The following is a 58709-nucleotide window of genomic DNA, read 5'->3' as shown; positions in this document are numbered from 1 at the left end:
ATGCCATTGGCCTCCACAATCAAATGAAGCAAATGGGCATCCAACCCGATAACTACATATTTCTGTTTGCCCTTAAGGCTTGTGCCATATTGGCAGGAAGGGCGTAAAATGCATGGACATGCCGTGACAGTTGGGCTTTCCTTGGATGTCTTCATGCAGAACGCTTTGATCCATATGCATGCTGCTCGTAAGAACATGGGCGATTCCCGCGAGTTTGATAAGATGCCTAAGAGGGATCTTGTATCTTGAAACTCTTTGATTGTTGGATACATGTCACAATAACCGAACAAAAGAAAAATGAATGTCATTTGTACGAGATTCTTTTCCTCAAGCCAACCGAACATGAGAATCACCTTCTCAAAATGATTTAGAATCTCATGAAAATCACTTTCTCTTGAGATTCTAAATCACATGCAAAAGGAGCAGCTGAACATGCCCTTAGTTTGGATTTGGTTGGGTCCGGATCTGAAGTTGCAATAAGGTACCCTTGGATATGGATCTAACTAGAAGCATTGTCCAATCTTTTTTTTTTCCACAAATAAAAATATTGCGCAATCAAAGTGTGCAATCCTTGCCCTTTTTCTTTTTACTAGACAAAACAATATATAGTTACCAAGAAAAGAAATGGATACAAGAAGCGTGAGTGCTAAAAAGTAGTATGAATGAAATGATTATGCAAGTGTATGAAAAATAAAAAGAAAACACAGAAAGCAATACGAAGCATGGGTGGAGCAAATAAGCAATGAGATGGATCTAACTAGAAGCATTGTAACATTGTGCAACCACAGCCTATAACCCTTGCCCTTTTTCTTTTTACTAGACAAAACCATAGTTACCAATGGATACGAGAAGCAGTGCGTGAAGCCGATTCGGGGGAATGCTAAAAAGTAGTACGAAGCATGAACCGGGATATGGTTATGAAGCTATCATGCAATTGTATGAAAAATAAAAAGGAAACCCATAAAAAATAATTTGAAACTCGGGTGAAAGCAAATAAGAAATGATATGAGCATAAATATAATATGATATAAAACCAACACACAAGATTGTTATAAAAAAACATATTTTTTATATAAAAATATTAAAAAGTGAGATTAAAGAAAGAAAGAAAATATCTCTCACACATCTGAAAGGGTTGACTTGTGAATATCACCAAGTTGAACATCACAAGTTCCAAACCCATGGGTGGGTCCCTTGCCTCAACGTCAAAGCTGGGTGTACTCTCGGCTGAGCAGGGGGGCTCAAGGGTTTTACCAACCAGTGGCTAGTTAATGTGCATTCGGTGATGGGGAGGGTTTTTCTTATATTATTTATAAAAAAAGAAAAAGAAAATATCAAAATTTTATGCTAAAGCTTAAAACTCATGGCTAACCTTAGACGTCAGTGATAGGTCTTCAAAGAGTTTTATTTGAAATTATGGGTCAGTTATAAACACAGGGAAAAGATGGATCCCTGTTTCACAATTTCCTCATATAATATGACAAAAGAAAGCAGCTTGATTTTTAAAATTGAACGGTGTATGTCGCAAGTTCTTTTTGGACAAACAAAAGCACCGACTTTCTGCGTTACAGGGACACGCGATCTGGTGAGCAGATAGGATAAACGGATACAACATGTGACACGATGACATACATAAACAATATTTTTAGTAAATTTTAATAATATGTGCAAACATAAAAAGTATTTTTAATCAATTAAATAATAAAAATCCGTGTCCCCATGTCTTATTTTCAAAAAAAGCTACAAACTTACACGTGAAATACCTTTGACGGTAATTTGTTAGAGATGTCTTAGATGCCGTTCATCAATGCCACGAATGGCAACTCAAACACCATTTTTGGACAGTTTACTTTGCAGATGGCCTACAAAAATTTTCAAAGCCCATCATGGTTTAGATGAACGGCATCTAGAGCACAAAAAATGAACCGCTGATAGGGATGGCAGCGGACCGGGGGACAACTGGGCTCCGCCCTGCCTCACACCGTTTGGACCGGGGATGAAGGGCATGAAACGGGGATGGAGGTGGGGATGAAGGTTAAAATCTATCCCCATGCCGGGATGAAGGCAGGGATGGACTTAAGCTTTTCCCCGCTCCGCCCCATCCCTGTCCCAATCCCCGCCTAGCCCCCTCCCCGCCCCGTCACCAATCCTTTAAGGGATGACTATAGACTAAGGGGAAACGGGGCCCCACCTCGCCTCACTCCTGTTTGGACCGGGGATGGATGACATGAAACGGGGATGGAGGCGGGGGTGGAGGTTGAAATCCATCCACGTGCGGGGAGGGAGGCAGGGGTGAAGGTTCGGATTTTGAAACGGGGTGGAGACCTTGTCCCCCACCCCGTTCCACTGCCATCCCTACCGCTGAAAAACAAACAAAAATGGAGTTAGGAAATTTAGGAAATTGTGGACTTCTGGAATTCAAACATGACACTTCAAGAATACAACTCAATTCTTTTTAGGCCAAAGATACTCCATAAACTGCTTAAGCGACAACCGGTGAGCGAAATTGCATTTTACTACTAGATGCAGTAAGCAGAAAATTTGAAAGTCTAGGAATTTGTGGACTTTTAGCAACCAAACATGCCTTTTAAGATATAACCACTGTTTCTAGACCAAAGATGTCACACACCACTGCTTAAAGAGGCATAAAAATGAGTTCAATATTGAAAAATTTATGAGTTCATTTTTCATAAGAAAGCATACCTGCAGCTAGGGGTGGCAAAACCTGACACGATCTGCCAACCCGACTCTTAGGCGGGTTCGGGTTGGGCTTAAGCCAACCCGTTTAATAAACGGGTTGACCCGCGTAACCCATTTATTAAACAGGTCAGGTTCGGGTTGGGGGTATGCCAACCCGCCAACCCGGCCGACCCGTTTAATAAACGGGTTAGGCGGGTGGGTCAACCCACCAACCCGACCCGTCAACCTGAGAACCCGTTTACCCGACCCAACCCATTTATTAAATGGGTTGGCGGGTCGTGTCGGGTTACCCGTTTATTAAATGGGTCGGGTTCGTGTTTGCCACAGCCGACCCGTTTAATAAACGGGTCGGGTTCGGGTTGAGGTATGCTGACTCGCCAACCCGTCGGGTCGACCCGCCAACCCGACACGATTGCCACCCCTACCTGCAGCCTGTCATTCCTGGTGAAATTTCCCACAACGGGTGGCAGTTGAAGTGCATCTGCACTACAAGAAAAATGTTAATTAGCGACGGAAATTTGCGATGGATTTTTTCCGTCGCAAATTAGCGACAGATTAGCTAGAGAAAACTTTCTTAATGAATCCATCGCTAAGTAGCGACGGATTAGCGATGAAAGTTGTTTCATCGCTAATTAGTGACGAATTAACGACAACAATTATTTCGTCGCTAATTCTCAATACAAGAAAAACATTTTAGCGAGGGATTTAGCGAGGGAATTTTTCCGTCGCTAATCCGTAGGTAATTAGCGACGGATTAGCGACAGAATTTTTCCGTCGCTAATTTTTGATTTAAACCGAGCGCAAAATTTTCCCTCTCTCCCCGTTCGAAATTTAAACCGACCGCGCTCGATTTAAACCGAGCGACGTCGGAGAGTGTGTTGGAGAGCATGTACATGAGAGTGGAGGACGGCAACGCCGGAGGACAGTCGGCGATCGCTGGAGGACGTCGGCGCCGGTTCACGGAGGACGACAACGCCGATTCACGGAGGACAGCGCGTCGAAGGACGGTCGGCAATCGCTGGATGATGTCGGTGCCGGTTCACGGAGGACGGTGATGGCGGAGGACGGTCGGCGATCGCTGGAGGACGTCGGCGCCGGTTCACGGAGGACGATTACGCCGGTCCATGGAGGATGACGGCGACGCCGGTGGCCGGAAGATGATGGTGCCAGTTCATGGAGGACGGCGACGCCGGTTCGCGATGAGGCAGAGCGATCGTTCTGTGCATGCAATGCCTGTCGGGTGCGGTATAAGTCCGGCTTAGTGCTGCCGGAATACCGCCCGACAAGGATCAATTTTTTTTTATTTTTTATTTTTTAAAATTTAGCGACAGATTAGCGACGGATAATGTTCGTCGCTAATCTGTCGCAAATTAGCGACGGAATTAACGACAAATAATTTTTTCCGCTAATTAGCGAGCAAAAATTCGCGATGGCCTCTATCCATCGCTAATCCGTCGATAAGCCGTCGCTAAACAGTTTAGCGACTGCTTAGCGATGGATAAAGGCCGTCGCTAATCCACGGTTTTCTTGTAGTGCTGGTGAGATTGGTGAGGAGAGAAGAACCTGAAGTAGAACGGCTAGAAGAGAAATGGAAACAAAGCTGGCAATTGCAGTGATAGCCATGAGGCTGGAGCTGGAGCTATTCTTCACAAATTAACAGGTTGCAAAACTTTCATATAGGATTTTTCTAACATGGAAGGGTAACCATCTAAGACTGGTAGATAGAGTTCCTCCCTGCGAGTCCCTTTCATCATATCTGTATATGATGGGGGTGCATTTATATATAGGTAATAAATTACAAAATAATTTACATATAGGCACTTAACATATGATGAATTTATGATTAGCCACCATGAGTTTCAAATATTTTTAAAAGTCTCACTTTTCCGAAAATTACTCAGTTGGGCATCTATGTTACTTTCACTTTCCTAAATTGCTTGGCACAAAAATGACATTCAATACTTGTTTAATAAAAAAGTCTAAAACTGTTATATTTATGAGTTAACCCTGGTGTGCATAAAAAGTAACTCAAGTGATCGTTTGAAAATTTAATATAAGTTAAGTGCTTATCTTGAATATTTGGAGCCTGAGGTTGCTAAACATAAATTTACCATACATTAGGTGCCTATATGTGAATCCTAAATTATTTAATTGCCATATGATGGATATTCCAATATATATATATATATATAACACCACATTTGTTGTCTATATTGCTTGGTTTGGCCAAGCATCTAGATCCAATTAGTTTTTTTTTATAAAGGCAAGGTGGGGTTAGGCAGACCCCTACCAGTTATACAACTATACCATTGGGTTTTGAACTTGCAACGTCCCAATACAAGGTTACGTGAACTTGCTGCTCCTACCAGACAAGCGGAACCCGGTTGGTGACCCAATTAGGGTTTTGAACAATAGCAGAAACCTATATTCTTCCTCCGAAATTTGTTGTGAATGACGATGGAGGTGGAGTCTCACGAAGAAACTGGAGTTTTGTGTAAGGGAGACAATGGTTGGCCTCTGCCTGCACATGGGTGCCTGCATCTCAACCAGGATTCCTTTCCCTCTACAAGGAACAATGGCATTCCCTTTAAAAACTCACCGTCCTCATCTCCACCTACCTTCTTCATCTCATGGGCGCAAGTAGTAGGCGAGGAGAGGAAAGAGTCTTTATACCATGTGAAATCGTTCAAAGTGAGCCATGACAATCGGAAGCCAAAGATTCAAATCTGGGAGAGGAGATATGAACAACTCCTAGAACCTCTGAGATGGACGGTCAAAGCAGGTTTTCCTGATGGTTTATAAGCTAGATGTTTGCAATACCAATTCATGTTCGACTCTCAGCTTGCACTATGGCCTCCAATGCCAGGTGTATCCTTTTCAACCTTATGTCAACAAAAGAAATAAGACTTACCGGGATTTCGCAAACCCTTTTATAAATCAGTTCAAAAAGATGTGAGGCGTTCATTTCAAGCCTCAACAATCTTCTTTCATGAAAAGGTAAAGCATGAACAGGTTTTTCAATCTCTACAACTCAAAATACACCATCACAGATTCAGATATGTGAATAAGATAAAGTGTGTACAAGTATTTGATAAACATATTATATAAAATAAAAAAACAAGCAAATTCATCTGTAAAATATCTTTTTTGGATTTCCTGGTCAGTTTAGTTCTTTTTGAGCTTCTTTTCTGTTGAACAACACTTCCACACAGGTACAATAATTATTACAATGACTTCACATAATAATTATTACAATGACTTCAACAACACCTCCACGTAGGTATGATAGTTTATGACTTAGGCCGAGAAAAGATTAGAGTGAGGAAAAAGTTATGATAGGCATTCTATCTATGGTCAACACTCAAACAGGTAAGTTTGAGATCCACCTCACTCTAGGGGTCAGTTCTTATTTATAAGAATCCTCAATGAGATATAAATTAAGGGTTTTTTGGATTTAAATCTAACCCAAATGGATCCCTGCCTATCCCAATGGGAGATAAGGCTCATCCATAAAGAGTCCCGCACAAAATGCACAAGTAGTCTAGCTTGAACTGAGACTTGCCTCTTCTTCAAACTTATCTATTTGGCTTACAGATCGGACGACAAAGCAAGTTGGCCGTCTAAAAGTGAGACGACAATGATGAGTGTCGTCCCAGGTGGGATGACAAACTCGATTGCCATCCTGTTGTGGGATGGCACTCTAAGATTGTCGTCCTGCACCAATGTAAGCCTCTTTAAGTTTCTTTTGGAGAGGTTTTTTCTCCAATTTCAAGGGCTTGTTGTCTTTAGAGCTTTGTGAAAATTTTGGGTGTCTACAACAGGTTATGTGTTCACATTCAGTGGTGGACTTATCAATCAAAGATGCATTTTGCAAGATACCATTGCTTTGTCAGAGTATATGATAATATATAGTTGAAGCAATAACGAAGGCTATATGGTTGAACGGTTTGGTTAGCAAACTTAACATCTCATAAGCAAAGGTATCTCTGCATTGTAATAACATGAGTACAATCCACTTGGCTCATAATCTGGTGTATCATCCAAAGTCGAGGCATATAGAGATCAATTACCATAAAATTCTTGAATTCATTGAAGATGAGAAGATTTTGTTAAAAAAGATTCTTACTAAAGAGAATCCTAGAGATACGATGACAAAGCCATTGCTTGTTGAGAAATTCAAGCATTACTTGGACTTTTTAAATGTCTCAAGTTAGCCCTAGGGAGATGGGGGCATAGATACCAAAGAAATGATTGAAGAGTTTGTAAGACTATAATATTGTAGCTTGAATAGGTCCACCTTAGATCCACATGCCACATCTTATGTGGATTCCATTGTTTTGGAGACTTTCCTATTGTATTAAGGAAAGTGGGTGAGATGAGTTGTGTTGAACTCTTCCTATTATGGGAGGTCCATAAGTATTTATGGTGGGGTGTAGGTTTTGGAGATTGTGAGAAAAACAAGAGAAGAGATAGGCAACCGTGGGTTTTGGTGAGGGTTGTCCTCCATTGAAGTTTTAAATTTTTTGTGTTGTTCATCACACACACACACACACACACAGAGAGAGAGAGAGAGAGAGAGAGAGAGAGCCAAAAGAAGATCAACATTACCACTCATGAAGATCAACAAAATGTTGAACCCATGAACCGAACAATATAGAAAACAAAACAAAAAATAGCTAAAGAAAAAGAAACTACAGACATATAACAACCGACAACAAAGTCAAGCTCAACCAGGATCCGTTGGATTAGAAGAAACCAACGATGAGTGAACGTTTTTAAGAGGGAATGAGCGGTCTCTAAGATGTATACGTAGAATCGCATATACATCAACCAAGATTTTATGGACAAGATTATTAAGGACGACCGAAATTTGACAGAAAGTAGCATCATTGCGTGCCATCCAAACAAACAACCAAGTAGTAAGCAACCACGTCTTCGAGATTAATCTCCATCGCTTGCAACGTCTAATTCCAATAGGGTCCAGGAGCAGATTGAGCGCAAAAGACTCCTCTTTGACAATTACGTCCAGAGATCTCCATGTCTTATTAAATAGGGCCACAAAGATTGGGCAGGACCAGAGTAAATGAGAAATAGTTTCTTCAGCAGCTTGACAAAGCACACACCAGCTAGGAAACTGAAAGCCCAACTTCTTTAAATAATTGTGAGTCTGAATCCTATAATGCAAAATTAACTAATCCAAGACCCGAGATCTTGGGGAGGGGCCCTTAGCCCATAACACACACTCAGGGAACCAATCTGCCCTTGGGGGGAGCAACGATCTATACACTTTGTGAGTGAGGAACACACTATTTGGCGCAATCACCCATTGCAACCACTGATCATAATATCCCGCATCTCCAATTTGATCTCTGAAGAACGATAAGGCTCTCAGCCACATGTTTTGCAAGTGCGAGATCGCCAACCCCCGGGTTCCATGACGAAAAAGAGATAAATCAGGAGCACTATATTTAGCATGAAGCAAACTAGCGCATGGAGAATCTGGATGATGGGCCATCCAACATTGCTTGGCCACAAGAGCAATACTCCTTTGTCTTGGAGCAAAAACACCTAAGCCAACCATACACCTAGGTAACACCACCGTTCGCCAACCAACCAAATGACACTTAATCTGAAGTTGACACCCAGACCAAAGAATTAAAATCTGTCATTAAATGACAAATTTGTTTCTCCACACCCACAAGCATCATGAACATTGACATGAAGAATTCAAAAATAGAAGAAAAAACATGTCTGATTAAAGTTAGATGACCAACGATGGAGAGATAAGACGTCTGCCACGCAAAAAGCTTATTTTTTACTTTTTGAATAGTTGGAGCCCAAGCAGCGGAAGAGAGGCGCTTCACTTGTAACGGCATACCCAAATACGTCATCGACAACTCAGAGATAGCGTAATTAAAAATCCGTTGACCTGCTGCAAGCATAGAAGACTCAACATTGAACATAGTAAGAGAGCATTTGCTATCATTTAGGGAAAACCCAAAAAGGGACAGAAAAAACTAGAGAATAAGTTTGAATCTAAGCATTTGTTGCACGTTTGCTCACCCAAAAATAATCATATCATCAACATAAATAGGGATATGGTCCGAGAAACCCAGAACATCTAAAGGATCTATCAGGCGCTTCTCCGCAACATGCTTGAGCAACACTGCGAAACCCTCAGCAATGACATTAAACAACAAAGGCGAGAGAGGGCAACCTTGACATAATCCATGCCCCAACTTGATCTGGCCACCTCTAATGTCGTTAATCTTAATCATGGCCTAAGCATTAAAGATCAATTCCCTCACACAACCAGAAAAACGATGACCAATGCCAACATTGGATAACATTTGAAATAAGAAGGGCCAATGCACAAAATCAAAGGCTTTATGAAAATCTAATTTAAGAGAAAAGTAGGGCTGACCACTAAGATGTAAGGAGTGAATTACTTCAGCGGCCAAGATGAATGAATGGTGAATCCTCTTATTGTGGATAAAAGTGAACTGAGAGTTCAAAAATATTTGGTTAGCCACGACCTTCAACCTATTAGCCAACACCTTGGCAATCATCCGATAAAGGGCACTCATAACAGAAATCAGGCGAAACCTAGAGATATCAGTGGCAACATCATCTTTCAGAATTAAAGAAAGAATTGTCAAGTGGGTTTGAATAGGCAATCTGGAGTTGCGATAGAACTCATCAAACATGTTAATAACATCAGGCTTCACACAAGACCAAAAAATTTCAAAGAAATCCACATGAAACCCATCAGAACCTGGAGCTTTCCACCCGACAAACCTTTGATGACCCTAAAAATCTCATCTTTAGAGAACTTCATTTGCATAATTCTAGCTTGATCTTGCTGAATCGAACCAACAGAAACAAGACCAATGACACCCTCCACAGTAAGTGAACCAGAATATAAATATTTAAAATACTGAGTGACAGCTGAAATAACATGTTGATTACAGTACGAAACACATGGACACATCGATTTACTTGGCGGATTGAACGATAAGTGTTATTTGTTCCTCTTGTGTTTTTGCATTTTTTGTACGGTGATTGATTCTCATTAATAAGTTATCTCAGTCTTTCTTTGTGAACGTATGCACATCGTTGAACTACGTAAATCCTCTTGTCATGAGGTTGATTGCTTCTTTGCTTTCATTTGTATGATTTGTGCTCTCTCTTTGAAGCTTGATCAAATTTGAACCTCTTTACGAACTAGTGTTTGGGCCCTAAAACCACAACACTACAAGCAGCATAGACCATGCATTTATGTAATGCTATGATATAAATAACAAATGCCTCATAAGTGAAAACAATTGACTGCAAAGCTACATTCACGACCAACCGATATGAAACTCCGCATAATAAGTGATGAAAATGATATATGACACCTTAACTAATATATTAAATTGTTTGGGCACTTCAATTATACATAGATACAATCTAGACCAATAAGATAAAGGACCCCCCCCCCCCCCCCAAAAAAAAAAAAAAAAAACAAGAAACAATTAGTATCTACCTTTTTGTTCTCATGTCAAAACATGATCTAAATGCCAGTCTATATCAACTTAAAATATAGACCTCTAGAGAGTCAGATGCGAAAAAAACTGAAAAAAAAAATATTACATCTTTCACTCGGGGTTCCTTACCCACGAGTGTAGCAAATAACTCTCTCTCTCTCTCTCTCTCTCTCTCTCTCTCTCTCTCTCTCTCTCTCTCTATATATATATATATATATATATATATATATATATATATATATATATATATATATATATATATATATTAGTAGCTTTTGTAAAATTTTAACTCCTGAACATCCAAACACATCAGGAAAACATAATCGCAGGTGTTTTTTGCTTAGTCCAAACAAATGGATGAGTTTATTAATTTTTATTTACTAAAATCATGCTTTCATCAAAACACTTTGATCAGAATATTTTGATTTTTCTTTTTTTTTTCATCAAGCTTTAGTGAGAAATGAGATGATTTTTTATCACTTAAAAAATTCTTCTAAACGTGAAAAGCATTACATTTGGAGCATGTTTTTCACTAAGTAAATTATATAAAACACATATGTGAGTTCAAAGTAATTGAACTACCATGCTTATGCCCTTTTAAGTCGTTTAAAACAGTTTTTGATATCAGACACACACACACACACACTCTCTCTCTCTCTCACATATAGTTTCAATGTTACAAATGGTTTTACTTAATTTGAAATTGTAGATATGTTTATCATTGCTTATTTATTAAAAAACGTGTTTTGGATAGAATGACTTGAATAATAAGATATATTTATTGTAATGGTTTGTCGACAGAATCTAACCACATAGATTTTGTTCAGCATGGCTTGTTTGCTAAGGACCAACCCTTGATTATGTTAGATATAAAATACTATTTTTTGAGTTATGAAATTTTAATACCTTGTCGGCCCTTGATGTTTGAAGCCGTTAAAAAACCTGCTTACATATCACAATCACATGATTCAAAACTCATCTTCTACTAAAAAAATATTGTAAATCACATCCATAAGGTCTGATTTACAAAAAGAATCTAAAAAATATAAAATAAGGTGATTTATACATAATAGTTTCAAACCTTCAATAGCACCACACACACATATGGGAAGGGATACCGTGTAACCAAAGGTGCAATATCGATGGGGCTCCATATTTTGCATTTTTATCATTGTTTTAGTAGCATATTTTAGATTATAAAATTTCTATATTTAGATGTATTTTTTAAAGCTCTGAAAATCAATAGTTGACAATACTTTACATTGTAAAATTGTAAGCTGTTCTTTTTCATATTTGGGAAAACATGTTTAGATGTATTATCTTCATGTAAATCATATTTCTTAGTAAATACATTATAAAGAACAAAAGTATAAAGACCAAGTGATAAAATGTTCTAACATAGAATAAGGAGAGTGGCCAGATCATCATTGGCTATAGATGTTGCACCTTTCTTTGGTTGCACAATCCTCCTTCCTTATATATATAAATAGAGAGAGAGAGATGAGAACATGCTTAATGGGCACGATGCTAAATGAAACATGCTATTCGATTTTTGGTATTTTTTTTGCAATTTTGACCCCATAGATGTGTCCAGCATAATTGATTTACTGGAAATCGAGGATCATGAATTTTGGATGAAAATGTATTTACAGCCTAAAAAATTTATGAAAATTGTAGGCCGATGAAATTTAAAACCTTATAAAAACCTATCCATGCATCTACAAAACAAGATCACATCTGTACAGTCAAAATTTCAAAAAAACACCTAAAATCCAATAACATCATTTAACACCTTACCCATTTAGTAGGTTCCCATATCTATCTCTTATATATATATATATATACACACACACGAGAAGTGTTAAAATGCACAACCATTAGTCCATTGTAATATCTGCACAAAAAATTCCAAGACATACTATGCCTCTAAATGTGCCCATTTTGTAATTTTGGGATTAGGTTTTTATGTCATTTTAATAAAATTTACTATTTAATTGATGAACCCATAGAGACCATTCTGCCCCTCCTTTAAACCTCATGCACCTTTCCTAATCGATCCTCTTTCATCTACCCGGTGGTTACCCACCTCTCCTACGGTCCTACCCACAAAAAAAAAATCACCGAAACAGCCCAAACTTGCCGGAAATTATTAGCCCTTCAAGCGTGTTGAGCATGTACAATGTCCTTTGTTCTCTTCTAGAAACCTAGTAATCGTTTCCGTCCCCTTATTTTCCAAAAATCTCCAAATACATCTATGCCCTTCAACCTCATCCACCATCATCTTGAACCCTCAAAACATCTCCTTCCTTACCTCTAAACATAAGCCATGAAATGCCCTCTCTTCCCAAATCTGTAGCCAACCTGCATTACATTTTAGACATTGCCTAATTGAAAGAAAGGTTGCCATGGCTGCTTCACCCTCCCTACTTTGAAGTAAAGAAAACAAAGCAAAATTATTTTCTTTTAAAAAGAAAGAGAGCTCTCATTTGACCCAATTAACCATCATTTTTGAGAAATTACGAGTTCATTAGATCAAATGGTGTGTAATAGGCTGAGGTCTGGAGGATTTTATGACATAATAATTCATTCAAAGAAGCTCATTTTGTTTATGTGAAAGAATATTAAGGTTGTTTTACCATAGATATTAGAACATTCAAACGGGTGCCATCGATTCCATGATATGGGTAGAACAACACATAAAGGATGCAATTCTGGCAACTTCGAATATCTCCGACCATTTTTATGGTGGTAGGAAGGTGGGCAAGGGGAGGGTGGATAGAGGGATTGAATCATTTATGTTCAAAATAGAGTTAAATGGCAAAAAAACCTAATGCCAAAATTACAAAATGGTCATTTTGAGGGGGGCACATTATGTCCTAAACCTATTTGTGAATGATATTACAATGCACAAATGGTTGCATACTGTAACACTTCCCTATATATATATATATATATATATATATATATATATATATATATATATATATATATATATATGTATATATATATATATATATGAGTCACTAGGATATGAGAACTAGAAATATGAGAACTAATGGGTGAACTGCGATTTTCATGGATTTTTTGTTGTTTAGTTTTATATTCCTCCTTCTGGTGACACTCTTTGGGCGACTAGCCTGCCTGCTCTTGAATCATCCGAATTTGATGCACAAATGAGAGTATTTTAATGCTTTAAAATCAATGGCTCATAATCTTCATAAATAGTCAAGAATTAAAAAAAAAAATCATCAAAAATATACAATTCAATGGTTGATTCCTAACAAATCATGTCAAACACATCCACATGGTTGTAATTCCAAAAAAAAGTGTTGGAAATGCCCATATTTCTAGTTTTCATATTCTAGTGACTCATATATATAGTCACAAATATCAGTGATATTTTCAAAATATCGTGATATTATCATTGTATTTTCATCAAACAATATTATAGGTAAAATATCATCAATTTGATAATATCATGATATTATTAATTATTAATATTAATTTTATTTATTTTCTACATCTTAAATGTGTTTTTTTCTTTATTTTGAATTTTTTACTTATTTCTTTTGTTATATATGTATTTATTATTTAAACATCATACTTTCTAACTTACTTTTTGTTATTTTAATATATATATATATATATATATATATATATATATATATATATATATATATATATATATATATATATATATATATATATATATATATATATAAAGGGGACCATCCAGGGGTACGATAGTCCAACACACCCAAAAACATCTGATTTAATCAGATGGTTGCGGGTGCCTCTCTCCCTCTCACTCCACCCCCACCTGTGATCCACCCTCTTTGTTCCATTGCACCCCACCCTTCTTTTGTATAAAGAAGCCCAATGATCACCAAGAGAGTCATCTGATTGGGCTGGCCTGAGAACGTTTAGAGCTCGACCTGCTAGGCTTTAAGTGTGGTCCAGCTCGAAGATGGCCCAGCATGTTTACTAATGGGTCAAGTTTTCACCTGGTTCTTAATGGGCTCACGTTTGAAGAGCAGCCCATGGCACAGCCCATTAGCCCAACATGCCAATGTGAAGCGGGCTGGGTTCAGCCTAACCCGAACAAAATCCATTTGTAAACAGTAATAATTAACAAGTTACTATACAATAGTTAATTATTTATTTTTTTATTATTAAAAAGATTAATAAATAACTCAGGCCCATCAGGCCGACTCAAGCCCCACCCACATATATAACGGGTGATCGGTACCTAACGGGCCTAGGCCTAAAATTTTTGCCCAAATCTGACCCATGGCAGGCTAGGTCAGCTTGGCCCATCGGGCCACCCGGTCTGTTGCCCACCCTTAGTTGCAAGCCATCAAAACTGTTGTCCGGTCGTTGCTCATCGACCCAATAAACCAGTGACCTTTATTCTCTCTCTCTCTATGTGTGTGTGTGTATATATATATATATATATATATATATATATATATATATATATATATATATATATATATATATATATATATATATATATATATATATATATATATATAGGTAGCATTTGCTACCCTCGTGGGTAAGGAACCCCTTAGTTGGAACTCATAGGAGGAGACTCTTTTGACCAAATATGACATCATGGATGTGTTCAACATATTCAAAGTAGTAGGCATCGAGCCTTGGATCATACCTTTTTTTTATGTAAAAATATTTTTTTTTGAGGTTTAAAAAATTGTTATTTTGTAAGCCATTGATTTATAAAACAGAAAATGATTGTACTGTATGGTAAATGACACATTTTTCGAAAAAACTCATAATTTGCCAAAATCCTCATGATGACTAATTTCACAGGTTCTCTACTTTTTTAAAACCTTTTTACCCTTATCACATGCAAGTTTCTATCAATTTTTGCACTTTATGTCGCAATGCTCTCATGTCTTTTTAAATCTAACTAAAAACAAAATTCACATGATATTTTCATAGAAATCATGAATTTTGTACAATATAATGATGCCAAAATAAATACTTTCGAAAAAAACCCATAATTTTTGCATCTATATTCTAAAAAATGTGACACTTCTTGCAAAAATCCCTTGCAAATTTCATCAAGAGTTTCATGTTGGTGGTTGTGAAAGTCTGCCTTTCGATGCAAAAATCATCTTTTCTAGAATTCACAGATTTTTGCATGTGAAATTTTGTTTTAACATGTGAATTTACGTATATATATAGGCATTTAAAGTACAAATTTCATCAAGAGTTTCATGTTGGTTATTGCAAAAGTCTATATTTGATGCAGAATTCATGAAAAGTTTGCAGAATTCATGAACTTTAGCATGTTGTCAACTTTAAGCAATGCAAGATTTTGTTTTAGCATGCTAATTTATGTGTATATATATAAGCGATTAGAGTACCAATTTCATCAAGAGTTTTACATTGGTTGTTGCAAAAATACTTTCGATCCATAATTCATGAAAAGTTTGCAAAATTTATGAACATTTGCATGTTGTTCACTTTAAGCGATGTGAGATTCCATTTTAACTTGTGAATTTACACGTATATACAGGCGATTGGAGTACAAATTTCAAGAGTTTCACATTGGTGGTTGTGAAATTCTTGAAATGTTTACAAAATTATTAAAAGAGCGAGCATTTAGAAGGTAGCTAGTGGAAGGTAGGAGGAAAAGGCAGAATCTATCTGCGGCTTGACTATAGCGAAAGCATTCCTACTTTTCTTTCTTTTATAAGTATTTTTTTGGCAGTCATGATTTGTAGATAAAAAGATGATGAAACATTGGCATGAGTCAGTTATTTTGCACGTATATTATCCATTGTAATATGTTGTTTTTGTTAGTTTCTCACATTTACATATGAGTGTCCGTTTGTGACTTTGTTTTCTTAAGCATTGGTATGCCTCTATTCTCGATTTGGTTATACTTGAAAACACCATTTGTTTGTCATTGAAAAAACCATTTTCAAGTTTTTTGCTGCATTGCCAGAAATTTGAGCATTGTTTGTCATGTATTTTCAATAGACTATTCCACATTTCTATTATTGTAGGAATTTCATATTCTGAGTTTTGTAATATGACACCAAAGAAGAGGAAAGACACACAACCTCCAATAAGCTTGCCAAAGAAGAGTAAAAGTACTTCAAACACGCAACTTAAAGTACTTGATGATCCTTACACAGTGAGTCATAGTTCCTATACTGAAACATACAACAAGAAAAATTCACAAATAAGGAGAAATTTTACTTATTTTGAAGAAAACTCGCATGTATACATGAAAACTTTCTATCCTTTTGTGAAAATGAAATTATGCATCTATTATATTCGTTTTATTTTTTCACAAAATAAAGTTATTCATACATTGTATTCATACATTGTATTCATTTTATTCTTTCACAAAATGAAGTTACTCATACATTGCATTCATTTTATTCTTTTACAAAATGAAGTCGCTCATACTTTGCATTTATTACATTCTTTCACAGAATGAAGATACTCATACATTGCATTCATTTTATTCTTTTACAAAATGAAGTCGCACATGCATTGCATTCATTTCATTCTTTCACAAAATAAAGTCGCTCATACATTGCATTCATGACATTCTTTCATAAAATGAATGGATAGTAATACATTACATTCATTTTATTCTTTTTCAAAATGAAGTCACTCATACATTGCATTCATTCCATTCTTTTACAAAATGAAGTCGCTCATACTTTGCATTTATTATATTCTTTCACAGAATGAAGATACTCATACATTGCATTCATTTTATTCTTTCACAAAATGAAGTCGCATATGCATTGCATTCATTTCATTCTTTCACAAAATGAAGTCGCTCATACATTGCATTCATGACATTCTTTCATAAAATGAATGGATAGTAATACATTACATTCATTTTATTCTTTTTCAAAATGAAGTCACTCATACATTGCATTCATTCTATTCTTTTACAAGAATGCTACTTTTCACTGCATCTTTGATGGGAAGAAAACAAATTATATATAAAGGTACCTCCATCTCTTGGGCCTTAAGAATGTTGAATTTCACTGCATCTTTAATAGAGAGAAAATATAATATATCATCATTGATTCTATACTCTGTGTTGTTCTCTTATTTTTTTCTATCCCACCCATACCATATAATTGAATACAAACTGTGAGATACATCAACTCTGTGTTGATGAAAAGAAAATACAATATACCATCAATTATATATCATCATCGTTCAACACATCTATCTGGTTGTCACAATTTATTAAGGCAAAGCATTGATTCTACATCATTATTGTTCACGTTCTCTATGATGAGAACAATATTTCAGATGATCAACTGCAGTACTCATGAACTTGCGAACTTTTGATTTCTTATCCCACCCATACCATAATGAATTTTTGCCAATCTTCTCACTATTGATGCTTGGCTTTGGGAAAATGGCCATAATTTTTCATTGATTGGAGACTACAATATGAAACCTTAACTTTCCTTTTTTACCATGCTTGTACAAAAATCTTCAAATTTGTAAATTTGAAAAGGAATTTCACAAACATTTTAGGAATTTTGCAATCACCAATGCAAAAGTCTTGATGAAATTCGTACAATGCAAAAAAAAAAAATTGAGATAAAATAAAAAATGGCTACAATTATTAATAAAAATCTATTTCATATGGACAAATCAAACTATTTGTGCAGTCAGGGCTGGGCTGGGCTACAAAAATGGATAAAAATCTATTTCATATGGAATCAGGGTTGGGCTAGGACTGGACTTAAAAAAAAAAATGTTTCGGGAGGCAAGTAGCTATGCCTTTGTTTATCATTGCATATTTAGTAGAAATATAGAATTATTTGCATAATAAAATATATTTATTGTAAATTTTGGGTACCATATGAACCATTGGCTTTTAGATTACATTATAAATATGTATAAACAAAAACAATCTCTAACCTAATGCATGGTTTTAACTAAATAAAATATAGAAATCATATTTTTGCAAAACCCGTGTTAGAACATAGGAAATCGACTCAATCTGACCAATAGATGTGTTGAGCATGGCTTGTTTGATAAGGATCAAACCTTGGACCGTGTTAGTTAGATCTAAATATATGATTGTTAGCATTGTGTGCCAAGCTCTTGAATTGCCTGCTTACATATCACAATCACATGATTCATAAACTCAACTTCTACTAAATAAACCTTGTAAATCACATCCTAAAACATGGTGATTTATACCCAATAGTTTTGTACCTTCAATAGAAACACACACACACACACACACACACACACACACACATATATATATATATATATATATATAGATATATATATATATATATATATAGAGAGAGAGAGAGAGAGAGAGAGAGAGATGAACATATTAGGCCCTGTTTCTCGTTCTGCCTCATAGGTTCTAAGTGTTTTATGATAGATCTGAATCGTTAGATGTGTTCAGCATGCTTGATTTAGTGAGAGTCGACTCTTGGATAATGATTTTTCAACCAAAAAATATATTTTTATCCGCCAAGAAAAAACTAGTACCTTCATAGCCATTGATTTTGGATCACTGGAAAAAACTATATACAGGTCAAATTCCGGCAATCCAAAAGCTGGTTCTCATTAAACAAAACCCATAGATCACATCTACGGTGTTAGACGTGAGGAAAAATACGTAAAACTATGATATCTGAATAGGACTAATGAGACCTTACGAAAATGAGCACCTATGGAACCCATTACTCATATATATATATATATATATATATATATCGGGGCATTGGATATATGTAGCGGTCTCAATGGGTCAGGTTTACCGGGACCTGATCCAACCCGAACCAAACCCTATAGGGTCTGGGTATGGTGGCAAATAAGAAGACCCAATTAAGATCAATACATGGACCCCGGTATAGTTTGTGAAATTGTATACCAGACCCGGGCCCAACCCGATTTCCGATTAAGTCCCGCAAAATTTCAATGTAAAAAAGATAAAAAATATTATTTTATCGGTATGGTCCAGGTCTGGTTCATGTAGTTCTTATCGGGTCCGGGTATGGTTTCTTTTATAGTAAATCCAATTAAACCCTGGTCTGGACCCAATACCATACCCAAAAATCTGGTCTAAGTCTGGTTCCACCTGGGTCCGAACCAAACCCGACCCCTTGACACCCCTAGATATATGTACATTGGATGAAAACTAGACAACCGTCCATATATATGTACTCCAGACCTCATCTCTCTACAAACATTAAAGATTGATAGAGTTTTTGAGCCTTGGAAGCACATATCAGGTCCATAGCTAAGCTCACTCGTCAATATTAGACAACCGTCCATATTGAATTGTCTGGTTCCATCTTCAAAGTCAAGGAAAGTCGTCTTCTCTGTTTTCTTCTCTCTGTTGAAGTGTAGGTTGGCGTAGCCTTTAGGTTGATGACATCCACAAATCGCCTCACCAGCGGACCCGCCCAAACTCAATTATTAAAGGAAAAGAAAAAAAGCAAAGAGTAAGAAACTAAATTAAAGGAAGCACATTTGTCACACTTGTGGTCAGTTACTTGTAGCTCCCTTCAATTACGCGTATTGCCTAACAAAAAAACAAAGAGAGAAAGAATCTGACCTTGTCCGGGAACGTAGGTGGGTCCAACTTGATGGATGTAGGTACTGAACCTACATGACTTTCTGGGTCCAGATTTTGGCGCAATTTGAAAACCCCATCTCAAAACGTGACCATTAATTATATTGAATCCACAAGGAGTTCTCTGAATCCAATTAAATGGTTTATGTTTCTTTGATATCTGGTCCCAATCCATATCATTGACATGACTTATAGCGAATCTTGCATTCTTCTGGTTCTAAACATGAGCAAGCAATGTGAATAAAATGATGAGTATCCTGGGTGAGATTTCACAATCCTGGCTCTCATCTGAATCCTTGAGGATGGCAAATGCCTCACCCTTTACTCTAACCTTCTTCCTTCTCTTCTTCTTCTTTCTTGTGTCCTCTCCATTCACCAGTGCAAGACACATAAACCAGCACTTTCAGACTGTTGCGGTCGACACGCTGCTACCGCCACGCGTATGTAACACAGAAAAAGGTAAATCCTTTTCCACCTTCAATGTTGTGAGTATCGGAATCGGACCTGTATCGTTTGGCCAACGATTCAGGTGAATCGGCTACCGATTCTTAAGTGATTCGTTCAGAATCGTCCAAAAAATAATTTTAAAAAATATTACGTGTCAATCAGAACGTGACACATGTTAAAATCATTAAAAAAATATTTTAAAATTTACTTTTAAGTTATTTTTTATATTTATTTAAAAATAGCCAATTTAGATCAGTATCGTATCGATTTTCTGGCGATACGTTATGTATATGTCACTGACAATATTGCTTCTGTCTGCACATGAACTCTGAGATTCGTTATACTTTATTCAATAGAAACTGTGAATTTTTAAGAACCTACTGTGGGTAATGGGAGAGATTCTGCATATCCACTCGAATTGAGTAATAATATCAGAATCCAACGAGTCGGACCAGATTGCCTTGCTAATAGGACACCTCGACACGTTCTAGAATTTCACTTTAGCCAATGATCTAATTGGCAGAAAGTTGAGATTATTGTATTAAATCTCTTAATAGCAGTATCAATTAGTTTAAAACCACGCAGTCACAAGTTTAGCTGAGCTCCCACTGTGATTGAGTCTATGTATACATTATTATTCCTGAGAGAAGAGAGATCAGCTAGTAAGCTTATCGAGTCTGCATCCAGCATCTTGATTAAATGGGTCCCTAGCTTTCGCCTCTCAGTGTCAGCAAAGTGTTTTCACTGTTGATGCTCTTTCTGATTTCTATGCATTTCACCCTTCCATTGTCAATTCCCTTTGCCCGTAGAAATCTCCAGCTAAGTATTTTGCACCTCCAATGGTGAGCCTTGAGACTAGAAATGAGACCTATAAACACTTTATATCTAAACATGAATACACTGCCTGACTCACTCTTCACATGCAGGTCTCCACAATGGTGAGCATGGAAGGCCGGTCCTCAAACTAGTGGATCGGCATGGGCCCTGCTCCCCCTTCCATGCAAAGGCCGGATCGACGACGCACGGCGTCGAGCAGGCTTTCAGGGAGATCCTCCAGCAAGACCAGTCCCGAGTTGACTGGATCAATTCCAGAACATCATCTTCATTATCATCCCTTAATAAACAACTACAGGACATCTTGGTCACTGACGCCATAACAGAGCTCCCTGCTTACCCAGGCAACTCACTAGGCAGTGCAAACTTCGTTGTGAGTGTGGGCCTAGGCACGCCCAAGAAAGACTTCAACCTAATCTTTGACACGGGAAGCGGTCTCACCTGGGTCCAGTGTGAACCCTGCGCGGTCTCATGCTACCCACAGCAAGGACCTAGGTTCGGCCCCTCTGCCTCTTCCACTTACAACAACATATCATGCTCCGCACCCGAATGTGCGGATGTCAAGGCCGAGACTGGGTTGAATGGATGCTCGACTTCCGGGTGCCTTTACGGCATGGGATATGGAGACAATTCTTTCTCTGTTGGGCTCCTCAGTAAAGACACATTGACCCTGACTGCCAACGACGTATTCTCCGGGTTCACCTTTGGGTGTGGTCACAACAACAAGGGGTTGTTCGGGATGACCGGGGGATTACTCGGACTAGGACGGAGCAAGTTTTCGGTCATATCTCAAACCGCCAACAACTATGGCGGCATATTTGCCTACTGTCTGCCGACATCAAGTGCACCCGGTTCCTTGTCCTTCGGACCAGACCCCTCTTACGCCTCCGCTCAGTTCACACCATTGCTACCCAATGCTAATCCCTACTACCATCTTTCTGTCACTGGGATGAGTGTTGGTGGGCAGCTACTGCCTGTTTCTTCTTCTGTATTTGCAAGCCCAGGGACCATCATAGACTCTGGGACTGTGATCACCCGTCTCCCATCAACTGCTTACAGTGCACTAAGTTCTGCTTTCCGTAGCAAGATGACCAAATATCCAATGTCACAGCCATTCAGTATCTTGGACACCTGCTATGACCTCTCCAATTACACAACATTTGAGTATCCTCTGGTTTCTTTCCATTTTCAGGGAGGCACAGACCTGGTCTTGGATTTTATCAGCATCTTCTTCGCTCCATCATCATCCCAGGTCTGCTTGGCCTTTGCTGTCACCAACAATGACAACAGTGTGGCCATCATAGGCAACAGGCAGCAAAGAAAGACTCTGATAGTGCATGACATACCCAATTCCAGGATTGGGTTCAAACCAGGAGTTTGCAATTGAAGAGTTGCATCTGCGGCTCATTCCTTCTTACTGTATTTTGTCAATGGATGGGATAAATTAATAATGCAATTCTGCAATAAATGGACATCAAGTGTCTATGTTTCTACTGGATAGATGTGCCCACTTGAAAATTCTTCATGTAGCAGTCACTTTATAGGTCATGAAGGGGTCCAATTGAGTCAAAATCACCGCCAAAGCTATCATCAGAATGGATCAACTGTAAATCTATCTTATAGAGACTTTTTATAGATTTCATCCTCATTGTTTTGCTAATTTGGTTTTGGTTACGTAAGGTTCGTAATTTGCACCATCTATGAACATTAGAGAGATCATCACTACACGGCAAGGCTGAATTTCGGCTAAATGATCGCGTCCTCTTTAGACCACCAATCAAAACATATCTTGTCACGAGAATAAACTGCATATGTGAGGAGATCATATTCACTAAAAGACGCAGAAGCGAACGGTACTACAAGACCAGTCATCATCCATCCAAAGATTACTAGAAATTATGCCACATTTGGTGAATAGATGAACCTGATTGCTGAATTCATCAGCCCAGTCATAGGAAGTAAAAAAATATGTGCATGCACTCCATATAATCTTAGATATAACCCGCCTCACTTTAAGCTCCCCTTCATGGTAGGTTGTGTTACACAATTTCCATACGTGCCAGCAAATAATTTGAAAGTCCATGTTCCAACACGCCCTAACCCAAGGCATATCGAAATTGATGGACATCCACCGTTTCAATTCAGCAATATAACTTGTATTTTGAATCCTACTTTTTCCAAACAACTAGCATACATATTTCTAGATATTCTAAGAAACGTTGCAAGAGAAAAAAAGGTGGTCATGAGATTCCTCATGTTTGCAACATAAAGGGCACGGATTCAATAGAGATACCGAATCCCTTCAATCTGTCTTGGGTTAAAAGTCTGTTATGATAGGCTAGGAACACTAACCAAGAGGCTCTTGGGGGGGGGGGGGCATTTTTAATCCAAACCAGGTAGGTAGGACCATTCACAACGGTTGGAACCCCTCGGAATAGCATCCCATAGACAACGTCTGGTGAGCTCTACAGCGCTTCTGGTTCCCTTCCACCATAAGACGTGATCACCCATTGACGTCTGAAAGGAAGAAAGCTGCTGCATCGCTGGGAAAGGTGCGCGAGTGTGACCACCCAGCAGCTGCAATCCCTCACTAACACACATCTTCTTCACATTTCTAAGCCGGCCCGTCTCTTCATAAATAAGAGAGACGAAAGATGGACCACACCACGGGTCCGACCAGAAACGAGTAGATAGCCCGTTCCACACTTTACATTTCGATTTGTTTTCAGCCCCATAAGATACCTTTTCAAGCCCTCAAGCCCGTTTTTGGATTAGAACCCCCAAAAACTTCTGTTTTTGAGGCATTTATCTCTCATAAAATCGGCCCAGCAAGATTCTCCAAAATAAATATCGAGTGCCAATTTTAGCCAAGCAAGCAGCGTTAACCTCTTCAACTTTTCTAAGATAAATACCTGGCTTGCATCCGGCTTAGTGAAAAAAAAAACACATCATCCGCACAGAACAAGTCAGAAACTTGTACACCGGTAAAGAGAAATCAGATAGTTTCCAGTTGATTATGCTCCATGCTCCAATTCAGCCTCTTGGAGAGCCACTCTATAACAATAAGGAAGAGGTACGAGGAGATAGGGTCTCCTTGCCCAATACCTCTTGAAATAGATGTTATTCCAACCTTGTAAGAAAAAGAATTTGAGAAAGGAGATCTCAAGCCTAGAGGCACAATCTTAAGATTGCTATCTTTAAAACTTCAATCGTTCCACTCCGAAAATTTTGAAGATGCAAAAAAGGGTTTTATTACAACTGAGTTTCCAGGATACAAGTAGGCTTGAACCTCAAGAGAGTCACTGCTTCACAAGAACAGATCACCTCTCCTACACATGAACTCTGCAAGCCAAAACTGGGAAGAAAGAATGGAGAAAACTGGAGAGTCAGAAATTTCGATGATTCAAAAGACGAAAAAGGAAGAGATTTATAGACTTGTGGGAAAGGCCAAAACGTTTTGAGATAAATGAGATTAATGGTCATAATCTAGACGGTTTTAAAATAGGATGAAAAAGTCTTTGAACGGTCACCCACTTTTGACTGTCAATCAAAGGCCTTCAAAACCGTCCAACAGTCACAAAGCGCCATAAACTCAATATAAATGCTATTAAAACCTTTCAAACGGTCAGATATCTCAAAACCGAAAATCCAAAACGAACATTTACACATCCCGCCGTTGCGAGCGTACGAAGTGCGCCATCAAAATGCCACATTGCGCGTACGCAGCAACATCCGCAATCTACTTAAAGACTCAAGGCTTACCAAAGTAGAGAATAGATAACAAACTCTCTATTTAAACCTTTTGAAAACTTTTTTTCTCTTAGATATGGGACTAAACTTTTTCAAAACACTTTTGGTAGTAAACAACATCATCAAGATTTTAATATTTTAAAACTTTCCTAACAATAAAGAATTTCTTACCGGAACTACCAGGCATAATAACAAGAAAAGAGGTTGTCTTCACGCACGACATAATTAAATTGCACCCACCAAGAATTAAAGCCAAAATGTAAGAGGAAACTCTCCAAGAATACCCAGGACACCCTATCATAGGATTTAGATAAATCCATTTTAAGACATAATGCTGGGATTTTCTTCTTGAAGATAATGTCAATGATTTCATGGGCAAGCAATAAACTCGCTCATATATTTCCCCTTAAGGAACACTCCTTGATTCCTCAAAATCACTCAAGACAAAATATCTCTCATCCCGTTAACCATCACCTTCAAAATAATTTTATAATAAAATTGCAAAGGGATATTAGTCCAAAATCCTTGAGCTGACAGAAACTTTAGAAATAAGAGAGACAAAAGTAGAATTGACATTATTAATAATTTTTCCTTTTCTGAAAAAAATTCTCATAGCCACAGTTATATCATTTCCCATGATGTGCCAACATTTTTTTTTATAAAACAGCCCCTGGAAGCCATCTTAGGAGAATTCCAACAATAGGCAATTAAATTCATAGTCCAAGAAAAGAATTTGAAAGAAGGGCACTTTTTTTTGTCTAATCACCACTTTCGAATCGAACAACTATGATCTGCAACTGATATAGGGAAACTTTTAATGTGCCACCCATGGTCACATCATCGAAGCATTAATAATTGACAAAACAACTGTCAAGCCTGCATTGAAAATCAGGCAGACCTTGTTGGTTATTAGACCACGTAAATCTGGCCTGGGGATCACCAATTTCGAAAATCCCTTCCCCTGCAATAAAGTCATTAAAATCGAACAAGCACATAATATTCTTAGGCAAACCGGATTTTTCTAATGCATCCAAATAAATCTCTTATTGCTCGACTTCTTAAACACCGAACACCAAATAAATCCGTCATTAATATAAATATCCTAACACTCTACCGGGATGGATCTCACAAACACATGATATACATTCTATCATGGATAGATAAAGCATCATGAACCGTAAAAAAAAAAAATGATACATGAACTTCAACTTCTCAAAATGATGAAAGAAAATCGTAGGTTCAATTATAAACATCATCTCAGGACGGTACGAACGAATGAAAAATTGAAGATCCCTGTAAGCGGATGGTTTTGCAAGGCCGCAAAGATTCCAAGAAAGAATCTTTATTACGACCCAGATTTTTTTGGAGCACCTCAGCCTCGAGAACTTAGGGTATTATTACTTACCCAACCAGGTTTACCAGGCTTCCTTTCAGAATCAGATTTGGAATGCCCTTCCCTACTCATTGCAGGAAGCACCTTCTCTGAGACGCAAGTTGTAAATCACCATCAGCTGACGCTGGCTGAACTGGATTGTTCATCTCCTTCGTATGCGTCACATTCACGTCAGTATATGTCCCATCCACCAATGCAGATATTCAGGTTCAAATATGAAAACTACGTTAGAAATTGGCTGAATTGGACCATCAATATGAACCTCACACACCAATTGCGGAGCCAAAGGGATATCCTTAATGATTTGTTGAATAACCAGTTTAACATCAAAATAGGAGAGGGTGTTGAGTCTTCTCCCCCGAACACGCACTGTAGCGACAGTGCTTGTTCGGGGTCCCAACTGAGCATTGCGCGGTGCTCAGTCAGGTGTACGGGACCTGCAGTATACAGCGGGTCCCGTACACCCGACGGAGCACCGTCCAACTGAGCACCACACGGTCAGTCAGGACCCCGAACATGCACTGTAGCTACAATGCGTGTTGGGGGAGGGGGGCATATAACCTGCCCCCTCAAAATATAAATTATCTACATCTCCTTCCTCCTGTTCAGCGATTTTTTAAGGGTCAAACACATTAATCCTGTCAGTATCATAAACTTCATCTACTACCCGCCATCTTGAGAGAGAATATTAAAGAGATAGCTACTTGCCTTTTGAGTAATCTTGAGAACCCAAATTTTAGTGACTTTTCTCCTTTTGAGCAGGCTGCCAACCTCCTTCTCTAACCTTAGGTTGGGGATCCTTAGATTGACATTTTGGATATCTGTCTAGTGCATGATTGGCATACCCCACACACCTTAGACGATGATTCAAATTCAAAACGCAGATCTCTAGAATATGACTCGCCCAACATAATAGATGTAAGGTTATGTGGCCATAAGGTGACTGTTGGGGGCTTTCAAACAATCACAATATTCAAATGCAAGAGTGCGTCTCTTGAAATATTAAGGGATTTTCTCTAAGGGTTATCTCCCCAAACTAAAACTCTTCACTAAGTATAAAATGCATTAAAAAGATATGATTAACAATGTATGAAAAATATGAGAAGTCATACAGGCATTCACGGTTACAGTGAAAAAACATTTTGATTTGTAAGTGAGTTGAGAGTTCGGACTCCCTAGCGATTTCGAGCATAACTACGAAGTCTTCATCCTGTTGCAAAACCGGTCATCTATAGAGTGAATCCCTACAATAGTATCAGAGTAGGTTCGATAAATATCTGATGGTATCATCGAAAGTCCCCTGTGCGTGCGGGTGCATTGACACAGAAATTAAACTCTGGTAAACGATAGTGACTCGTTGCCAATAAAAACTGCACAAATAAAAAAAAATCAAAAATAAAATGAGAGGTCAGTCTTTACTTTTCTGATTTAGATAAACCGACAAACCAAGCAAGTTCCCTATTTGCATAGAGAAAAAAAATTAGAAGAGGGTTTGGCCCTCTTTGAGTTTTTTTTTTTTTTGAAAAGAAAAAGGGAACCCACCACCGGTGGTGGCTCAAACTTTCTGAATTGCTCTCTGTGTGCCGGACCACCTAAGTTGTCGATGGTCGTAGTGTCGAAAAAAAAAAACAAGAAGAGGGTTTATCCTTCTTCGAGTTTTTGTTTTTAAAAAGAAAAAAGAGAAGAGGAAGAGGGTTTGGTTCCCTCTTTCCTCTCTCTCTATTCTGAGGGGCTCAAACCAGGTGGAAGACGTCCGAAGAGGCGTTGGCTGAATACATAAAAAAAAATTGCTCACCTTACTGTCGAAGGCCAGATTGGTCACTGCGATTTTTTAGGGTCGCTGATGACAAGAGGTGTCACAAGACAGGCTGCCTGCAATGGCAGATATCGGTTAGTTTTTCAGCCATCAAACCCTCACTGATGAAGGCCTTTAGAGGTGGTGCGATGATGGCCGGTCACTCAGTCCCGTGCATAGATCTGTCCCCAGCTGATAGTCGAGTGTCGTCGAGTGTCATGTGTAGTCATCGGACCGACGACCAACGTCACCCTTGTACTGTCTACAAAGATAAAAAAAAAACAGAAATGAAGAAAGAAGAAGGTGTGCGTGTCATCAGACAATTCGAAGGAGTTCGTCGAAAGGTCCCTTACCGGAAAAACTGGTGTTGCCCGATGCCTCTCTGGCGGCGATTATTCTTCTCCATCAGAATACGATAAAATGAAATATGAGAACCCTAAATGGGTTTTCCCCCTTTTCATTTTTATCGTATAACCCTTAAAAAAATAGTGTAGACCTGGAATTTTGTGAAATTAAAAAAAAAGGGGGTGGGGTGGGGGGAGGGGGGTTGGAAGCATACCGACTTTTTTGATATTGTAGAAAAGTGTCTTCTTTATTTTCTGTTTAACTCAAATTTTCTTTTGAAGTCTTTCTATCTTTATTTTTACTTAGAGAGGGTCTTAACTTTTTGAAAATTACAGAATTTTTTTTGTCTCTTCTGACTAACTCAAAAAATTTAAAAAGTGTTCTATTTTATTGAGTTTTGCAGAACATGGTCTCTGAACTTTTTTGATATTGCAGAAAAGTATCTGAACTTTCTGATTAACTCAGAAAGTTGCAAAAACAAGTTTCTGTGATTTTTGTTTACACAAAACCTCTCACATTACTTTCTAAAATTACAAAAAAGTGGTTCTAGTTTTTTAGAAAACCATCTGCTACTTATCTTTATCAAATACTGCATAAATTTAAGATTTTTTGTGAGTTTTTTGCATACTTAAATATCATATTGCATGCTAAACTAGTTTAAAATGATCAAAATTAGTTATATTTATGACTATTAATTGAAAAACTTTATTAATTCTAATATTTCTTTATAATTAAGAATATGGCAAATCGAATTATCATGGCCGAGTTACCCAAAATCAAAAAATTAAATGGGATGAATTTTAGAATGTGGAGAAGGAAAATGAAATATCTATTGACACATGACAAGACTCTATATGTATTAAACAATATAGAATCTTCACTAATTGATAAGTCGACTGAAGAAGAAAAGTGCCAGAAAATCCATTTTGTGCTATTTTGCATGTTTCAATTTACATGTTTAGTAGCACATAGGGATGGCAGTGGAACAGGGGGAAATGGGGCTTCGCCCTGCCTTGCCCCGTTTGGATCGGGGGTGGAGATGAAGGTTAAAATCAAAACCCATGCGAGGGATGGAGGTAGGGATGGATGTACGCTTTCCCCCACCTTGCCGTGCCCCATCCCGTTCCATCCTATCTCCAATCCTTTTAAGGGATGGCAATGGACCAAGAGGAAACAGTGCCCCATCTCCGCCTCGTCCCCCGTTTGGACCGGGGATGGAGGTTAAAAATTCAAACTTGTGCGGGGATGGAGGTCCAGATTTTGAGACGGGGCAGGGGTGGAAACCTTGTCCCCTGCCCCCACCCCGGTCCATTGCCATCCCTAGTGGCACACATGCTTTTGACAAGAAGTTTACCGAAAAAGAAGATCGTGCTGATTGCACTAAAGCCAAACGTGGAAGACTTTCTATGGCCATACCCCACCTTAAGTGACTTTGACAATCAAAGCCAATGATCGACTTGGTCAAAGGGTATACTCACTCCATCCTTGACTCCTTTAAGCCATCCTCCTTCCTTTTTTAATTGGACTTCCACTTAACAAAGCAAATAGTTTCTCCCCATCTAAGAATGGGTCATTATGGTCATAGAGTCTTGGAAACAGGCACATTAGATGCTACCAGTTTCACCTTTTCAAACAGGTTAGATGTAGGTTCACATCAGCCATTTCTCTCCAGTGGCCATCACTTCTCTCTGATTATCACTTTTCAAACAGACCCTAGATGTTGTCATGAGCCTAGGTGCACATTGGGTCACATAGCTTACCATTCACATCGAATTGTCCTGTTCCAATTCCATCTTCAAATTCTTGGAAAGTCGTCTTCTATGTTAATTTTCTTGCCTCTATTTAATGTAAATTGACTGTATAAATGGTAATACCAAAGCATGTAATTTGCGAATAATCTGGATATTTTAAAGTTAAAATGTGCACATGTTTTCACTTTATCATCAACAACTTGTGGCTCCCATCAGTTACGCGTATTGCATTAGAAATTAAACAAGAAAAAATACAAAAAAAACTGGCCATCTTTTCCCTGGCATTAGGTGCGTCCAAGACTTGGATTAATGTATATACTGTCCTTACATGACCGGAATTCTCACCATTAATTCAGAGTTGGATCTGATAGGGGCTTTACTGGATCCATTTAAATGGATTGTAGGGTCTAATATCCAATCTGAATGCAAGTCATTGACATGACTTAAGTGGATTCTAATACTCTTCTGGTCTTCAACATGAGAATCCAATATGTATAAATTGATAAGCACCTTTGATGAGATTTCACAAGCATAGATCTCATCTGAAGTGAAAATAAGGTAGGCCTAAAAAAATCCTTTAGGATGGCAAAGGCCTCATCCTTCACTATTACCTCCTTCCTCCTCTTCCTCTGCCTTGTATCCTTCCCATTCACCAGTGCAAGATACATGAACCAGCACTTTCAGACTATTGTCGTCAACACGCTCCTACCGCCACACCTATGTAACGCAGGAAAAGGTGAATCCTCTTGCTTCTGCAGATTGCTCTTGAACACCAACTTACTTTATTCGGCACAAACATTGTTTTTTTCAGACCACTGCGATAGAGAAAGATATTATTTCGGACGATATCCATATGCATCACAGAATTTCACTTTAAGCAACAATCTAGTTAGAGGAAAATTTGGGACGATTGTATCGAATCTCTTAATTGCAGCATCAATCAGTCTAAGATCATGCAGTCACAAGTTTACCTCTGCTTCCATTGTTCTTGTGTGATCGAGTCTACATGTACGAGATCAGTCATTAGAGCAAGGGTTTTATCTAGGTACCATCTACCACAAAGACAGATCAGCTAGGGCATGGTCAGTTTTGGTTTGGTAGGCACAAAGGACTCAACCAGCATGTTATTCCATGAGTTGAAACGATAAATTTTGGTTGTTAAACTAGTTAGCTTAATATGTCAATACCTAGTATATTGACTCACCAAGTCCCTTAGCTTTCATCTTTCAGTGTCACTGCCAGCCTAGCAGACTGCTTACACTATTGGTGTTCCCTTTTATCTTTATGCATTTCACCACTCCACCGATAATTCCCTCTGCCCCTATATACCACATTCGATCTTAGTATTTCTCACCTCCAAAGTCGAGCGTTTAGATTTGATGGCGGACTTGAAAAACAACCTAGTGCCTCACCCATTGTTCACATGCAGGTCTCCACAGTGATGAGCATGGAAAGTCGATCTTGAAACTAGTCGATCGGCATGGGCCTTGCTCCCCCTTCCATGCAAAGGCGGGATCGTTGCACAACAGCAAGCAGGCTTTCAAGGAGATCCTCCAGAAAGACCAGTCTCGGGTCGAATGGATCAATTCAAGGATATCTTCTTCTTCATCACATAGTAAGCAACTACAGAACCTCTTGCTCCCTGATGCCACCACAGTTCTCCCAGCTTCTCAAGGCGACAGTGGAAACTTCATTGTGAGTGTGGGCCTAGGCACACCCAAGAAAGACTTCAACCTAGTCTTTGACACGGGCAGCGACCTGACCTGGGTCCAGTGCGAGCCTTGTGCCATCTCATGTTACCAGCAGAAGGGGGCTAGGTTCGCGCCCTCTTCCTCTTCCACCTACAAAAACATATCGTGCTCTGCACCCGAGTGCGCGGTGATGAAGACTGATGGACTCACCAACTGCACAGCTTCCGGCCGGTGCATCTACAGTGTGGGTTACGGGGACGAATCATTCTCCATTGGGCTCCTGGGTCATGACACACTCACCCTGACCTCATATGATGTACTCCCTGGATTCACCTTCGGGTGTGGTCACGCCAACCATGGGTCGTTCGGGACGAGCGGGGGAATTCTAGGACTAGGACAGAGCAAGCTCTCAGTCATATCTCAAGCCGCCAACAAGTTCAGGGGCAAATTTTCCTACTGTCTGCCGACACCAGGTGCAACCGGATCCTTGTCCTTCGGACCCAAGCTGTCTTATGCCTCCGTAAAGTTCACCCCACTGCTGACCAATGCTCGGCCCTTCTACTATCTTTCTCTCACTGGGATGAGTGTAGGTGGTCAGCCACTGCCTGTTTCTTCTTCCATCTTTTCAAGCCCAGGGACCATCATAGACTCTGGGACTGTGGTCACCCATTTGCCACTAACAGCTTACAGCGCACTGAGTTTTACTTTTCGTAGCATGATGACCAGATACCCATTGGCCCAGCCAGCTGGTATCTTTGACACATGCTATGACCTCTCCAATTACACAACAATTGAGGTCCCTGTGGTTGCACTCCATTTCATGGGAGGCACAAACTTGGTGCTGGATGCTCCCCATATCCTCACTGCTGAATCAGAATCCCAGGTCTGCCTGGCCTTTGTTGCCAACAGCAATGTCAGCAATGTTGCTATCATAGGCAACTGGCAGCAGAGAAAGTTTCAGGTAGTGCATGACATCCCCAATAAAAGGATTGGGTTTAGACCAGGAGCTTGCAATTAGAGGATTGCATCTGTGGCTAATTCCTCCTCTTTATATTCTCTATATATGGTACAAAACATAATGTGGTTCAACACTTGCTTGCACATGTACCCTTGCAGTAAATGGCTTCATATACATGAAAAGGATATCGAGTATGTACGTTGTGCCCACTTGCAAACTCTTTCACAGAGTTCCTTGTTCGTCATTCATGAATTGAATTGAGTCAAAATCATCATCAAGGACTTCTTTTCCGTTTTGTTTTGGGGGCTCCATATCCGACCATACATTGGCGGGCCTCCAGTTGGTAAAACCTTTATGGTCTGCCCTGCTTATATATTGAGGAGTACACCCAGCTTTGACCTTGTGACAAGGGATGCCCTATGCGGGTTTCGAACCTATGACATCCCCACTCAGCCCCGAGTACTAGATCTGTTCTTACAAAATTCTATCTCATAAAAAAAGATGGTGGCTGGTTGAGTTGATGTTTACCACTCTGGGTGGTATTTGGGGGACCAGACACAAGAACCCACTTAGAATTTTTTTAGCTTCATTTTTTTATATAGTCCTACATTTTATCTGAAATTCTATTTCAGGTACTAATTTTTCTGAACTTCCTGACTAACCCTAGGTTTTTCTGACAATGGTCAAATAAAGACCTGTTTTAACACACCTTTACCCTCACCTAGCTAATTTGAGTTAACTAAGTACCAAAATACGCTTCTACTTTATCCTCAACTTGTTAACTTGAGCTAAATATCTTTAAATACTTTGATTAAATATATTTATTTTGGATCTGACCCCAAATGTGGTAAACACAATAGAAAATCAGAAATGCGGATAAGATTTGTTACAAACCTCTGAAGCTGGGTGGATGTAAACTCATAAGATGTAAGAAGGCCAATCATGTAATTTTAGCGAATAAGTAGTAACTTTAGAACACTTTACAATAGGAGTTCGAGGTCATTATTTAACCAAGAATTGTAACATGAATTACAGAAAAGGGTGATACTTTGACAAGGAATTTCTGGTAAAAAGTGAGCCAGTATCAAGAAACTACATTTTTTACTACAAAAACCTTTCTTTTTCGATAATCAAACTAGGACATGATCGATCCTGAACGGCTTATTGGAATTATCGGTATAAAACTGTACGTGTATATGTTGGAAAGGGAGTTAAATCTTTTCTCTTACTCGAACCACAGAGAGCTAACGCAGTGTATGGCAGATGCCAGGTATAAGAAATGACAAAAGCTCTATAAGTCTTAGTGGCAGCCTTAAACAAGCAGTTTTTTTTTTTTGTGTCTTTGCAATTTTGCCTACTGTTCCCCCTTCGGATGTTGTAAGCTACACTTTACGGAGAGAGAGAGAGAGAGAGTAATCATGTCATTGTGGAATGTAAGGCGGTCATACGCGTCGAAGACTTCTGTGACCATACCCCCACCTTAGGGGAGGGTTGTGTATGTTCGCCCCCGATGATTCACTGAATCCCACGTCTGTGTTCGGGGCTTTGAATGAGCACCACGTATACAAGCACATGGGGCTCGTATTCCCGTGTATGTTGACATAACTTTGCATCGGACTCTGGTGTTGTTGCAAAGACTTAAGTACCCTTTATTGCTATTCTTCTCATAAAGTGATGGTTTGAGAAAATGACAAAAATGCCTTTCATTCAAAAAAGAAAAAACAAATAGTTCAAAAAAAGGACAAACATGTCCTCCATCCAGAAAGTCGAGGATGATGTTGACTCTTCAAAGTCTTCTTCTTTTTCTGTTCAAAAAAAGGACAAACATGTTTTCTTCTTCTTTCTCCGTAAAACACTGTAAAACCCTTTCTCTCTCTAGAGAAGAAATCATGTTCATCTCATTCCGGTGACGGGTGTTCTACGAAATGTAAATCCCCCCTTCTGTAAGGGCAAAAGGCCATGAACACGTTGGGAGGAGCCCTCAGACCCCCCTTCTGTAAGGGTAAAAGCTCTGAATCAGACTCCATAACTCTTCAAGTTGAATGATGCTACCCACACTGGGAGGAGCTCTCAGACCCCCCTTTCTGTAAGGGTAAAAACTCTAAATCAGACTCCACAACTCTTCAACTCCAAGGAACGAGATGAACACCCATCACCGGAACGACGGCTCCGCTGAGACCTCCTCGCTAGGGAGAAGAAGACGACGTGGTGGAGCTTCTGCTGGCCATCCTCAGCGCGACTGCACCGACTGGGTTACTGTCGAGGAGGAGGGCGAGAACGGTGACTCTTAGCTTGGGCAATCTTTCTTTTGATGATTGTGGTTGTAATGTATCGTTGAAGTTAAAATGGGGAATGAAATGACAATAGAAATTGCTGAAAATTTACAGAAATAAACTAGACTCAATAACGAAGACACCACTTTTTACGGATTTGAAATATGACCTCCGGTTAGGGAGATATGACTCTGACAAGTTGGTCCTAATTTGCGGAAGACACTACAAATCGCTATAGCGATTTGCGAAAGACACTACAAATCGCGGATTTGGAATATGACCTCCGGTTAGGGAGATATGACTCTAACAAGTTGGTTCTAATTTGCGGAAGACACTACAAATCGCTATAGCGATTTGCGGAAGACACTACAAATCGCTATAGCGATTTGTGAATCGCTATAGCGATTTGCGGAAGACACTACAAATCGCTATAGCAATTTGCGGAAGACACTACAAATCTTCCTGAAGAAGGCCATGAACATCAACCCTCTCACTCTCTCTCCCTTCTCTCTCTACTTCTGTGCACATCCAACAGACGATCCTACATTGCTGCATCGGCATCTTCTTCTTCTTCCTTCTTCGTAAAACACTGTAAAACCCTCTCTCTTTGTAGAGAAGAAATCAAGAGAGGTAAAGGGTTGATTTCTTGAAGAAGGCCATGAACATCAACCCTCTCACTCTCTCTCCCTTCTCTCTCTACTTCTGTGCACATCCAACAGACGATCCTACATTGCTGCATCGTCATCTTCTTCTTCTTCCTTCTTCGTAAAACACTGTAAAACCCTCTCTCTCTGTAGAGAAGAAATCAAGAGAGGGTTGATGTTCATGGCCTTCTTCAGGAAGAACTCTTTGTTTCCCTTGATTTCTTCTCTAGAGAGAGAAAGGCTATGAACACCAACCCTCTCACTCTCTCTCCCTTCTCTCTCTACTTGTGTGCCTGATTTAGAGTTTTTGCCCTTACAGGAGGGGGGTCCGGGGGCTCCCCCCGGCTCCGGACCAAAAATTTTTTGGGCCTTCCAACAATGATTTGTAGTATTATCGAGCTTTCCTACAGCAATTTGTAACATTTGTAGTGTCTTCCGTAAATCGTGAAACGCTATAGCGATTTGTAGTGTCTTCCGCAAATCGCTATAGCGATTTGTAGTGTCTTCCGCAAATTAGGACCAACTTGTCAGAGTCATATCTTTCTAACCGGAGGTTATATTCCAAATCCGCGATTTGTAGTGTCTTCTGCAAATCGCTATAGCGATTTGTAGTGTCTTCCGCAAATTAGGACCAACTTGTCAGAGTCATATCTCCCTAACCGGAGGTCATATTTCAAATCCGTAAAAAGTGGTGTCTTCGTTATTGAGTCTAGTTTATTTCTGTAAATTTTCAGCAATTTCTATTATCATTTAATTCCCCATTTTAACTTCAATGATACATTACAACCACAATCATCAAAAGAAAGATTGCCCAAGCTAAGAGTCACCGTTCTCGCCCTCCTCCTCGACAGCAACCCAGTCGGTGCAGTCGCGCTGAGGATGGCCAGCAGAAGCTCCACTACGTCGTCTTCTTCTCCCTAGCGAGGAGGTCTCAGCGGAGCCGTCGTTCCGGTGACGGGTGTTCATCTCGTTCCTTGGAGTTGAAGAGTTGTGGAGTCTGATTTAGAGTTTTTACCCTTACAGAAAGGGGGGTCTGAGAGCTCCTCCCAGTGTGGGTAGCATCATTCAACTTGAAGAGTTATGGAGTCTGATTCAGAGCTTTTACCCTTACAGAAGGGGGGTCTGAGGGCTCCTCCCAACGTGTTCATGGCCTTTTGCCCTTACAGAAGGGGGGATTTACATTTCGTAGAACACCCGTCACCGGAACGAGATGAACATGATTTCTTCTCTAGAGAGAGAAAGGGTTTTACAGTGTTTTACGGAGAAAGAAGAAGAAAACATGTTTGTCCTTTTTTTGAACAGAAAAAGAAGAAGACTTTGAAGAGTCAACATCATCCTCGACTTTCTGGATGGAGGACATGTTTGTCCTTTTTTTGAACTATTTGTTTTTTCTTTTTTGAATGAAAGACATTTTTGTCATTTTCTCAAACCATCACTTTATGAGAAGAATAGCAATAAAGGGTACTTAAGTCTTTGCAACAACACCAGAGTCCGATGCAAAGTTATGTCAACATACACGGGAATACGAGCCCCATGTGCTTGTATACGTGGTGCTCATTCAAAGCCCCGAACACAGACGTGGGATTCAGTGAATCATCGGGGGGAACATATAACTTGCTTTGCCACCTTAGGGCTTGTTATGGAAGGGACCCTGTGCTGCCTTTTGCATAGTCCCAGCCCGTTGACAGCATTCTGTAATGCTGTCATGTGATTGGCCTGTGTCACATAAGCAATCACTTAAGTGATCTTTGTATCCTGCTCTCTCTCTCATATATGGGAAGTGTTACCCAAAAGATGGGGTCGCCAACATTTGCGCAGCCATGGTGGGCCTTGTGGAAACACATGGGAGAGTGTGCTCTTCAGTGGAAACCCAACTTTTTTCTGTGGCACGCAAAAGTGCCCTCAAGTGACTGACAATGATCAACATCATCAAGACAAATCTGCTTGAGCTTTGACAATGATCAACATCATTTGTCCACCAGCAGGCAAGAGGCGAGATCCGAGACGAGCTCGAGAACTCAACTGAGCAGTAGAGGAAGCGGAGGGAACTACCACTCTCGAACCGAAAGAATGAGTACTGGTCTACTGATGACTCGAGAAGGCAACTAGGAGATGGTGCTGGTGAAACCCATAGTTCCCTGTGGTCGATCCTCCAGCGCAAGAGATGAAGAAGTCTTCCGTAGCTACCCATCTCGACATATCTCTTGCCATGCCGAGTTCTGGGGTATTAATCCTTGGAAGTCTAGGAGCATCAATGTCGGGTACCTGAAAGACCTACAGGGGTTCCTAACCAAGCGAGGGAGAGGCTTTGTCACAGAGAGGGGAACACTTTTCTACCCTCATTTCTTTGAGGAACTTCCGGTTATGCTGAGAGATTGTTTGATGTCAGGAGGGATAAACTATTGGGATATCGAATTTTTCTTGAACTCTTAATAGAGCTTTGTTGTTGGCCCATGACGTGGTTGTCAACTACTGTCCTCCATTTTTCACTAAGTCATCAGGGGCTGGCGATAAGGAACAGGAGAAAACAGTAAAGACAACATAGGCTATAGAGGAGGATCCCTGGACAACAATCCCCAATCTCATCTTTTGTGAAGGGGAACGAAGAGTCTTGACCTCCAACCCACTGCTGCATCCATGGACCCCTCCACTCAACAAAGCCAGCACCCCATCCTCTCATCAGGATGACGCTCTGGTACGTGAGGTGATGTCTAAGCTTCACATTTCATTAAGCCCTCTTACCCATCAGGACATTTTATCAAATCCGGTGGAAAAAAGTCTGGGTGGAGCTCATATCTGTTTTTCAATGTGATTGCTAATGTGGAACATGAGAGGTACGGGGAGCCAAGAAAAGCATGATTTTTTGGCCAACCTTATCAGATTGCACAAACTGGACATCATATGCGTCTCTAAAACCAAACTCGAAGTTATTAACCGAATCTTTGTTAACAGAACTTGGAGACAGTGAACTATGATTGTCGCTATGGGTACAATGGAAGTGGAGGATACGGGAGACAGGGAACTTCTGGCGGGGGCCGCCGCCGGACAGGGGAAAGGGAGGATTAGAAGAAAAGAAATGAAGCTGCACAGGAAGGGTTGCCCAGGCCAGTGAACCAGTCATGGGCGACGGTAGTTTCGCGAGGGAATAGTTCGCAAACACAAAACCTGAAGGTGTTGCAGGCGGACAAGAGGAACAACTGCCCTCGGATTAGGATTCCGGCAAGGAAATACAGTCAGTTGCTAGAGCCCATGAATCTCACGGTGTTGGCAGGGTTTTCCGGCGGGCTCACATAAGAGTATGGAATTCCAGTTCATGATTGAAACGCTTAAGAGCCGTTGGGCGCACATGCAAGGCCTGAAGTTCTCAACCTTCTGAGATGGCCTATTTCTCATCACGGCGAGGAACGAGGACCAGTTACGACAGATCACCAAGAAAGGGATGTGGTGAGTAGCGGGACGCACCTAGGGGTGGCTCAAGAAAAGTTGAGGCCCTAGGCATATTTCATTGGAGGCCCATATAGCCGGCCCTGGATTTAGCATGGGCAGGAGAGAGAGAATGAGCACATTCGATGAAGGACACCACCGAGAGCAAAGGACGCCAGAGAAGTTGACTCAATCATATGCCATAGAGGGAGAGAGTTTCTGATGGTCGGCAGTCGGATGCAACCAAGAGAGAGAGAGAGTTTCTGATGGCCGATGTTCGGATGCAACCGAGAGAAAGTACAAACACAAAAGGGGCACATTTTGACCCTTTTGAGTTTTTACTTTCACTGGAGAATTCTTATAGTGTGCGAGAAAAAACCATAATTTTTTTTGGCGCACTTATTTGTTGCACAAAAAAAACTACTTTTACCGACGCACTTTTTGTGTGTGCCCAAAAAAGTTTATTATATTGGTGCAATAGAGTTAGAGCCAATATAACTCACTTTTTCACTGGAGAATTCTTATAGTGTGCGAGAAAAAACCATAATTTTTTTTGGTGCACTTATTTGTTGCACAAAAAAAAAAACTACTTTTACCGATCGACGCACTTTTTGTGTGTGCCCAAAAAAGTTTATTATATTGGTGCAATACAGTTAGAGCCAATATAACTCACTTTTTCACTGGTGCTAAGTAAACTGCCACAAGTGAAATGGCTCTTTTAATGATGCGCCAGTAAAAGATGTTTTTGTTGTAGTGCATTTGCGGGTTTAGGAAGGGATTTTGAACAATTGTACAAAATGCAATAAGCAACTAGTAAGAACGTGCTTGACAAGTGTTATCCTCACCGCAATGTTAAGATTGAACTCAGCCCATGCATTGATATTTGACACCACCTTATCCTCAACTTCCTTCCAATAGACGTCCTAATTAATTAGTAACCCCCAAATGAATAGGAAGGCCTAAGTATTTGATGGTAGGTCACCAACCCGACAATATAAAAGGGAGGATGCCAAGCTTGTCAACTCACCCACCACGTTAAACGGGACAAAACTAGATTTGTGGCCATTGATAGATAAACTCGATAGTTTCGAAAAAATGAGAAGTATATAACCCATAGGTTTGGGAATGTTAGACTCGGTGGCACGGCCGAAAGATAAGGATGTCATCGGCAAAGAGAACATGGGAAAAAGCCGAATACCCTAAGAGGTTCAAACCCAACAAAAGCCCACCCTCTATAATCGAATCAAGCATACATGTGAGGGCCTCCATGACAATGATAAAGAGAAAAGGGGGTAGAGGGTAGCCTTAGCGCAAACCTCTATATACGTACCTTGGCACCCGTTTAGGGTGATCACATTGAAGTGATTTGGAGAAAAACTTTGATCCAGGAGCACCATCGTTCCCCGAAGTTCAAGCTTTCATGGCAAGCTAGAAGAAAGTCTCATCAAATTGTGTCAAAAGCCTTGAAAAGGTCCAGCTTGAGAAGGAAAGCCTTGGTCCGTGAAGTGTGAATGGTATGCACAACCTTATGTGTGAGAATGAAACATTCAATTAAGTAGCTTCCTACTTTTGATAAAAGCATGCTGATTTTTGGAAACGATACTGTCAACCACAAGCTCTAAGCGCTTTGGAAATAATTTTATAAATGGTGTCACTGAGCGCAATTGATCTAAAATTATCAGTCGATGTCCTTGAACCATCTTTTGGAATGAGAACCGTTAGAGATCTCCCAATTGCACTTGGAAGAGAGGCAGTAGCATGAAACTCGTTAAGAAGGGAGCACAAATCATAGTTGCACATGTCCCAAATTTTCATAAATAGGTCAATAGAAAAGCAAATCAATAAGCGAGGCCTTGTTAAGGGGCATGGACCAAACGACTTTCTGCATCATTGGTTGATGTCATCGCATGAAGTTCGTTTTCTCAAGCGCCAAGTTCTTCAAACTTAGCTTTACCCTCATTCTGTCCAGTTGACCATAGAGGTGCTATCTCATATGGTAAGCAGGGTCCTGTGCCAAGCTGAAGGCCTAGGTTTGAATCCCTCTGCTACATGGGGCTTAAGAGATATCTGGTAGGGGTCTGCCTAACCCCAGCTTGCCTTTCAAATTTTTTTTTTTTTTATAACCAAACCCGTCTCCCATCAATCTCTGTCCAGTTGACCATAGAGGTGGTATCCCATATGGTAAGCAGGGTCATGTGCCAAGCTGAAGGCTTAGGTTTGAATCCCTCTGCCACATGGGGCTTAAGAGATATCTAGTAGGGGTCTGCCTAACCCCAGCTTGCCTTTCAAAAAAAAAAAAAATTATAACCAAACCCGCCTTCCATCAATCTCTGTCCAGTTGATCATAGAAGTGGTATCCCATATGGTAAGCGGGGTCCTGTGCCAAGCTGAAGGCCCAAGTTCGAACCCCTATGCCACATGGGGTTTAAGAGATATCTGGTAGGGGTCAGAGTAACCCCAGCTAGACTTTCAAAAAAAAAAAAAGGGTCCATGGCTGGTTAACCATTGTTAAGAATGACAAATAACTTTTTTGTCCCTGTATAAGTGATCCAAACCACCCACTAACACGCGTCCTGTACCTGTTATGTAGCGACCGTGATATACAATTATTATTGGATTTGGAACTGGTAAACGATTCGAACGAGTCATACCCATCACCTTCAAGCTCAGGTTGGGCTCGGCTCATGTTCATAACTAGATGAGCAGAGCTCGAGTAAGCTGAGCAGAGCCATATTAAATTATATGTCCTTACCAACAGTACACAACTACTTTTGTGACAAATATTGCACTAAAATTTTATATATTATATTTGTACGAGCTTACACGAGCCAGCCGAGCACCCTTTGTTTGTACTTGACACATTTTTTATTGATTAATGAGCTGCTTGTGGCTCGTCTAGCCAACTATATGAACCGCACACAAATGAGTTCAAGGCAATTGCCTAACCATGAGTGGCTCGGCAAGATTCTCAGCCCTACATGTAAGGGCATATTCAAGCAACATTCTTATTTGATATCTGACATGACACCACTCTTGTTGTAAAATCTTGTGACAAATTGGTCTGCCTTATTAAGGTGGCCTAGCCAGTGTGACAAATCTCGCCTGGTCCGCGAAAATCTCGCAAAAATATCATTTGAAATTACCTAAAAGTTAAAAAATGGCGATTTCTCATGATCTTTTCATAATAAACATAACTATCACATTTTAAACGCAATATTTGTATTTTTATAAGCTATTTATCATAAAAAACGTGTTTATATATATATATATATATATATATATATATACATACAAACTTTATTTATTTATTGCTGACATTTTGCCCAAATGCAAGATTTAAAAAAAATATTTTTCACGAGATTTTGACTGCCGATATTTTGCCCTTTTTAACTTTTGTCACTTTGGGGCTAGCAACATTTGTTTGGTGGGATTTCGCATGGAAAATTGAGAGAGATTGAGAGATTAAACCTAAACCCAAACATCTCACTAGCATTTAACAACATTTTCCAAAAATCATCAGGACCTTTTGCTAGATTCTCAAATCCATCATTACCTTGTCATTTTTTCCTTATTCATCCTTAGGGAAAATCTGTCATCTCATTATTTCTGACTGTTTCTGTCATTTGAACTCATGACAGTTAACCTTAAGGATGATTTTGGAATGATTGATGAACTCTATAAGGAAGGGATGGGTAAATTGCTCATAAATCCAGGGATTAAAACAACCCTCCTTTTTCAATTCACTTTTTAATTTCATATCACACATTTCTTCTCATCGTCGGAGAGAGAGAGAGACGAACTATAACCATCAACATTATGGAAAAAATTTAACCAACATTGAACCAGTCGAAAACACAAAAAAAGCCCCAGACATACCTAGAAGCCTAGAAAACAAAAATTAAAAACAAAAGACATAGTAAATCGACTTGATTCTGCCTGAATCAAGTAGGGGCCAGGGTGGCAGATTGCGCTCAAGATCTGGGAGGCTAATGCGAAGAATAGCGTATACGTCTGCCAAAATACAGTTCACTAATTTATTGAAAATTGTCGAAACTTGTCGAAAAATGGCATTGTTGTGTGTCATCCAAAAAGCCCACCAGGATGAGAGTAGCCACGTTCGCCAAATAATCTGTCATTTCTTGCAACTGCAAACTGGCTGAGGGCTCCACAACAGGTCGATAGCGAACGACTCCTGTCGCACGCTAACAACCGGCTTATTTCAGGTAACCTTAAAGATGTTTTGAAAAACAGGCACACCCAAAAAAGGTGAAACACAGATTCTTGGACTGCCTCGTACAACACACATTTACTCGAAAGATGGAAGTCGATGAATTTGAGAAAGTTGTTTGTCTGCACCCGTTCGTGTAAGATAAGTTATGCCAGAAAGGGTGAGCAAGGAGTCGGTCCCTTGCCCTAGATAAGGCGCACAGAGAATCAGTCTACCCCTGAAGGAAGGAGAGAGAGGTAGCAGGCTTTTGTGCGGAAAGAGCCGTTAGGCGCAAAGACGCGGCCAAAGAACTGAGACTGTGGGACATCATTGTCATCATTTGAAAGGACAACAGACCAAGCTTGGATCCACAAACGACGCAGCTGCTGCACGGTTTGTGGAATCACGTGGTGTCCACCAAACAATGATTCAATAGCCCTGTATTTAGCAAGAAGAACGCTTGCACACGGGGACCCTAGTTGGTGCACAAGCCAGCTTTGCTTCACGACGAGCATCATACTCCTCAACCTGGGATCCGGGACCCCAAAACCTGCCCTATACAGAGAAAGCCTTAGGGTTTCTCACCCCACTAGATGACGCTTGATGTTAATACCTCGCTCAGACCACAGGAAGTTCGCCAACACCCAAGAAAGCTTTTTACTGACCCCCATAGGCTTCAAGAACATAGACATAAAAAATTCTGACATAGCATTTAAAACATGCTTAATGAGAGTAAGTCTACCAGCGATGGAAAGGTAGGAAGCTTGCTAGGCTAATATTTTGTCATGAACCCTTTGAAGAGTTGTGTTCCAGGCTATCATTGGGATATGCGTGATCTAGAGCGGCAGACTCAGGTAAGAAAAAGTGTTTTTTGAGACACCGCATATGAAGATCCGTTGACCCATGGCCAGCATAAACGTAGAGGCATTGACCATGGACAGACCACACTTATAATTATTCATAGATAAACCTGACATCGATAGGAAAGAAAGAAGGATAAGCTTGAATCTTAACATTTGTTGGATGGAGGCTCTGCCAAAAATAATCATGTCATCGACGTAGGTAAGGATATGACTCGAGAACTCTTGGATACCGAGAGAATCAATTAGACCACACTTCATTGTCTTCTTAAATAAAATCACAAGGCCTTCAGAAACGACGTTAAAGAATAAAGGAGACAGGGGGCATCCTTGCCGAAAACCATGACCAAGTTTTAACTGCTGGCCACGAACCTCATTGATCAGAATTTGGGATTGGGCATTGGTAACCAGCTCATGGATCCAGCTAGAGAAGCGCCTATCAAAGCCAAAATTCGCCAGCATGTAGAAAAGGAAAGGCCAATGAACCAAGTCATAGGCTTTATGAAAGTCAAGCTTAAGAGTGAAGAATGGTTGCTCCTTGATCTTGAGAGAGTGCAACACTTCTGTAGCCAAAATGAAAGAATGTTGTAACCGTCTATGAGGAATGAAGGAGAACTGTGCATCCGAAAAAAATCGAGGAGCGACTGAATGCATCTTATTTGCCATGACCTTGACGATAATGCAGTATAAATCTCCTAACACGGATATGAGATGGAACCGCAAGATGTCTGATGCAGCTGCGTCTTTAAGAATAAGAGAAACAATAGCCAGGTGAGAGTGAATTGGCAATCGATCATTGCGATGGAACTCAGCAAAGACACTAAGAATGCCACTCTTAACACAGTGACAAAATATGCGAAAAAAATCTATAGGATACCCATCAAATCCTGGAGCTTTCCAACCAAATGACTCCCGCACGGCCAAAAAGATTTCATCTTCAGTGAAAGACACCTGCATCGACTTGGAGAGAGCCCGGTCCATGGACAAAACTAATGCAGGACCCATAGAACCACATGCCGAGTGGTTGCAAGAATACAGGTTAGTGAAATAATTGGTAACAGCTGGGAGGACTTGGTCGCTCGAGTAGGAAACACCTTCAATGGATATAGATTGAATGGTTTGTCTCCTATGCCTATGACAGGCGAAGGAATGGAAGAACCTGGTGTTCCCATCACCTGCCTTAAGTCATATCACCCGAGACCGCTGCTTCCAGCAAATCTCATCCTTCAATCGCCAAGATTGCAATAGCAGAGTCAGCTTGGCCGATCTAGCATTAAGGGTTTCAAAATCGAATACAGACAGAGAGGTCATAGCCAAGAGAGACTGATGGATAGAAGACAGTTTGTGCTCCCATTCCCCCAGATTTTAGAATTTGCTTATGTTATTGAAAATAAGTCAAGATTTGATGTCACAAAATAAGCGAAATAGTTTAACCAGTCACCGGGATGCCGCCTGGGTCGCATAGCAAGGTTTACTCCAAGACTTGAGGATAATCGACTCGAAACCCACCTCCTTAAACCACAATTGCCCAAATCTGAAGGTTTTGTAGCCAGATAAGCCATGCCCCCATTAGATAACAACCTTACTATGATCCGAGATGGTTGGGAGAAGGAGACAATACGAGATGTCATTAAGAGAGGCCAACAGATCCGAGGATACGATCACTCGGTCGAGCAGACAGTAGCACAAATGAGATAGCTGATTGGTCAAAGAGAAAGCTTCACCGATATGGGGGATGGGGTACAGTCGATGCATCTGAATAAAGTTTTGGAAGTCAATCATGGAAGCCGAGTAGGAAATCAAAATGCTTGAGTCATTTGACGACAGCAGGCAGTTGAAATCTCCCATGATAAGATGTTTCTCCCCGAAGGATTCAATGACCCTATTTAGGTCCGACCAAAACTCCTCCCAGTAGATCTGTCGGTGGGGACCATACACCATGGTGACCACGGCCGGCACAGGCTTGCCGGAAGAGGAAAGGCGTTGGAGATGGAAAATACACCTTCGTCCAGTTGGTGTAAGCCTAGAGAAGGCTTCCCGAAGATGAGAAGACCTCCCGCATAATAGAGCGCTAGCTTGAAAAAAAAAACTGCACTATGCCAGATTTCGGAAACAACTAAGCACGAGACATCTGCCATCTTTGTCTCAGATAGAGCGATAAGATCGGGTTGTTCTTGACGGATCCAGCTCGCAAGGAATAGACACTTAGAAGGGCAATTCAGGCTCTGAATATTTCAGCACATAATCTTCATAACTGGAAATCTGGAAAACCCTGAGCAGTATAGTTTCGCACCGAACGCCTAGGAGATACCCCAAACTGGCAGGAGGGAGAATGTGAGGGCCGACAGTGTCCTTGATGGAGAGACCACCCCGCCCAGGAGGTGAATAGCCCCCGACCGAAGGAGGAGGCGTGGTGACGTTTGGGATATGCGGATCAACGACCACACTGCGATAGCAGCGAAGGACTCATGCATAAGAGTATAGATATTTTGGATCTACGGGTGGGGTAGCGATAGATCAAGATGTCAAGCTGTTTCGGCCATGGACAGACCATTGAGGATGAGAGAGGACTGCGCGAAGAAGGCAGAGCAGCGATTGAAGGAGAGGGCGAGATGGGAGAGCCCCCTGGTGAATGAGGTAATGGCAGAGGAAGACGGATTCCAGCAAGCCACGATGAGGCAAAGATGGCTCAAAACTCCCACCAACCCACCCTAGAGCTGGCATGTTGCCTCATGGTGGAGAGGTACGGGGGGAGGAAGGACCGAGATACATGCTATATGAATCGCCACGCATACCAATCTCGAACTTCAAAGCGCAATGGGGCGGTCCCCCAAGATGAATGAGAACTCCAGAAAAAGAGCCAAGAGAAGAAGAGACGATATTTAAGGAGGGTTGCAAGGTCCCAAACTGAGGCGTATGATTGCCGCATGCAAACCCATAGGAAGATGAAACAATAAACATTAGCTTTTGTGAATACGCTTGAGATGAGCAACCGCCTTGGACCAAAGTGGCCCCGGACGCCAAGGCCTCGATAGGCAAGCAAAAGGCCGAATGAGAACCTTGGAAAACCTTGCGCGGGCACGAGGACCCAACGAGGTCGATCAAGGGAACCAGCCTAGCCAATGGTTGTTGTTGATCTCGAATATCAAGAAGCCAACGCGACCACTAAAGGATAGAATGTCGGAGTCTAGGCATAGCTAATGCGAAGGGACTGTCTACCTTAGCTTTTGCCTTAAAAGTACATCGGAAAGCAAAAAAAAAAAAAGTTGAGATATAGTACTTGAGTCGATTAGAAGAAATAATACTACCCGCAGCAACCACAGAGCACGCAGTCGGTATCCCAGAGCTACAATCATCACCGGAAGAGGAACCCTCTGAGACGACGGCAACACTAGACTGATGGGGAATCGGTAATGAGGTGCAGGTCCCGAGTCGGGCATTGAGGGCGAGTGGCCTACCGGGATGAACGCGACCGAGATGGTTGAGCCAGAAATGCTTCCTTGTGAATGACATAGGCGCGGACGGCGACGGGATAGTCGGCACCCAAATAGAGTCGATCTTGAAAGCCATAAACGAAGATGAAGGATCCTGTAGTTGGCTGATCTTTGCCCAAGGCGAGAACAAGGTTTTACGTCGAGGGTGTTTAACTCGCGAAGAAGCCCGTTCGTTGGAAGAAGAAGAGGTAACAGCACTAGAGTGCCTGCAGACCGAGTGTCGCCTAGATTGGAACGACGAGGCACAATGGAGGCATGCATGATGCTTTCAAAAATTGAGAGATAGACAACTGACGCACCACCAGTCCCCCGGCTTAGCCCAGGGAAGAAGAGACCAAGAAAGACTCTGAGAAAAAGACCGTTGCCAGGATGACTTAACCTCCTGTCAGCCACGAACGACGCTCGATCGGAAAAAAAGAGCATGGAGCAGGGCGCCGACAGAGCAAGCATGAAGGGATTCAACCTTGACGGGCCCGCAAGAAACACCGGATGTCACAAGGGAGCAGCAAGCCGGAGGCCAGACAGGAAGCGAACACCTTCGATAGAGAAAAGAACACACGGAAAGAGAGGCGAAAAGGGAGGGCAACAGAAGTGCCTTAGCGATGCAGGGCGAAAGCTAGCCCCCAGTCATTCAAAGCCTCTTGGATAGAGGAGAGAACCTGTTGGTTGACGAGCAGAGGGTGAGTGGGGCATAGGCCCCAAAAGTAGAGGGATGAGGTATGCATACCGAAAAATGAGCCGACAAGTACAAAAGAGGAAGGGATAGAGGAAGTTGCTCACTGGAAATAGGGTGCTAACCCCTTTGCTAGCTAGGGAAAGAGATAGATAACATCCGAAAAAAAGGGAAAGAGGAAGAGTAGTTTCATTGAACCAAGCAGGGGCACCATCGTCTTCTTGCTGGTGCTCCTGTGTTGCAACTATATTCCTGTGTCCGACATCGATCGAACAATGTCGGAGGGAGAGGGTGCAGGACACCGGATGAAGGTTAAGGCATACAGACGATGGAGGTTAGGGTTGCTAGGAAAAAGGGGAAGAGAGGCTGAGAAGCCCTCTTCTCCTTGTGTTGCTGCTTTTAGAGAAAGAGAGAGTTTCGTACGGCCAAGAAAAAGTGAGGCATGAATATGGAGTCAAGCAAGTCATCAGCAAACGTGGCTTCATTTCAACGTCCAGCCAAAAGATCTTCTTTTCATTGTAGAATTTTTGATGCAAGTGCCATGTTTTTCTCCTAATCGCTGCTCACATTCTTCTAAAAATCTACAAGGAAAATGAGATCTTTTGGTTGGACGTTGAAATGAAGCCATGTTTGCGGATGACTTGCTTGACCCATATCCATCATGCCTCACTTTTTCTTGGCCTTCAACGTGCACAGAACGCAGAACATAATTCTCTCTCTCTCTCTCTCTCTCTCTCTCTTCCTTCGATGAAATTTTTTATAGACTGAACTCGGCATTCTCTTGTGAAAGGTACTACCAAACCGCGTAATTTGCAAAATAATTTAATATTTAACGTTGAAAACATCCAACCTAGCTAGTTTGCGATCAGGCTTTGATCTTACTGTGGACCAAAGCATATTTGTTGGCTCAGTGTAGGGGACTTAATATGACACTTGATAATCTCTGACACGTACGGACAATATTGCATTATTTTTAATACTTTTTAACAATAAATATATCTTTATATATTAAGATATTAAATTAATTTTTAATAAAGGAAACAGTAACAAATCCACGTCCATAGTGTCATGGTTCACAACCGTTTCTCGAATTGTGACATAGTGCTACTTGTCATAATGAGGGTACAGCTTGTCTAGTGTTGGACGAAATCAACAAAAAGAATTGAACAGAACAAATGTCCTTTTGTTTAATGGAGAAGGAAGGAAGAAAAAGAAAAAACCTAATTAATGAAAAAAAAAACTTAATCAAGAAAAAGAAATCCTAATCAAGAAACTCTAATCAAAACAAAAACCTCCGATCTAAGAAAACCCTCACATGAAAACCTAATAATATCCTAAAAAAGAAATTTGATTCAAACCAAATAAAAAGAGGAAGAAAGAAAAGGAAAAACCTGGCCGGCAGCTTCATCCTCAACGGCATCGCTGGCCTCATTCTGGGCATCGGTGACCACCTTGGCTGCCAAGGAGAGAGAGAGAGAGAGAGAGAGTTGGGGGACCCTTACCCCCGATTTTTTTTTAAACGTGTTCCCATGTTTCCCGCGTCCTGTTCTTTTTATAACAGGGGGAGAGGTGTGGCCAACGCTGTTTCGAGTGTCCATCGCATCCAACGTTTGTTAAAATCACCATCCCCCATGTTCATTTCATCCTATTTTGGGCGGGGGACAGTGATTCAAACGTACCCTGAAACACCTTTTAGATCAATGTTGTCAGTAGCGGTATGAGCCCTGAATCGGTGGGCCACGAATTCAGCTGTTTCGGACCAACTGTATCAGTCAAAAAATAATAATAAATTATTGTATGTCAATCATAACGTGACACACGTGCTAAAATTATTAAAATAATTCTAAAATAATATTAAAAAAGTTTTTTTGGTATTTTTTTACATTTATTAAAAAATAGCCAATTCAGGCCTGGAGCGTATCAAATTTTGCGTATAAAATGCCGATACGCACCAATACTGATAACGTTGCTTTAGAGTGCATGTCAGGGATTCGAGGGTGACACAAGCCAAGCACGTTATGACATGCTGACAAGGCTCTGACGAGTATAATCAGTATGTTAGTATTTTTTTAATGATTCTTAATTAAAACTTTTTAATGATATTTCAACAAAAGTGCATTTCTGTATTCTAAAATATCTATTTTCGAAAAAAAAAATTAGAACTCAAGTTGCGGATCGAGTCGTATCCGAATCTTTGTGCCATGGTAGGGATGCCCCACCACAAGCTTGGCTGTTAAGAGGGGATACAAAAAAAATAAGCAAAGAGAAAGAGTACTTTGTGGTTAATAATTAACTTGTGACGGTCGTCAATTACGCGTATTGCACTAGCTGGAAAACAAGAAATGGGACAAGAACGTTGACTCCCTTTTCAAGCAATTCAAGTGGGTACAAAACTTAGATATATAGATGTAGATACTGACCTTACATGACTTTCCGGGTCCAGATTTAGGTCCAATTTGGAGACCCCCATCTCAAATCTGATCATTAACTCTAATTGGATCTAATAGAGGCTTTACTGAATATCATTAAATGGATTTTGGTCTTCTAATATCTGATTTGAATCCACACTATTGCATGACCAATGGTGGATATACTACTCTCCTCATCCTCAACATGATCATGAATGTATAAAACGATGAGCAGTCTTGATGAGATTTCACAAGCATGGATACCATTTGGAGAGAAAAGAAGGTAGGCCACAAAAAATCCTTAGGGATGGCAAAGGCCTCACATTTCACTCTCATCTTGCTTCTCTTCCTCTGTCTTGTGTCCTTTCCAATAATCAGTGCAAGACACATAAGCCAGAACTTTCCAACTCTTGCGGTCGATGCATTGATGCCAAAACGCCTATGTGACTCGGGAAAAGGTGAATCCTCTCTCTTATGCTTATATTATACTTTGTTCGATACAAACTGTGATTTTTTGAGGATCCGCTACGATCATGGGAGTGATTTCTGATTGTCCACCTGAATAGAGCAATAATATCTGATTCCAACAAATCAGCTCAGGCCGACTTACTAGTAGGATACCGTGATACGTTGCAAAATTTTGCTTTAACCAATGGCCGAACTACAGAGAAAATTTTGAGGACATATCAAATCTCCTAATAGCGTATCAATCAGTCTAAGACCATGCAGTCACAAAGTTTACCTCTTCACCCATTGTTTTTGTGGTGTTGCCTTTGTATACATGATCATTCCTTATAGCAAGGATCTGATTCTAGGTGTCGTCTACCGCCATGACAGAACAGCTATGGCATGGTTAGATTGGCTTTGGTATGCATGAAGGACTCATCTGGTATGTTGGTCAAAGAGTTGATACGCTAAATTTTGGCTGTTGATCTAGTTAAACTTATTAAGACTGCACTTGTCTCTTGGGAGACATCAGATAAAAATTGGAACTAAGACTGCAACAGGTATCTTTAATTACTCTCCTTAGCTTTCTTATTTTAGTGTCAGTTTCGGCCTAGCAGAGTGCTTTCACTGTTCTCTTTTATCATTATCATTTCCCCACTGCACCTGGTATTCTTAATTACTCTCCTTTCCTTTCTTCTTTTAGTGACAGTGCCAGCATAACAGAGTGCTTTCACTGTTGGTGTTTTCTTTTATCATTATCATTTCCCCACTCCACTAGTAATTCCCTTTGCACCTTCTGTTTTAACACACTATTTCCCACCTATTAAGTCGAGCTTAATTATGACATTTGATTTTGATGGTGGACTTGAAACGCTAGCTGCAGACCTTTTATGCGCAATTTTGAAAACATGATCTCACTCATCGCAGGTCTCCGCAATGGTGAGCAAGGAAAGTCAATTCTGAAACTAGTTGATCGGCATGGGCCTTGCTCCCCCTTGTATGACATTTCGGGGTCGACCCGCAACGGTGAGCCTGCTTTGCAGGAGATCCTCCAGCAAGACCAGTCCCGAGTCGAATGGATCAATTCAAGGATATCTTCTTCATCATCACACAATAAACAACTACAGGACCTCTTGCTCCCCGATGCCACAACAGACCTCCCAGCTTCTCAAGGCGATAATGGAAACTTCGTTGTGAGTGTGGGCATAGGCACACCCAAGAAAGATTTCACCCTAGTCTTTGACACGGGCAGCGACATCACCTGGGTCCAGTGCGAGCCCTGCATCGTCTCATGCTACCAGCAGCAGGGTCCTAGGTTCGCCCCCTCTGCCTCTTCCACCTACAAAAACATATCGTGCTCCGCACCAGAATGCGCCGAGGTGAAGGCCGAAACCGGGTTCAACAATTGCACGGCTTCCGGCCGGTGCATCTACGGTGTGAAATACGTAGACAATTCGTTCTCCATTGGAATCCTCGGTCAAGACACATTGACCCTGACCGCGTCCGATGTACTCCCTGGGTTCACCTTCGGTTGCGGCCACAGCAACAAGGGGTTGTTTGGGACGACTGGGGGATTGCTCGGACTAGGACGGAGCAGTCTCTCGGTCATATCTCAGGCCGCCAACAAGTACAGCGGCGTATTTGCCTACTGTCTGCCAACACCAAGTGCAGCTGGATCCTTGGCCTTTGGACCCGACCCGTCTTACGGATCCGTGCAGTTCACACCACTGCTAACCGGTGCTCGTCCCTACTACTACCTTTCTGTCATTGGCATGAGTGTAGGTGGACAGCTACTGAATGTTCCTTCTTCCATCTTTTCAAGCCCAGGAACCATCATAGACTCTGGGACTGTGATCACTCGTCTGCCCCCAACAGCTTACAGTGCACTCAGCTCTGCTTTCCGTAGAATGATGACCAACTACCCAATGGCCCAGCCATTCAGTATCTTGGACACATGCTATGACCTCTCCAATTACACAACAATTGGGTACCCACCCATTGCATTCCATTTCCAGGGGGGCACAGACTTGGTCCTGGACCTTACCCACATCCTGGTTGGTCCAACAACGTCCCAGCTGTGTTTAGCCTTTGCTGCCAACAACAATGACAACAGTGTGGCCATCATAGGCAACAGGCAGCAGAGAAAGACTCTGGTAGTGCATGACATCCCCAATAAAAGAATTGGGTTCAGGCCAGGGGCTTGTAATTGAAAAACTTGCATCTGTGACTCATTCCTTCTCATTATATTACTTCCTATATATGGTAGAAAATAATACAATGTAATGGAACAGAATGGCTTCTTGGCTTGCACATGTACTGGATTTATATCCATGAAAAGGACGTCAATTATTTATGTTTCTAAATGAGCCCACTTGTAAACTCTTTCACACAATATTCTGAACATGAATGACTACAACAATTTTGATATTTAGCGACAAACATAACTGTCACTAAAACCCACAGAAGCCATTCCTATAGCTCTAACGACCGTTGCTATTGCTCTATAAACCGTCGCTATATCTTTCGTCACTAAAACATCTAATGACAATAACTGACTGTCACTATTGTCTCTTTAATGATGGTAATTTTCATTGCTATTAGCTGTCACCTTTAGTGACAGCTTTATCCATCACAAGATTTTTTTACTCAAAAGTGATGGCTTAGACTGACACAAAAGGTGTTTCATTAAAAAATAAAGATCATTAGTGACAGATTAGTCTGTCACTAATAGATATATGCTAATATATATAATCTGAGAGAGAAGCATTTCTCACTGAATCAGTATAAATAAGCATGCCTCCCGAAACATTGGCGATACCGCTTTTAGAAGCTCTTCGTCCTTGAATGGATCAAGCTTTGCAATGTAATCAAGCTCAACATCTGAGAAGTGAAATTGATGCTTGAGGCCAGTGCGGCCATTCAAAGTATGGATCCTCCGAGTCTTCCCCCGGGATGTTTTGATCACAGGACCACTAGTGAAAATTAGAGGTGTATATTGGATCTTCGTCTGGAGGGCCTGGATCCTCACAACGTGGACCTTGATATGGAGGGAACGGAATCTGCCGATTTTTTAGGGCTCTCGGAGCAGTCAGGACGGCTGTCTTCGATGGGAAATTAGCACCAGGGTGACCCGTAAATGGCCAGGACAGAGCGTGGCCTGGATCGGTAATAGAAGGGCAATTGTGTAGGAAATGTCTGCATACTCATGAACTATGCCCGCAGGCTACTCTGTTTCTTTGTTTTCCTGTTAACTTTTTCACTCATTATGATTGGCTTGTACAGTGCGTGTGATATCTCATCACCTCACTGCTCCTCATTTACTGTAGTTGAGCCAAATATACTTCTTTCAAAAGCGGGAGAGATGTCAATGAATCTGATTTTATCCGACATCCAACCAAATTCTATTTCACTTGGTTGCATTTGGTAAGCCAAAATTATATCTGATTATAGTCAGATGTGCATATAATTTTGATTGTTTGCGGACGAAACCAACAAATATTCAAATTTGACGGACATAGGAAATTTTTTACATGTAAAAAAAGCAGATCTGCTTTGAGCTTTTCACCATTCAATTCCGTTTAGGCATCCAATTAGTCGCATATGGTATTAGTATATCCTATCTGAATTCCAACTGTTTACGTTCAGAGAGAGAGAGAGAATCCTCAAGTGACTTTGAATATCTAAGCCAGATTAACTTGGTCAAGGCATGTCCACTGCATTCTTCACTCCCTAAGCCATCACCTCAAATATTTTCCTTCCACTAAATTCGGCACATATTTTCGCCCCATTTAAGAATTGGCCGTTATAGTCAAGGGGGATTGGAAATAGGTTAATTAGTTGCTGTTCATCATCTCTCCACAATAATAAAGGTTGTTAGACTTCTTTGAACATAGAGCACATTGGGTCACAACCATTCAAATTGAACTGCCTAGTTCCTATTCCATCTTCAAACTTATACTTTATGGAAAGTCTTATTGAATGTTTCTTTCGGTTCCTATTCGATGCAAAAAGATATAGATTTATACTGACATTGCCTTGTGAATGGTACTTCCAAATCACGTAATTTCCAAAATAACCTAACATACTAACCTTGTTCATCAGTCTATGATCTTACAAAGTTACTATACATCAAAGAATAAGCTGTGACACAAGGACATGCCTTTTTTAGCTCCGGTCCAGAGGACATAACATGACACTCTGTTACGGCCTCTTTTTGTTTGCGTCTTCCTAACTCATGCGAAGAGAGAACTTGGTGGGTTGTTCGGGCCATGTGGCACACAGCTTGCTTTGAAGGCGAGAACTATGTAAGCCTAGTGAAAGCGGATTCGAGGTAGTGTATATCTCATGCACACTTAGCACAACGGAATTGTCCGGAGCAATAGAGTTGAACGGGTCGGTAGTGTGGAGATGCCATAGCTTTTTGCATAAGAGAGTCTAAGCCAATGAGAGATGGGTGTGTCATTTTCCTGTGGCAAGCACATGAGCAATCGAGGGTCGTAGAGTCAGTTACGCATCCGAATAAGCATTACGGATATTAGAGAAAGCATCGAATTTTTGAGATGCACCAAACGAGAGGCATATTGATTTTTCAGACTTGTAGGCCCCGTGGAGCGTAGCGTATACCCCACAGGTAACCACCTACTACGATAGAGAAAACTTTTCAGCCCCAAGCCTAAGCCAATTTCTAGTATGACGTAGTGAAGCTCCATAACCAAGAGAAATTATTGTCGCTCGACATGCACTCGTTGAGCCTCTCGTAAGGATGCGAAGTTGAGCGGCAGGAGCGGGCCCCGTGCATGCCTAAGATGCCCATGAAAAAAATTTATGCTCGTGAGCACCCCCGTGCACTCTGATGTGCTACTCATGAGATATAGGAGTTGTCACTCCGGACCGCATGGTGGTGCACTAATGCAAGTCAAGAGCAAGGTCTCCTATATAAGTGTTATAAGTACCGAGCCCCCACCAATAAGAGAAACCCTAATATCCCTTGGAATATAAACTATTTTGCTCTCAATAGCATTCTCGAACGTAGTTTCATATTTTTTTTAAAGAATCACACCAGAGTCTTCCTCACATATAAACATATCAACGAGATTTTGATCTTGGCTCAATAATTCTCAATGTGCATGAAGATACGTGGCTCTGGAGTTTGGGCAGGTCCGCTTAGGCACTGACATGGCACCTTCGGATGAAATAGTGTATTTCTATGTTTTTACTTCACGGACGCATTCCCCACATGTGATTGTGTTGGAGAATACTTGACTGTGGCACTTGAATTCTGCATAGAAGTCTTCAATTTATAGATATGAAGTTGAGACAGGTCACGGGTGGCGTAGCACCCATAAAGCATGGCACATGACTACGGGTGGCTGGAGAGACCCTCATGGCATGGAGCATAAAGTTGAGAAGAAGCATTTGAGATGGAATGTACACACTAAGGCTTGTATGTTTAGCTGCTAACAAGCAATGTTTGATTGCATTGTGCCACTGTCGCATGCCACAGCCAAGACATGGGATTTTTACTTAGCAACACACATGTCACCATAGGCCCTATCGCAATGCACACGCATACACACCACTTTTAGCTGGTAACAAATAAAGTTCAGCACATTCTCCACCACTAGAATGAATCGATATCCTCGTCAATACTTTTCCAATTGGGGAAGCGACTGAAGTCATTCCACAGAAGATGATATAGAGTAAGCATCCTGCAAGAGACCATGTGCAATGCAGCAAAATAGAGTCAGATTTTGAGATGGAGTTCAGTATCAGTCTCTTTGTCGTGTGGCATATGGAAGACACCAATGATGCACCAATGTGGGAATCACCACCCACAAAGATGTGAAACATAGCAAACCGTCAGGAAGTTCTAATGTTAAAGGCGGCCCAGTCCTCTTGAGTTGAGAGAGTGTTTGGCACCCGACCAGACATGACCCAAGCAATGTAGCAACATGACCCACTGGTGATGGATAACATTCGTCACATTCTCTCCCACTAGAATGGACTTGATGTCCTCATTGATACTTCACAGATTGGGAGGAGATTGAAGATGCCATGAAGTTTCTGATGACAACTAAGGGAAGGTCACTTTGTAGAGTGTGGGAATCATCACCCACGAAGATGTGCGGTGTGGACAAGCCGACATGAAGTTTCAAGGTTGTAGGTGGTCTGGTCCTTCTGAGCTGAGTAAGTGTCTTTCAACCCACAATGACCTATTGAGCAGAGTAACACGACCACGAGCAATGCATGGCCCAAAAGATCGTAGCAACATGGGCCTAGGAAGCGGAGCAATTTTTAGCATATGAGTTGGTCTTTCAGCAACTAATGATGTCCTTCAACAAGGGTTGCAAAGCATTAATTTCTTTCATCAAAACACAACTAACATGTTGGGCATAGAGTGTCTTCACAGTTTGCTCACATGTGCTAAAGGGTGAAGGTTTGGCATGCAAATGGTGTAGCATGGAGTGTCTGAAGTGTTTTCTCCGTGAACATGAAAGGAGTGATCGAGCGTCTGGTACTCGCATCATCAGAGTGTGCGGTGAATAACCTTGAGATGGCAATCGAGGTATAACACCAAATCTCACTGCAAGAATAAAGCGTCAAGAGCTAGTAAGTATGGTGATGTCATTTGTGACCAAGCACAAGGTAGGTGAAGACACCAGCCAAATAAAGACAAATCAAGCAGATGATGTTGACGATGGGAAGCCTACAGAACCCAATGGTCAACGAGCATGAGTAGCACTAAGGCAATGTGTGGAGTAGATTGACCAAGTATAAGGAGAAGAGAGGCATTTTGATGAGTCTTTCCCCACTAAAAATGTGCACAGAATCAACTTATTGCACTACATGGTCCCCATAATGCATCATTGCACAAGCACTAAAAGAGATAAAGCTCCACCTGTGAGACTTACCCAAGAGACATAGGGCTGAAGCAGAAAGAATCTCATTAATGCGCTTAAAGAGGAAATGGTCACCATAGCAAGGTGTCCAACCAATGAGCGATATCCTATGCAAAAGCGTGCAACTTGTAGAAACGAACATCACCACAAAGCCTTACGAAGCATCCCATAGCCACCTTATTAAACTAGGTAGCAGCATCTGTTGATAGAAAAAAGAGCATGTAGTAAGCACAAGTTACTCCCATACAACTCCAGGCAATAGAGAGTATAGGAAGTATAGGAGTCATTTTTGAATTTGAAACTCAATCAAACAATGATTTGCCTCCAACAGTGTTGCACGTGCCCTTGATGTAAATTATAGACTTCTGAGTATAAACGTTATTATGACTCACACTTGCGGTGTGTTGTGTCTCAATCAGTCTGCCACGAATTGACTAGTAAGGGATGATGTAGAGAACTTAAAGTATTTACACAAATGATACTAACAGAGAACAAATAGCCATCAAAAAAGATATGAACTAAGATAGTTTCTATTTCGATAGTAATTTGGGTGACCCTAACGATGACCAAAA

The 58709-nt window shown here is 40.7% G+C and overlaps 2 protein-coding genes and 1 pseudogene across 2 annotated transcripts; all 3 read left to right on the top strand.

The window, feature by feature from the left end:
* Positions 1-20054: 20054 nt before the first annotated feature.
* Positions 20055-22595, top strand: LOC149831411 (aspartyl protease family protein At5g10770-like). Its single transcript, XM_090012056.1, has 2 exons — positions 20055-20304; positions 21219-22595. Exons 1-2 carry the CDS (start codon positions 20091-20093, stop codon positions 22511-22513), a joined length of 1509 nt encoding a protein of 502 aa, XP_089868182.1. The 5' UTR covers positions 20055-20090; the 3' UTR covers positions 22514-22595.
* Positions 22596-30742: 8147 nt separating this feature from the next.
* Positions 30743-32869, top strand: LOC149831410 (aspartyl protease family protein At5g10770 pseudogene; annotated as a pseudogene).
* An 18178-nt stretch (positions 32870-51047) lies between these two features.
* Positions 51048-53601, top strand: LOC149831409 (aspartyl protease family protein At5g10770-like). Its single transcript, XM_090012055.1, has 2 exons — positions 51048-51249; positions 52166-53601. The coding sequence occupies exons 1-2, from the start codon at positions 51048-51050 to the stop codon at positions 53446-53448; spliced, it is 1485 nt and encodes a 494-aa protein (XP_089868181.1). The 3' UTR covers positions 53449-53601.
* The last annotated feature ends 5108 nt before the right edge of the window (positions 53602-58709 follow it).

The sequence above is a fragment of the Nuphar pumila genome, chromosome 7 (assembly GCF_984573655.1).
Source record: "Nuphar pumila chromosome 7, dmNupPumi1.hap1.1, whole genome shotgun sequence".
In the NCBI taxonomy this organism is placed as follows: Eukaryota; Viridiplantae; Streptophyta; class Magnoliopsida; order Nymphaeales; family Nymphaeaceae; genus Nuphar; species Nuphar pumila.
This window is presented reverse-complemented; position numbering and strand designations above follow the sequence as displayed.

What these genes read in the sequence shown, in the direction of transcription:
- LOC149831411 (XM_090012056.1), top strand. Translation starts at nt 20,091, where the DNA reads ATGATGAGTATCCTGGGTGAGATTTCACAATCCTGGCTCTCATCTGAA. An exon ending in CGTATGTAACACAGAAAAAG is followed by an intron (nt 20,305 to 21,218) that starts GTAAATCCTTTT and finishes CTTCACATGCAG; the next exon opens with GTCTCCACAATGGTGAGCAT.
- LOC149831409 (XM_090012055.1), top strand. Translation starts at nt 51,048, where the DNA reads ATGGATACCATTTGGAGAGAAAAGAAGGTAGGCCACAAAAAATCCTTA. An exon ending in CCTATGTGACTCGGGAAAAG is followed by an intron (nt 51,250 to 52,165) that starts GTGAATCCTCTC and finishes CACTCATCGCAG; the next exon opens with GTCTCCGCAATGGTGAGCAA.